This window comes from Varroa jacobsoni, unplaced genomic scaffold, assembly GCF_002532875.2.
Source record: "Varroa jacobsoni isolate VJ856 unplaced genomic scaffold, vjacob_1.0 scaffold_873, whole genome shotgun sequence".
Classification (NCBI taxonomy): Eukaryota; Metazoa; Arthropoda; class Arachnida; order Mesostigmata; family Varroidae; genus Varroa; species Varroa jacobsoni.
Window position 1 is genome coordinate 193281 of NW_019213775.1, and position 63844 is coordinate 257124.

At 43.3% G+C, this 63844-nt stretch overlaps 1 protein-coding gene across 5 annotated transcripts; it reads left to right on the top strand.

The window, feature by feature from the left end:
* The first annotated feature begins 3786 nt into the window (after positions 1-3786).
* On the top strand, positions 3787-59274 carry LOC111264564 (uncharacterized). Of its 5 annotated transcripts, XM_022840591.2 has the most exons (10): positions 3788-5300; positions 27403-27613; positions 27811-28046; positions 28221-28461; positions 44420-44634; positions 46903-47071; positions 53115-53380; positions 53750-54033; positions 57776-58166; positions 58375-59274. In XM_022840591.2, exons 3-10 carry the CDS (start codon positions 27811-27813, stop codon positions 58415-58417), a joined length of 1845 nt encoding a protein of 614 aa, XP_022696326.1. In that variant the 5' UTR covers positions 3788-5300; positions 27403-27613; the 3' UTR covers positions 58418-59274. The 5 variants fall into 5 exon arrangements, with proteins under 5 accessions (XP_022696321.1, XP_022696326.1, XP_022696323.1 ...); XM_022840586.2 differs by having other exon boundaries at positions 3787-5300; positions 27403-28046; XM_022840588.2 differs by lacking the exon at positions 3788-5300 and adding an exon at positions 25188-25331 and having other exon boundaries at positions 27403-28046.
* The last annotated feature ends 4570 nt before the right edge of the window (positions 59275-63844 follow it).

Consider the following 63844-nt stretch of genomic DNA (forward strand, 5'->3'; position numbering starts at 1 on the left):
CGGGTGACACTGCGACAGGCATTTTCTCTACTAATTAGTTTGTTTGGCCCTTAGTGACCCTTATCAGCCTGAAGCATGTTATTAAGCGAGTCCATGACTGAATGACACACGATCCTATGTCCATGTACTCTATGAAACAACACTGAAGAGAAAGAACATACTTCATTAAGTTATCTAAATTTTTCCTCTAGGTTCTCGCTTAGAAATAAGCAAAAAAAAAAATCTTAACGGCCTCTGCATGTGGTTATCAAATTGTCATTCAACGATAGCATCGTATACAAAATACGACGAAGCCCGATAAAGCGAAGCAATCCAGCCTTACAGATTTAATTTAACAGGTCCTTATGTACCTGGTATTTTGATCGTCGGTATCTCGCGACGCAGACTTACACGCATCCATGATCGACTTGAATTAAAACACAGCAATTAGTGTTTAGCATTTCCTTATTAAAGGACTAAAATTTATTGACTTTCTCTGAAAAGTAAAAACCGGTTTGAAAATGCAGCACTGTTTTTCGGCAAAATTTTTGACCTTACAAGGACACCGAATGGTGGTAAAAGCGCAATAAAACCAGAGCGTTAAGATGCGGCGACGTTTTACCCGCACGACTGTGTCCTGCTTCGCAATTGTCGGCAATATCTGAAATTGTATGTTCTAGAATGGGATCTTCCAGCGATGCAGTCAACTTTCCAACTTGTCATTAAGCAGAATGGATTGCGAAAGCGTTTTTTTTCTATATGATAGCCTTACGTCTGCATGTATATTGTACAAAGAGCACTGATCGAAACGCGTCGCAACCGAGAGCGATGGACGGATAGTGACGGTACTGTTTTTTTGTCTGCCGCTTTCTTTTGAATCGAAATTATCGTCATCGTCGGTTTTCCCCAGCGCGGCTAGACAGATGACAACCAGTTAGGAATAAGTAACTGACTGACTATATACATACTTATACCTGTTGTGCGTACTGCGTCCTCTTCGAAGGAGCGCCTCGTATGTACCTGTAGCTGTCTGCTGGCGCCTGCCTGCCTGCCTGCCTGCGTGCGTGTGCCTTTGTTAGAGTCGCCAAGCGATAGGTGGTGCGGCCTTAGTCTTTAGAGAAAGAGGCTTGCTCAAATACGGTCAGGTAGGTCTGATAATAGTCGTAACAGCGGTAAACGTTTGGTCCGCTTGTCTCGTTTACTTTGCCAGCAGCCTCCATTCTGTCGCTACGACTGTTTTCGCTTCCTGTATGTTAGCTGTTCTGTCTTAGCTAGTTCAGTAATCCGCGCTAACGCGAGCGGGGTGATGACGGGTCCAACATGTCACACGACGGGCCGCGCCGTTAGACACAACAGCCGAAACTCCATTGCTCACAAGTTTATGTGGAGGGCCGAAGGGCGCTCTGAAGAAAGTGCCTAGCTGACCCGTAGCTCAGCCAGCAGGGAAACTTCTCGTTTCCCTGCTGGCTGTGGTACACTGACGTTCGACCTTACTGCGTTACAATGAATGCTACCCATAGTCCCCTTTTCTAAATATTGTCCAATATAAATCGGCATACACTTAGAATCGAATAACGTGTGCATACGGGATAATTGGCAATGCACCTCTCGGCATTTATTAGTTAATAACAATTAAAAAGAAATTCGCAACGATTATCTGGACGAGATATATAAACAAATAGCTAAGGTTGATTGAGCTGATTCTTCAGATTCGTTCAGGGATTCCATACGCACATGTAGACCGCAATCACTTTAACTAGAGTGGAACATTGTAATGCTAAAATCACCCATTCCGAGAACGAATAGAAATTGTTAAATATAGCGTTGAGATACTATCTCGATCTATAGATAGTCGCCCATACAAACTAGGACCTGGTTACATACAGACACCTACACATAGATGGGTTTCACTCTCTGTTGAATGTATCTGTCCGTCTGCTGCTGCTGCTCATTCGTCTTATTCCACCTGCCTTTGGTGGGGGCCTAGTTACTGAGCTTATTGGACGGGGACTGATGGCTCGTCGCTTGCTACTGTGGCTGGGAGCCTGTTTGGTCCTTAATAGTGTCATTGTTAAAGCCACAGTAATAGCAAGCAAACGTTTGCTCGAATTAGAACAGAAGTAACGATGCATGCAAGTCAAGCGTTAGGACGCTTGCCATGACTATAGCTAGTACCTCGATCGAAGTGGCCGTTGGACTAGCGTTTCTCTCAACCATTTCAACGTATCTGTTAATAATTTACGTGATTACATTCGTATCTGCATGAACCTTTAAATAAACTATAAGCTTTTGCAAGTAACAGACAGCTAAATCTCGTCCGGGCTTTGTATGCACCTTAGGCACATATAATTCAACCACCAAAAATTTGTATTGTTACACGCGGGTGCGGCCTTTGGACAGTCGTGTAGGTCTAAGTATTTGCGTAAAGTCCGCTGCGCTACAGATACGTGTTAATTGAATAAGTTTTACTTCAATTTTTGAACCTCCAATGCATTGAACATATCGTCAACGAGTCGTCATAACTTGAAAAATATTTAGCTCGATTAATGGACCATTAAAATAAAATACGACCACGATATCCAGTAATTGTCGTTTGTTTCTTTGTTCACTGGGTTTGTCGTGTAAGGTATACCGTTGAACCAGCGAGGGGTTTAGCCGTCTAAACCCCCAGATACTCTACCCTTGAATACCTGGTATTTGAAAAGCCCTCATCTAAGCTAATGACAATAAGAGCTAATTCGAGTTTAGGAAGAAGCGAAAGCTTGAGCCAGCGAACACGTAGAACTATACACAACATAAAATAATCATTATTAGTCGTACTGTATATATTTTTATAGCACAGGCGTGTCATTTGCTCTGCTATTGTTTGATACTTAACTACGTACGTATAGCCTAGCGGTATGGGTAGCGAAAAATACATCTCCCAACTTCAACGACGAATCAATCATATGTGAATTGTCCGTTGGTCCGAAGCACACAATATACGGTCATACAGAATAAGCGTCAGTCATTCTACTAGAACAACGTTTCGCCTTTTGTTCTTCCTTTCGTATTTACAACATCAACCCTTCGTCTGGACCAGTTCATCATTATCGGGTAGAAGAACATTGTTTAACTGCTGTTATTTACGCCGTTTTGACGAATCCATATGCAGCATAGCTGTACCTATTTGTACGTAACGTTATCTGGGTTGATCGGCTGTCGTTCGATTCTGGTCATCATGGCCCATTTCTGCTCGACTGCAGCACACATATACTATATGTACACATATAGTCGAAGGAGCCGCAATAGTGCCAACGGTTATCACAGTTGCCTTCTACCTCTCTTTCCTTTTCTCACGTCTGCATGTTATCTTTCTAAGTGTACAATACGTATAGTAAGAAAGTACGATATGCAGACGGTCTCATGATGCGACCGCGGCTGGCGTCGATGCCGTTGCTAATACTAATCTCTGCCGTACCTCTCTCGTTATTTGCTTTGGCGGCTTGTTTTTCTAGGAACAACAATCAGTCTTTCTTTCCTTCTGTCTTTACGGGCCCCTTCTCTCAGGAGTGAGGGCCCTCTCGACAACACGGCCCGGTTTTGCTGTTGATAGGAGGAGCTTTAAGCCGCCCCGCCTTCGCTCGCCGGTAGCTGGCAGCGCTGGCTGTGACGCCTGCCGCTGGACGCCTGACGTTAAGCTGCTGCTGCTGCTGCTGCTGCCGCTTCCGCCGTTGCCGCTGATAGTACCGGCTGCTGGTTGATGTCAGCAATGGCTTCTGCTAGGTGACTCGCCAGCTAGCTCGAGCACCGTTGTGTAGCATTCGTCTGCTTGGTGCTCGGTCCCGCCGGCAAACGCTGGTGTGACGCTAGTGATATTGACTTGCTGATTTCGTCGCTGCAGTTACTACGACTTCTACTGTTGATGCTGGTGATTCTGCAGCTGTTACGCCGTCCGTGTTGTTTGCAGATTGCTGCCTCCTATGAGTACCGCTACCTCGTAGATAGCTTCGTTAGTGAGCGCTCGTGCATGGTATGCCAAGTTCGCTACTGCAACAAACGCTGCTCGCAGGAGCGACTTGGCGCGCCACTTTGCCCAGTGAATGCGTCTGTTATCCTACCTCTGTGGCTCTCTGCGTCTCTCCCGTTAGTCGGTGGTAATATCGTTTGACTCCGGACTGCCGGTTATTGATAGAGTTAAAAGTGTGGCGCAGTGACATTTTTTAATTATTGTTGTTGTTGTTGTTGTTGTTGTCATCATCATCGTCGTCGTCGTCGTCGTTGTTGTTGTTGTTGTTGTTGTTATGGATCTTTTGTCACGTCCTGTTTGGTTAACCAGCCGCCGACCCAGTTGAGAGAACTTCACGAAGAACGAGGTGCGCGCGTGAGTAGTTTGGTTCGTATTACTGTGAGTGCGTGTTGTGATAGTACAGGCCTACGTCGAGTGAATTTATGAAAAGCCAGTGCAGGAGAAGCAGCGGCACTGATACAGCATCAGATTGGCCTGTCACTATTCAATTAATTCCTGCTGCTACTGCTGCTACCGTTTTGCCATTTGTTACCTCCAGTGTTTTTATCTCAAAGACGGCGCCCTGCTTACCGAAATCTGCGGGTGAAGACTTTTCCCGTATTCGGTGTCATCTCATATGCACGGAACGACGAGACAACTACCAGAGAAAGTACAAGACGTCAAGCTGAAATTAGCGTATGCATTTGAAAACCGTCGTAGTATTTTGTTAACAGTAGCAGCTTAGTCCCTTCAGTCAACGTTGTGACGAAATATCCTGAATTATACCGTTCTAAACACTATATTCTACCACCATCTGCAAACATGATTTACGGTCATCGGGGACGAAAGTGTGTAATTTAGAATGGACATTTTGCTTGCAAAAAAATGTTACAAAAAAGCGTCTGCCGTACCAGTTCGGGGCGTGCTACACCTTACAACCGGGATGTAGTCTCGTATTAAGATCATTTTTTTCGATCAATCGACCTCGAAAACAGTGAAGGGTCATATATTTACTAATTGTGCCGTTGGTGGTTAGTTACTTTGACGAAGCGAAGTGCACACAAAGTTGTACAACTAGTAGGGTTGAACACGTTTGATACTGGTCATCAGGCCAATAATGTGCAATACAATGATGGTCTCTCAGCTTCGATTGCAAACTGGATAGTATAATCATTATGTGAACATTGTTATTATTAAACTGCTTATATGAAGTTGAACCCTTGTGACCTTTTTGACTGAAGTGCGAGGAGACCTCAAGTTCATCAGGACTAACTGGCATACGAAAAAGATCCCGACTGTAAAAAGGTCTACGACCATTGCGCTGTTTTTCTCTGTGAGTAGTTTCGCTTTACTGTTTCTAGACTTACGTTCTTTGTTTATTACACATGTAATACTCCTTTCAAAGTCTTACCAAAATCGGACTCACTCTGGAAAAGCTAATTGTCTGATCATTTATTTAGAGCCTTTTCTAAAATGGAGTATGAGCATCTGGGATCATTTGGAACCCGTAAAATCTCCAGTGCGTCTTGAGGCGTAAATGGTCGAAACAGTATAACGGTTCTGTAAAGCTTCGTAACGCGACATTTCAACTTAATGAGTACGTAACTAGCTTACGTATAGCCACCAGGGTTATTTTCAGTTGTTATTTTTCAACTTTTGCCACATTAACGTCTGCGTTCATAAACAAGATGGTGACAATGATATAACAAAATCGACTTTATGGCAACATTATTTTATCGTTATTTTTTTGTGGTTTTTTTTACTACTTTTTGTGGATATTGGCGCTTGTGAATTTCTGTACCACTCTGCAATAGAGTTAACTGTTTGTTAAACGGTACGTACAAAGCTGTGCGATAAGACAATAAGAACAAATTTTGGCCATGACGTTATTCCTGAATCTAGTTGAACTATGTATATTACAACGTCGACATCTAACAGGAAGATGATAACAATTATGAATTATAGAGAACTAACCTACAAGAGTCTGTGATACAGAATTTGCTAGAGGTGGCTCCAAAACCTAAATAGGTAATTTTATGGGACTGTAGTGGAAAACGCATATAAATTAGACCTTAAAGGCGACCACTGCAACAAATATTTAAGCTTTGTGTACGGTCGAAGACATTGCATGCAGCGTGCAGGCAGCTATTATCATAAGAGAGAAAGTTACGAGGATATAGTTTTTTCAAGTTTGAAACTTTAGCAACAACGTGCGACATAAAAACCGAAGCTTATCTGTTTTACTAAGATACAATGCTAGTCGCTGAAGGAAGGTCTTTGATAATTCTTGCCATTTATTTGATTTTCCGAAATATATCTATGTGTATCCGTGTGACATAATGAGCGTTTGGTCAAGACCCCCTATTATTTTTAGGTGATTGCATGGCCGCGTGCGGTAAAAGTTAGAACCTAATCACTGCAAGTATCAGAACTGTACAACCAGTGTTATTCTCGAACTAAAAAAACTACTACTATTTCTTTTAAGTAATGTTTTTAACGACAGAAATTGTCCCGTTCTTGACGCCGTATGAATTTCCCGTTAGATGCCGTTGGTTGATATGTATTTCTTAAAAAAAAACTCAATTGTTTCTCCTGTGCCTTTCTTCTGAGTTCGCAGGCGGAAACGACTGTTCCTATAGACCAGTATTTGAATTTCCGTAAAAATGGTATTCCATAATGATCCGGAAATGTAGCAATCATATGAGGCAAACATTGAATACATCTTGTATTAAATGTTTGCCTCATATGGCGGCGTGTTAACGCATGTAAAGTCCTAAAACAGAAAGGCAAAAATTCAACTTCGAAATCTGGCATCAGAAGCCTTACTTTTTGATCGCTCACTCAATAAATGGAGTATTACGTGCTTTGACTCAGTGTATTTTGACCCCATCATCGGCAATCCCGTTAACGTAAACTGTATGGCATAGATTCGTTGCAGATACGGAGCTATTGGATGGTAATGAATAATGGTAACGAACTACTAATAAGCTTACAACTTTTCGATGGGCAGATAAACACATAGCGGACACGTGCGCGCGTGTAATGCGTGTTTCATAGGTAAATACCCTATTTTGTTAGAACATCCTAATTTTCAAACTGAGCTTCCAATGATGATTTAGCTTAATTGTCGCTCGATATCATCCTTTCAAAGCTCGCCTAGTCATGCCATGTTGACATAACCTTCTGTCCTCGAAAAGCCCCAGAGAAAGGAGTTTTTATTTACATTGCATGATCTGAGTAAACGACTCTGGCGCGGACGAAAAATTCTTCGATTAGTTTATTATCTCGTGCGACAATGTTCTTATTTCGTATAATAAGCCCATTGACTAGTCACGTAGTTCCGGAAGCGTCTGTAAAGTACAATGGTCGAATGACGCCTTCAACCCTAAATTGGTACACACCTGTGACGCGTTTGGGATGCATTTGCTTCCCGTAAAACATATGTAGGTTTTTACCAGTAAAAATGCTATAATTTTGTTCTGTGTACAAAGCTGAAGATGCTTTTGCTTGGAAAACTTTGCCGTATGTTGTTATCGTGCATATATATATATATATATATAGTAGCATCTCAGGCAATAACCACAGCGGCCCCAGGTCTAGTTTGTCTTATGGTCAATCTTTTAGCAGTCGTCTTAACTGAAATGGCATATAGAACAGGGTCATGTGAATCACTAGGACTGACTAAATCGAGAAGAGACTAGACTAGATTATCTGAGAAGAGGATGCGATGATGAAAACAACAGTATATTTTTCGCCATAATTCAAGATACTGTTAATTTTTTAGTATCGCAACAAATACATAAAATAGCGATTGTTGACCATAACACAAGTTTTATATCGGCAAGAGAGGATATATGCCTTTAAAGGCACTAGTGTTTTTATCGGCTAAAAACTTCTTCCCTGTGAGACGTTCTCACGAATTCGAGTCCAGAAAAGCTAAGGGGAGTTTTTTGGACAAGATTGTTGATTTGTCTTGATAAAAACTAAAACTTGTTAGATTGAGCACTTGTAAGGCAACCGAACCCCACCTAGATTAATCGAGCGATTCCTAGCCTTTGCCTTCAAATAGGCTCACACTTACAGCAACATTGAAATGTGCTGAATCAGTTAGTTAGAACCCTATTCAGTAGGTCTGATCAACAGAGTAACTTCAGAAATAAGCGATACCCTTGAACTACTATAGTTGATATAACGCGTTTGTTATCGTTAACGGTTGCCATTTTAGGCTTTCGTATCGACAGCCAGCCTAGCTAAAAAAAAAATTGACCTGGCTTATAATTTTATCGTGTTACCCCAGTTTCTTGAAAAAAAAAGTATTGCTTTTCGTAACGAGAGCTTCTTTGAACGCTTAACTAACTATGATTTTGGCTGGCCAAATGCTCCCATTATCTACTTTTGTCCATTTGAGTAGTATTTAATAAATGAGCAGATTTTAGCATTGCGAGGTGCTTGAAGATTTCTGTTTGTAAAGTAGAGCTTTTAAGCGATTTTGCTCTGACGCTAACGAGCTAAAAACAACGATTAGTATTAGACCTCTATGATCAACTGACTTTGGTGGGCATTATTGGACAGACCTTTCTCTCATCGTTGTGCACATATTAGTCGAGGAAGTATTCCTCAGAATTTCGCAATTATCTGTTTTCGGGAAGTCTTTTTTCTTTTTTTTAGATTTCAACATTTGCCATAAAGTAAATATGAGCCCGTAATCGTGTCCCTGAGAAGGATCGTTCCCTTGGTGATCCCTATCATTCCGCGAAGCCTTGAAACAACTTGTAATTGCCCACACAAGGTCTGAGTCCTCCGATATCCGCCTGTATATAGTCGTATGTAGAGCACAGAACTAAAGTTCCGTGATGGCTCGAAATTTACTGCAGGCTGCCACCTCTACGGACGTATGTTCATTCATGCATGGCATATGAGACATGTATTCTAGAAAATTCATATAGGGGCAATATTCGATGGAGAAATGGAAAGGAGTAACCTACTATTATAGGAGTGGGCCAAGCACATAATGTCAAAGGCGCCTAAAACAGGGCTACTAAATGAACTATTGCATCTATTAATGCAGATATTATTATCAATTATCTACTTTTGACACTGAGATTTTTTCCCTTTATAAAGTTCTATTGCCCTTGTGTACATTGATCTTGTGAGCGAAACCAGTATCAGCGGTTCGTATGGCATCTAATCACTCTCACTGTCACCGATGTATCAGCCGGCCCTCATTGAATATACGTTATTCTTGATACATCCGTAAATGCAGAGGAAATAAAATGTAGTTTTTGTGTATTTCCGTCTGTATATGAGAAATGATTGCCGGGAGAAGATCGAGGTTAACGTGTAACGCAAATGTTGAGTTATTAGAAGTGTATCCTTGTCGTTAGCGGAATGAAACGCCCCGCTGAGTTGAGATTTCTCCGTGTCACAAGAATTTCGAAAAGCTAAACCCTGTGTTATCGAAGGGACCATAAAGCAATAATGCTCTGCGATTTATCATATTTTGGCCGACACGTGGCTCATGAGATTTTTGAGTTCAGCTGGTAAGGAGACGATCGAGTTCAGTCATACTATACGAGCAATATTGGCAGATAGTAACATTCGTAAGAAACACCTCCTGCCACTAATGAAGGAAAATAATGGCATACAGTGACAATCAGGTGGATTTTAGAAGACAGGACAAGTAAGTTCGAATAAATTTCCTCCTTGGATACTTGGAACGTTTGACCAGAGGCACTACATACGCGCTAGCTGTCTGACTTGATGATAAACTTGTCCTAAAATGCATCCAAGCTGAGCTGAAGAAAAAAGCAAACAATTTTTGTTGGTTTTACAGATTTTGCATATGTATAGGTATGCGTAACACGTGCAACATAGCAGGCCAGCGACTTCGGACCGGAGAAGGCTTCGAGATCTGTAAATAATATCCGAATCCGTTCTACCTTTTGATAGCTACATAGCGAGTAATTCGGCTTGACTTTATATAAAGAATATTACACATCGCCTACACATCATAAATTACTAAATCATCTATAAAAACCCCCCTAAAATTTACTTTTTTTTTTTATACTAAAGCCTGTCCTACTATTCGAAGATGCCATATACAGACACGCTGCTTGTCATATAACATATTTACGTGTGCAATGTGCTTAAAGATGTAAACAGTTCGTGACTAAACAGAAGCACATTCGTTAGGTGTATCACGCCATTAAAATTACCTCAGCTAACACGTGTTTGTAATGTTATAAAACAGTTTCCTTTTTTGGTTTGTTGTATCCAATGTTTGCCATACTCTGCATTTTTCAACGCCTTTTATCGAATTATTCTTGTACAGCCCATTGCTAGTGGGTACAACTACGCCAGTCGACCCAAACTCGATATCTGTACTTCGATATTAGTGAACAGATCACAGTATTGAGATTATATCCTCACAACATGGGGTTTCTATCAACAAAATGTCGTGAAAATATTACGTATTCCATTGTTTTTGAGTTCGGGCTGCCTTGTCAATGGAAGGAACACAAGCGCCGCAAGCGGTGCGTTCGCTCAGGGAAGATGCTCCTTTCATAGGGGCTCTTGCAGTCGGCAGGCTCCACCGCTTGCGCAGATCTGTGCGTTGACTCAAATCGTATACTACCTCCATCAGGTTGGGTTCTATTTAAGCGGCGCAGATTAAAGGCCCAGAAAAAAACCCGCCTTGTATTCAAAAAGGAATATAGCTAACAGAATATTGATTGAACAGACGTTAACGGGATATGCTTAATTCTTTCAATGCTGTACTATTTGATAAGCGAAACAATGCCAATTTCCACCGACAAAAACTCAGCGCGGAAAACTTTGAAAAGCACCTACTACTTATGTTTTCACGCGCGTTCACCGGTTACATACCGTGCTCAGCACCAGCGAGTTGCTGGAGTCCGATTGTAGGACTCGTTTGTGCTTTCCGTTGCCAGCCAATCCGCCCGCCTTTTGGTAGAAGTTATCGGTGGCTGCCCCCATCTATTTGAGCCCGCTCTCCGCCGAGTTTTACTCGATATCTGCAATCAAAGCGTCGTCCAGCGAAGGTTTGCTAGGGATATATATGTTAATCAAAAATTCAATCGTCTCACAGCAGCATCCATTTCGAATCATACAGATACGTGCGTCGTACTGTGGGCCATTGTTGAAGTTAGTGTTGGGGAACGCTCTGTGGGATCCCACTGCCTCAATACCCGAGGAGGACAGACCCGACCGACGCGGCTGGTTCTTATTGTTGAGACAACAGTAGATGTCGCCGCTGGAAAACTGCTGCTGTCCTGTCCCCAAAGCATTCAGCTCGATCCTGCGCACTGCAGGCCCAAATTTACATTTGGCATGTACGCGTCGTGGCCTCTTAGCCCTCGAACAGCATTAGCTAGGCTTGTTGGCGGCGGCCAATGGACGCTGGAGAAGACAACTGAGGAATGAAAACATCTTGGAAGTGAGGCCAGCGATACGCGTAAGTGTGTGTCGGGCAGGATGAAAGCAAACGGAAAACTCTAGATTCCCATTTTCGACGAACTCATGGAGGCAAGTTTTCTCAACAGCGGCCTAGCACCGAGACGATATGACAATTCGCCCTTAACCGAACTCACTCTCCGTGAGTTCACATAGAGAATCACAGGTTTGACGGTGCTCGTCCTCACCATCGCAGTCATAGCCTGGGTCGGAATAGGCACCGAGCATGGCGAACGATACAACACAGCGACAACGTTAGACAGAAAAACTGCTAGTCACGAGTGGCCACCACCCGTGATCTCTCCGTTCTTCGTGGCTGTCTTTCGTCGTAAGCCTCGAATCGTCACTATATTGTTCTTTTTTTTTGCATAATTATCTATCAAGCGCTTGCTCGAAGATTATCCCTTTGAAATTGAGTAGGAAAAATTCATGGTTGCTAGGTAAGCGCTAAAATTATTTCCCCGCAATTTCGGTGTCTACGTTCCTTATCAGGGAAAAACATGAGAATGAATGAATTTTATGGCGGCTTTTGATGCTTGTTCTTAAAACGTGTGTGCAGGGAGTACCTTTTTACAACCACGCTGCTGCCGCAGCTTACATATAGCCTTCTTCACCTACGCCTACATAAAAAAATACTGTTAAATTATAACAGCTTTGATTCATTTTTAGCAGTTGTTTGACTTTTGAATAGCTTGCAAAATGACTTACACACTTGATTTAGCGTGTGCTTCAAAAGGGTGCCTGGGAAGTTGTATTACATCTTTGGTGGCGAGTGAAGAGCAGACAAGACACCGTGATAGATCCTCTAGATTCTTGGCTCTGTTTTTGAATTGTACACCCTCTCGCGTACACCGATAGAGATTTATATCATCCCGGCCAAAGCATACGTCGTAATCGGAGCGTAATTAAGGTTTCCAGTTATAACTGAGTGGGCATTGAAAAAAGCAGAGCCCAACTTGTACGAACAATAAATTTATGGGTAGTGGCGTAATTAACACGTAAGTCTACAATTTTCTTGGCGATTATGCACGTCATGAAGCGGCACGTAACCGTAGATGTCCTAGCTTCAAAACCAAAATTTATATAGGATCGTTCATGTTTGCAATTTGTTATTTGGACTACGTTACTGAGATATCGGTAACGAGTATTACGTCATATACAACTACTGAAATTAGAAGGCGAACAGCTATCTGAGGTGGCAATTTGGCACGCGCACCCAACGCCATGTTTCCGCAGTTCGCTTATTCGCATCTATAGCTACTACCGGCCGCTGGTAGCAACGATACGAGCGGTACGCTTCTGATGCCGCCTCAGTAATGCGTCCAAACTCATTTTATAAATGGAGATTAGTTAGTAAGACGACATGCATAGGAAGAATTACGAACATGTACAATGAGCTTATTTTTAACACAGCATAACAACGGCCGGACAACACTTCTCCTTCGTAACATGTCCGTAAGCGCCACCACCACTACGGCTATCTGCGCTTCGGTTACCTTATCGAAGTGTGTATTATTCCGTTTATGCTGTTGTTGTCGCTACTGGTGATGCTGTAAGTGTTCAGCCTTTCTCTTTTCACCATTACAATAGGCACTCGGAGTGCGATAGCAGGTATCTTCTTTGTTAGTCGTCCAGCTTCCTGGTAACAGAAACAGGAGTAGCGACAGGATCCCGGCCGGCCGGCCGGCCGGCCGACCGGCCGGCGTGTTCACCGCGGAGCTGCTATCAGCTAAATCGTGAACGAACGCAAACGTGGTGGTGCTGCTGCAGTAAAACGCACCGTACTACAACGCAAACGCAATTACAACAGCTGAGCCGAAAGTTTCGACAGCGAAAAATTACAGTCTTCTAATATAGCAGGGCCGAATGGACTTCTCTCTCACCGGTCCGTTTCGCCGTAGTTGACGTTGCCGTAAAGCTCAACTCCCTCGGTCGTGGCTTCGGTATCGTTGTGTTGAACTGATAAGCCCGAAGTGGCGCGACGTACCGATGCTGCCGCTACGAATGCCACCGGGTGGAAGAAACTATACGGATATCCCAAGTATGACGACGCCCTGTCCGCTGCTCCTCTTTTCTGTTTCTGGGTTAAGCGGTTTTGTTGCAGCCGCGTTCAGGGGGTGAGTGTTTCTGAGTGCTCTGATATTGCAGACAGCGCAGCGCTGATAAGAGAAAGCTTTGTTTTGCCTCAAGTGGTAATAGTAGCAGCAGCGGCCATAGATATGCCCGAGATGCTGTTGTTGTTGACGATGACGATAATGATTCGGTTGCTGATCCCGGTGATGTAGCTACGTGGGATCATATCGGTGACGCGATGCGGCCAAATTGTACAAACGCGCACATCCAACAACAGGAACATATTGAAATCAACGGCAGTTCTGTTGTTTTGCTGTTGTTACCGTTTGTAAAGTCTCTGACCGTTCCCGTAGTTGTAGCATGGCTGGCTGTGGTATCGCATCGTCCAGCTATTGTTGTTGTATAACAATAACAGCAGATAGGCACAGCAGGTGGTGTCTGCGTATGATCCATATCTAAAATAGAAACGACCTGTACAGTGTGTTAACTTGTGCCACGGCCGCTTCTTGACGGAACAGTGCAACTTCGAGTTGTGGTCGTTGCCGGTTGCTGATTACCATCGTCGTCGTCGTCGTCGTCGTCGTCGTCGTCGTCGCCGCCGCCGTGATCGTCGTCGTGTAATTAGATCGTACGGGCTTACTCACTTCTTGTTCGGTTCTGTTAATTTTTTTTTTTTTCGGCTCGGAGTAGCGCATTCAAAGACCGGGGTAACATGCTCGACAGGAACGAAGTTTCCAAGATTAACGGATGGTAACTTTGTTATAAAATTGAATTTACTTATTGTTGCTATTTTGTTGTTTACCAGAGTTTTTTCCTTTTTTTTTTTTGTTTTTTTCCTACTAATCAAGTGTCTCTGAATACCCTGAACAGGCGCTTCCACTTATTTCGAGCCAAGTTTTCGCTGAAATCATGAATCGGGCGAGTTCCACTCACAAGTTAAGTATTTCATTCTATGAGACGCGTCCACACGCGAAGTTCTGGAGAGAATATTATATCGCAAATCGTTCATGTTGGTGCTTTTTGCTGCTCGTATGACCCCAGGGTTCTTGTCTTATACACAGAGCATTACAATATTACAAACGTTACGTTGTATCTGTCGGTATTTTGCTTAACAGAACGGACCCTTTGTATCGGCTCTGTTTTCATTAAAGCTTGCGCTTTTTTGATTTACTTGTCGGACGTTCGCGCGCTTCGGTAACCAAGAATTAACCAGATGTCTTACAGGTTGGATTTTATCCTTAATAGACTATTTTACGTAAATGGTACCCTATCACGACTAGCAGGTCCGTACAAGCATTTTAGTTTACAATCGAGGAGCCTGCACAATTCCTCCTCGCTTTGTATCTTTTCCTGCCAAATTTTTACCAGCGGCGTTGACATTTCAAGCAAGAAGTGTAAACATCGAACCCATTAACCCTGTCAGCCAGCCTACCCTACTTTTTCGCATTTTTGCCTTTTCTTTATTTTCCTATAACCACGCAGTTTCAAGCTGCAAGCTTCGTACAGGGCAACATAACCTCCAACCGTTTGCGTCATTGTATTTGCCCGTAATATATGGAATATACGACCCACACCAGCGCTATTAACCCGTTCGACGACTCACCACACCCCCATCGACACCCGCTGCTGTCGTAATAGCGCAGCATAGGCGTCTCTTTGTGTGCCTGGCTATCCGCTGCCCTCCTTCACTCTGTGCGCTCCTACACCGCTTGCGGCTGGTCTCCTTCAGTAGTAGCAGTAGGCGCATTGGTGGTGATGGCAGCGATGCTCGACCATGATGGTTGTGGAAACGACGGCAGCAATGGTCCCGCCTTGCTGCCCTCATTAGGTATTTCCCCGTCTCGCACACAGTTTGCCCCTGTCGGGGGTGGGTGGGTGAGTGAATGGGTGGGTCGGTCGGTCGATGTTTGGCTGCCCTCGGCCGTCGCAAGGATTAAGCCTCTGTTTAAATATTCATAATAATGCTAGGTCATGGGCATGAATGGGGAGTGGGGAGGAACCTCGTGACAAAATAAGTGAAAGCAAGTAACGATGGTTTCGTCGTCCGGTCGACAGTGAGCAGACAGAGTCGTTCTAATTCTGCGATGGTTATGGTGGCGTTGTACGCCCTTTACTCTTTGACAAATAGTGCAAAGTAAGAAGACGTACTTAGGAGTCATATTCGTAGCAGCTTTGCGGCGGCAGTAAAACGAAGACCGTGACAACAAGATTGGCGAGAATAGGCAGACGACCACAGATGAGGACACAGAAATACATTGAGACAAATCAGATGCCGCCATCGAAACTACGATAGAGCTTTGTGGTTGCCCACACGCACGCAGGCTATAGAAGTTGAAGAGCTGGCCATTAAACTGCAAGGGCAGACGGCCAAGAGAAACCTATAATAGTTACAGCGATCTGCCACTGCAGAAGCTGAAGCGGTGTAGTAGAACGGGTTGGTAAGAAACTGGTTGAGCGGTTCTGCATTTAATTGTCGGATCAGCTAATGCGATAGGGTTTAAGAAGAGAGCGCGTTCCACTGAACGTAGGCAGCATACCTCGTCTGATGGCCGATCGTGCCGGTAGGTAGTCGTTTGACCAGCAACTCGTCCATGATTACTGTGGCTGTCCTATAGGCAGCTGACTGATTTGTTAGATGCTGGGCGGCCGATTCGCTAATTGGGTAGGTGGGCGTTTGTTAAATAATATTTGTTAAAGGTGTAATCATTGTGATACTGGTCGACGCAGTATTCATTCATTTCGCTAATGAAATCCTCCAGCCAACTGCAGACGCACGTGGAAAACGCAAAGGGAACTAAGGGGTGTTCCCATACGCAGACGCAGCCCTTTTAGTTGAGGCGAGCGCGCGAGCAGCTGCCTGCGTGTGTCTGTGGCAAGAGTCGCTCAGAGTGTTGTCTGTACTAGCAGTGCAGGCGATAACGGTGAACGAGGACAATGGACCACCTCGAAAGTTGGCGAAACGGGGTTGGCAAGGCAGAAGGAAGCACTAGGAAGATATGTAGTTGTCATCAGCTTGAGCTGAAAAATGGAACCTCCGCCAGCGCCGGTAACAATTCACATACAATTGAAGTCTGCTGTGTAGGATACTTCAGCGCACTCTCACCACAGCATTCAGTAGTTCGGCCAAGGAATTGAAGGAAAAAAGAATTCGATGAAAAGGTATATGCCGGGAAAGGATTTTTACGAATTCAATCGAGAACTCGGTTTCAGATATGAAGTTTAAAAACGAAAATGTATTATCGAATATTTATTATATGACTTCATACCGATAACGAATAAATAAATTTCGACCTTTAAAATTATCTCAAAATATCGCTCTGCGAGCCTTGTGCAAGGCACTATCCGTTTAGTGTCAGCAAATGGTTTCAATAAGAGTACCTGAAACCTATCAGTCTTATTGCACACATACATTTCTTTACATTCGACATTGTAAAGGCGTATTGATGGTGCACTGTGTTAGCCATAAGCTTAAACTTATCCGACATTTTGCAAAATGCAGTTACTTGTCTAGTAAATCAGTCCTATCAAGGCTTTCTTCACATGTAAGTAAAGAGGAAAATCTTTACTGGGCCACGTCGAGGCAACTGCTAAACGTGTTAATCTATTGGTAGATTGGATAATATACGTAAAGTCATTAGTATCCACATGTAGCATTTTTATACAGCTTCCATGATGGCCCCGCGCCTATGACCTTAGAGGTCCCCTCGTCGGGAAGCGCGCAGTTGTGCTATGTTAAATACTGCTTTGACAAATTTAGATCATGATTCAGAGCAATCAGTCCTTGTGAGCCTATCCACTAGGACAGAGCAAGGTAAAGCATAGTGCGATTGCTGGGTTTCTGTATGATTTTATAGATAAGGTAGGAAATTTAGCTTGGGCGTCTCTTCACGTTGCTTGCTACCAAAGGGGTGTCTCATTTGCTGCTGAATCGGCTGAATGGTATCCTAACGACGCGCACGCATCCTAAAATATTATAGGACAGATTCATTTATAAACGTAGGTACAACCTAATCAAGGCTATGAGAGTCTTATAATTATTATACTGAATTTGTTACTAATACTGTCAGCCACTGCTGTATTTGAACGTGTTGTCCTACTCGAAACAGAGAGTGGTGAGGTAATATTCAACAGGTGGAAATCGTCTAAGCCTACATAAAAACCCAAAAAAAGCAAACTTTTAAACGAGATCACCAAACTGTGATCTCGCAAAACGTCTCGTTTGACTATGCGTGGCTGCGATGAGAATTTAAGGCACGCGTATTAAGTAAGTGGCAAAGTTCGTATTTGACAGATCTTTTCCAATGTAAAATGCGCGTCTCTTAAAAGACCCATTCAGTTTGGAATGCGGGCCTATAAACTGACTACCTACTATAAATCGAATGTGTACAACCTTCTAACTATTCCCTGTCTGGGAAAGTTGCTTCTCCAGAGCATAACTTGTTATCTAGTGCTCTTGCTTTCTTCCACTGTGGCTCATAAGTAATTATGAAAACCAATGGCTTTCGCAAATGGTTAACAAAAGTAACGGCGCAAACCGAGGTAACGGTTTGGCGACTATTTTCTGGAATCAAAAAGTGCCGGCCGTATCTTCGTCACCTAAAACTTATCCAAATTATTTCAGCGGCATAGCCGCTACTCTAGGCGACGCTAACACCAAATGTTGAGTCAGCCTCACACATGGACAGCGACACGAAGGTTTGCTGAGCTGAAAAATGGCCGCCGACGAATGAAAAAGGCGAGGGGGACGAAAAGAAAATTCTTTACGACCTCCATGCTTTTAATGAACGTCATCTGCATTAATGTAATAAGCTAATGCGTCCGCTATAGAAAACAAAAACGAACGCGAGATATTCAAGCCGAATTGCTGACTGCCGCTACCGCTGTTCAGTGGCTCCTGCCATAGGCGACGTCCTGTCGACAAAGTAGATGATAATAACGAAAAAAAAAAAAGCGCCGCAAAGCTCCACTATCGCTTGTAAATGTTTGAGGCAAGAAATGTTTTCCTGGTTCCTACTTTTACTGATTCTAAAGTGTTTATAGGGCTTGCCTCGATCAAAAAGTTCGATTCTGTTTAACAACGTTGTAGATAGCGTAGAACATAAGTAGCAATTACGTAACATGACATTTATATATAGGATCCCTTCACAATCGCTTCTGTAGCGCATAATTGCAGAGCTAGATAAAATTGCAATACATAATAAATTTACAAATTGCAATAAAATGACATTTTACGTGTTCAATATCAGGAGTACTGTCATCATTAGCGGAACAACGCAGTGCACACAAGAACCGCAATCATTTCGTGCCGCGTTTGTTTCAGGGTCAAACGGGGTAAGCAATTTGCGCCCACCTGCAAAGTGTAGTGGACGTTTTTTCTTGTCATAGCCACTTCGAAAGGTTCCACTGGGTCTGGGCTGTTCACGGTATTTACCGGCAGGCAGGCAGGCAGGCATGTATGCACGCAGGCATGTATGCACGCACGCACAGGACAGGCAAATTAGCGATCTCCCCATTTCGAGTCATTAATAAGACACTTTCAAAGAGAGATTATCAGTCACGTACATCAACACGTTTTTTTAGAAGTTTACTGCATATTTCTAGTAACATTCGACAAGAAATTTTATCTGTTTGGTCCCGCCAAACATGTCTCAGTCTGTATACGTGAGTGTTCCTTTTTTTTTCGAAACGACTTATTCTATAATCTGATTCCTCTGATCTGAGCAAAATTTGGCCGTATCCTTTGCCAGTATGTTTTACTTGTAACACTTGCGAATCCTCCAACAGATCCACGCAATAATGCTAATGATCGCCTTGTTTTAAACAGTACAGCGTGGGTCAACCTAGAGATATGTTGATCGGTAGAAACATTCTGTCCGAACATTTGCTCCGAGCCATAGCTTAATCTGCTAAACTACGCCATACGGCAGCTAGAGATGATCCAATGTTTAGTCGGACTCTGTTTGGAGAGAGTTATTCGAACCGAGATTGTCAAATGTTGGAACTGAGTTGCTCTGAACTGGCAAGCAAGCGCCAGACGCGTTCACATCAGGCGTGCGATAGCTGAACCAATCGGTCATTATATCTCTGGGGTTGGTGGGCCCGAGGAAGCGGCGTTTAAATGTTTAACGAACAGCTTCGAAGTGGAACAGAAGAAGGGAACGTAACGCTAAAACAAGATGCCGGGCACCGATAATCGCAAAAAATCTAGCGGCGGCAACAGTAGTTGCATCTGTGACAGTAACAACATGCAGACGTCCGCGGATAACACGCCGCAGAAGATGATTCAAAAAGAAGACGATGTCGGTTTTCCGTGTGCTCCAACAAGCTAACAACATTCCTTGCCATCATTCTTCTGTCCGTCTGCTCGGCTGATCCAGCGGTGATCTTCACACGAAACGCGAAAGACGGCCGCACCGCAGAAGGGACCATAGAGGTTTCGCGCTAGAGAAAGGGAAGGTTAGCGGTGTATCTTTACAGTGCAGCTGCACTGGTCGAATTGGTAGCGCTGCAGGTCTCCATGCTATGCTCAATCTAGAGCTTACACTATGAGATTCTGTGGCAAAAACGCTTTCTCCATATAGAATACAAAGTCCATACGCCATCCTGTGTGGTACTTCGCCCCGCCTAATAGACGTACTTCATAGTAACGCAGAAAACAACCAGCAAAAATGAGATTGACCCCGCAGAAGGGCGTTGTTCTGTCCGCAGTCTGCTCAAAACAACGGTGAACAGTCGGCGCAATCTTGAAGCGGCGGCGGCGGCGCACGCAGCGACGAACAGGTCATTTTGAATAATTGCGTGCCAAAATGACTAATGATATTTTGCGTCAAAAGAAGGGGAACAATAAACGAAAAAAACGAAGAAATCAGAATATGATAGAAAACAGGTAGATGATACACAGTATCTGAATAGGGGGGAAACCCTCTTGTCTATACTTTCTATGACGACGGTGACAGCGGCGGTCGCGGCGATGATCTAACCACCATTGCCGTGGTATATCACTTTTGGCTAGCCATATCATTGTTCTTTCTCGGCTGTATGTAAATTGTCCTTGGTAAGAAGACCCGACACCAAAAGGCTGTGATAGAATTCTAGTAGAGAGATGTGCCTATTTGTGTTTAGGCTCGATTAAGGATAGGCATTAAATACAGGCAATAGGAGTTGAGTTATATAATTAAATAAACATAATTGGAGAAGTTTGATTAAGTAACTAATTTAAGCCCTATGTGGTTACGATGTACTGAAAGAACAAAAAAAAATGAATGAAAGAAAGTCTTTGACAACGATTCAGGCATGATTTGTGGGCTTGCAGACACGAACCTTTGATATACTTTTAGAAGTTTATGGATTGCCAGGATATTTATCTTGATAACAGAAATCTGCTATTGGCTTTATAACTTAGCGATTAGCCCAATCGATGTTTATTATCCGGTAACTGCTTATTCCTGGCAGTATTACTGAATAATGCGTTCAACAAGAAACCATACCAATCAACAAGTGGCTTCACTTGCACCCCTGAGAAACATTGATCAGCGGATGGCTGATTGACCGATCATTGATTATAGAAGGTGGTCGCGGCGCAAGACAATGATTTTACTTCTACGCACCGATTCGTGCTTAAACACCGTCATAGACAACGTACATCTTTCCTCTAGGCTATTTCGCCGTCTTGCTTTATCCTATCGACTGATGGTTGATTCCATCACATACCGTACGTCATACAGCTCAAGCACAATTCTCCGGCGGCACGTTCCGCCTCGCCTGCGTAACAGCGTCTGTTGCTGCCCACACCGCTACTACTGCAGCCACTGTTAGTGTTATTATTATAAGCACACGATCTGATTGGCTGATCGATAACAGACGAGATCATACACAATTGATCTCCTTGATGGTAGGTTAAGTAAGGAACGGTATGATCTTGCTTGCAGCTCTCCGCAAAGGCCCTGACAGCCCTGGCATCTGATGGTCGGCTCGCTCACGAAACTGGGAAAGTTGTGCCTCGAAAAAAACTGCTAACGGCGGCCAAGTCAAAATACTACGGCCGCGCGGATTATTGGCGTCTATGTTAAAGTAGAAGAAGTCTGTCTCTGGCCGTCTGTGCATTCATACGTATGGGCCGGTCGGTGTACGTGCGTACGTACGTATATGTTTGAATGTATTTGTGTGATCACGTCACAAGTCGCAATTGATCATTGAACGATGGTTCCTGTAACGATACATTATTGAAACTATCAGATTGAACCACAATCAAATGAACTAGGAAAGGCGAAACAACAGCTAAGTACATAAATGACACCGTTAGGGACCGCTAAAGACATCCGTTGGCTGATGACTTATTTATTGGATAGAAACGTCAGCCACGTAGATTAGGTCTTTGGTCACTAACGCAGATCAAGGACCGGAAACGGTTTCTCAGGTTAAACAACTCTCCAGGTTTACTGCGAGTACAACTATTGAGATCACTCAACAACCGTCGTGGAAGAATGTGTTGTTCAATGTGGGTTATATTAAGTGGGGTATTTCTGTTGAGTTATTCGCAAAACTGGGCTAAATGGTTGGAAAATAGGTTTATATACAGATCGAATCGACGATCATACATGCGCGAAGTTGGCCTACGTGGGCAAACGAATTTGTTACCTAAATTCAATGCCTATTACTATCAAAATAGATAGCATATTGCTGAATTGAGAAAAAAACGGTTTGTCTTTATGTGGACCACGATTATTAATGAGTCCATCCTTCAACGCAGTATATATTCATACTATTATGTAGTTACTCGTATATTAAAATTAAGAAATTAAGAAACTGACTGCAAATGCACTATGTGGCCTAACAGATATGGAGTAGATCTAACTAGACCAGGTTTATATTTGCAGAATCGCTCGACCTGACTGTTACAATATGGCAGACCGTAACCTATATTTGGATTAATATATTTATACGCGAATATAGGACGCTATGGTCGAATGTACATGAAGCTCTATAAAACCGAATCGAACAGAATCAAGTACGTGAAAAAAACTCGACTTATCAATAGGCCAGTATTAGAGGTCATTTATTTGTGCTAAATTTGCGCCTACCGCCGTTACTTGCATGCTGTGTCCTGCAAAGTGAACATCAAGGCTTTCAATGGATAAAAACACGTTGCTGTTGCCCCATTGTTGATCTTAAAAACTGCTTCCCGGCCGTCCCTCTTCACAGGGCATAGGCTACTTCCTCTAGTATCACTTTTTGGCCCTCATTGAATTCTCTCCATTCTATGTTATATAATAAGCGCCACAGTAGGATATGTTAGGTCGGGCCTAAGAAAAGCCGTCTCGCTATTCCCATTATTATTGATATTGTTGTTACAGCTGCTGATGGTGTTTGTTTGGCAAGTTCGTTTACCTTCATTATAGTTGACTGAGCATAGGCGCAGACGCCGATGCCGCAAACGCGGATGATATATTTGAATATGGCCGAATCCGTTTACGTTTTGCATCTTGCCACCATCCTTGTATACCTACCTATCTCTGTGTGTGTGTTGTTATCAAGCAGTGCTTGTCATCGCGGTTATGCCGGTGAGTGCAGCCTTAACACCATGAATTGCTCTTACCTCAGTATATTGCCATTAGCAAAAAGGCGCAGCAACGGCAGCTGCAGGGGCAGAATGAGACCAGCCGTTGATGGACCCTCAACAGCCACTCAATATTTCATTATCTCCGTCGGAGTAGTTTTTTCATAGTCATGTCATAGTACATAGACATACACTCATATGTATATCCGTATGTGTGCGTGTGTATATGCCCATCGAAGGGAGATCGAGATCGCTTCGATAGGAGGACATAATGTTGTCTAATTTACACAAGTGCCTCGCTTACCAGCGTCTGGTGCAGCAGCGTGAGCCACATTAGCCATCCGCTGGTATCGTGATACTGCTGGCCCAGGCGAGAAACACCCTTGTTGATCCCTTTTTTACGTTGATGTGACCGACAACAGGACAGGGTAGCAGCGAGGCAGGGGTTGGGGTAAGGTGGGGAACGCGGACGATGGACAGTTGAAGGACATTACTAATGTCGACGGCACGATAATAACGTACTTTTGCTATATTTACATTTCTGATATGGCACCGATGTGATTTGAAACTTCAAGAGAGTTATATCTATTGTAAGTGCACTACTTCTAAAATAAGTACAACTGAAGTAATAGTGTCACGATTCAGAGGGGCAAGTTTCAGCATGAAATGAAGTACGTCTGCGCAGGGCTTCGAGCTTCGACTAAACTATCATAGATACTGAGACATTGTACTGTTGTTTTGAGTTTTACGTCTGATAATGTTTCGATTAAGTTGCTGGCCAGACATTGTACTAATACGGATTTGTAGTAAACCAAAGGGTTTATCCGCCATTAGGGTACAAGTTGTTCGTTTCGAATAAAGTCAGTCAACTAACGCATTAACTGTATGCTATATATTTTTAATAGATGCAAAAATGTCACCCGACGGGGTTACCTCATATCATTGAAAATAGCTAAGATAAATACAGTGTCTTGGTTGCTCCATGACCCTATACGTGGTAAATACACGTTGTCTGTTTAGCGGGAGGGAAGGTGGGTTCAATCTAAGTGGAACGCATGGAGATCAAAAACATAGTTGCTTGATGATCTTGGATCATTTCTGGTTGTCATCACTCGAGTTCAATCATTTGTTTACCGCGTAGAGGTGTAGCAATAAAAAATATCAACGATAACCGTAACGTTGGGTTATAGGCTGATTTAAAATGACCGCTTTTCTCTATTGTGGCCAGCTCAATTCCGAAAGCTATTCAGATTTACTTATTATCTCAACTCCTCCGAAACGAATCATATCTGGCTGCATAACTTTTCATTATGGCATTTTTTACGTTAATGTTAGATAGATTAGTTTCGCATACTATTAATTATTGCTCTGCTTAAATTAATAAATTTCCTACCTACTAACCACAACTAATTAAAAACAATGTATTGTATAAAGTCTCTCATATAGCTTTCCAACAATGACCAATATATCGTACGGTCTCGTTCATTTCCTCTCTAGCTAGCTGTACAAAGCGCATGGCCCTTTCCTTGGGCCGTTACCATCGGCCTATCGACACTTCTTGTTGTTGCCCAATAACAATTAGCACCATATTATCAAGGCTGCGTTTGCGATGCTTCCTTGCATATCCGTTGCAGCGAGGCTTTGTTCTAACCTAACGACAATACTTACCTCTCAGTAACTTATCGGCTGTCTATCAAGTGGTTACCTAGGGTATAACTTGGATGTAGTACCTATCTCCCTTCCTCTTTCTCCTATTCCCGACTTTTGGCGATGACGCATTTCGAATACAGCCGAGCGCGACAGCGCAGAACATTCCTGCTTGCGTTGAGACCACTTGATGATAAATTTTTTTCGAAGCATGGAAGTCGACGCTATGCCCTCTTGACAACAAGCGTAATTCTAGAGGCGATTTGTGGACACACGACAATAGAATGATGGCAATAGGCGGCAGCTAGAGCGGGACCATCTTCCCCCAACAAAAGAAGAGAGAGAGAGAGAGAAAGAAAGTCTCTCCGTGCGCTGCCCAGTTGGTCCACGGGGGGACCAACGGCTATCGGACAGTCTAGGAACTATTTATTTGATGTCGATTACAATCTGCCTAGTCGATTCCGCTATGAAAAATTTACCACGGGATTGTTGCACTTGGTTCATCTGCTCGGCTCAACTTTGGCGCTATTTAACAATATAGACGTCCCACGCATAACGTGACGTGACTCGTTTGTAATGGCAGCTATAATGTCGGCAACGTTAGTACAAAACATGGTTCGTGCAGTTACTTTTTCATCTAGGTGTGCATGCAGGACCAGTAAATCGAATCCATTAGAGGAACTGGCACCGACCTAAGCTAGGAACGACCTTTGTGTGCGTATGTATGCTTGAAATCGCTATCTAAATGGCAAAAGCGTTTTTGGTGATGAGTGCGGCAGGCAGCGGACTACTGTTGATGCTAGTGCTGCCCATGTAACAGTTGCCATCCCATAGGCCACACACGCGACTGCCAAGACCGAGAAACACAGAGCACATGAATAAGCCGCTGGAAAATAGTCAGCGTACCCGTCGTAAGCCAAAACAGATCGTAGAAGGTTGCTACAGTAGAATAGAACGGTCGACCAACCAACTAATCAGCCATTGTATCAGCCAGTTGTGAACGAGCGTCAGGAAGACGTTCATCGCGACCGCCTCTACGGCGTAGCGTTAAACGTGTGAGCAAGATCCTTAAGTGGCACGAAAGCTGGATAGAATCATCCCTTTCGAGATGCGCGTTTTAGGAACCGATTGAGGATTCTAACAGGAGTGACAAAAACTATCGAGCCATCACCATCGGCGTTTCAATGACTCAAGCATCGCGCAGAATTGATTGCCTTTTACGTCCTGCCTTGTCCTGCTCAGCTGTTTTGTCTATCCTTTTTTAGATACATAGAGATATTGTTAATTTAAGGACGCATCCGTGTAAAGGACTTAAAGAAAAAAAACAAATATGTAACATCGACAGCATCATTTAATACTGAATTCTGTCTAACACCCACGTTCGAACGATATTAATGGAATACGCTTACTGGAAACAAGCTCTATTCCTTTTACTAGCTGTCATTCTACTAAGGCAAAAGGCAAAATATTTATTGATTCAACCGCCGCCGTTTCGACCATGTAATGGTGGGGTATTCCGGAACAAGCTAAAGCTTCACAGTATCGGTTCCGCAAGGAAAGGTGATAGGGATCGCTAACACTGGCCCGGATCCAAGAGTAGGTACAGAACTACACAGTACTTGATTAATGATCCTACCTTGTTAGTAACTCCAAAGAGTGAGACGCGCGCACAGATCTGTGAGAGTATTAAGAAAGACTTAACCAGCTGGCCTATATACATGCTGACTGAATGTATAATTGCTATAGCAGAACTATTGCATCAACACAGACAGGGCTGTTCGCAGAGATTAACGGACAAATACGTTTTTTTCGATACGGAGGACGTTCGGTGTGCGTATATATCTAGCCAATCTGGCTATTGTGTGTACCGTACGTAGCTAACTGCTGGGCCTGTGATCTTGGCTTCTTCTGCACTGGGATTCGATTTATGTGATAGTAGCGTTGGTGATGGCTTTCAAATTCATCGTCTCTTCTTTGGTCCTGGATTGACACCGAAGCGAATTTTAAGCAGATTTTGATGGAGAGCCATGCGTCATATGCTTTCACTTTTTAGCTTTTCTGAGCGCATTTTTTTTGCGGCCACGACTATCTCTCGAGGAAGGGAGCGGGTGCTTCATGCTCGTTCCTGCATTCAGTCCCGAAATCTTCCCTCGCGTCGCCAATCTATTTCAAATTTTAGGAGGCAGACAGGACTCCTGTAGAACTCAACTCTCGAAATATTGAGAGTATAACGCCAGCAAAGTCGATATAATCACTGGCAGCGAGATCTGCTTGCTTTGATCCTCAAAGGCTGCTTAGATGTACTATTTTTCATTCACGCCTCTGTTGTTTTTCGCTGCCTGTTCTTTTGAATACGGCCTCAGTCCCAGTAGTTGTGTGTACTGCAGAGTGTCGCCTAATCATTGGACCTGTGTATCTGGTAATAGGTCCAAATCTATTGTCAACGGACAGCGGCTGCCATGCAACGATCGCAAGAAAATCTGTTAGCAAAGCTCTGGTGCATTTTGACGCGTTGCTGAGGACAAATCTATAAAACCGAATAGTTCACAGAGATAAACATTGGGTATGGTTAGGTCATTAGCTGCAACAAAACATAACAACAATAGTTGCGTAACGTAGAAAAATGAACACGATTGTGACTGATATCACCTAATGCTAATGTATTTGTTTGTCTTCGTGGTTTCAGTACTGAACCCTTAACCGGTGAACACCATGTATCATCGGTGAACTTATTTAGTCGCCATGTAGAAGAAAAGCTTTGCAGGGAGCATCTTACCATCTCGGGGCGCCAGACACTGCATCAAGGGCAACGACTATGAAGGCTTCTGTAAAGATTCCTCAAAGCTGATAGCCAACATTAAAAGTCAGAAGGTCTTCACGGTCGTATTACTGTCATTGTAAGCAACATCCTCATCGGCTATTTTGTCCTTATGTATCGTCCTTATATAGCGTCTAGTACTTTTAAACTATTTGTCGGTAATAAGTCCAGTGCGTGGCATTTCTTTGTCGCGTTTAATTTCCTGCCGACCTCGGCTCGACGCATACCAATTTATTCGTTATGCCCGCTCTATCTCCGCTTCTAACCCCAACGAAGATGGAACCTCACTCGGCCCTAGACTCTCCCCCTAATCTGCACCATTCGCTTGCGCCCGCTCTTGGTGCGCCCGTCGTAGGCTCCAACGGCGCTGGCTCACCATTGTCTCCGAGTTCATTAGGTCCGCATGGGCCTGCCTCAGTGGGTGTTTCTCATCTCCCCGGGCACCTGCCTGGCTGTACGGCCTTAACCCATCCAGCAACGGGCCAGCCAATCTGTACCTGTTTTCTTAGAAGGTGAGCGCTTTTTGAAACGAGTACTTCTTATGTTCTAAGATACAGCTTTTTGTGTTCTTTCGTTCCTTCCTATTGAAATGTTGTATTTTCCATTAACTAGAAAAGCTCAACGCAACAAACGTAAAAAAAATAGTACATGGCATTATTGTTGTATTTTTAAACATTTCTGTACAGGTTAAGTTCAGCGGCTGGCCTAAATATGGGAGGTCTTCCTGGTTGTCCTTCGTCGCCGCCCTCTGCGCCCTCTTCAGCTTCCTCTCGCAATTCCCCTGGCTCCCATCCGGCGCCGAGTCTGTTGTCTCATAATCTAGCTGGCCACCAGCAGCAAGCATCAGGTCAACAAGGCTCCCACTCAAAAACTCATGGTGCCCAAATGCTGCTAGATCCTCATCATTTTGTATTGTTACAACAACAGGTATGCTCGATAGTCGATTTAATCATATGCGCAATTATTGTTTGCTTAAAGGGTGTGATTTACGAACGATACTGTTATTTTATCGTTATTTGGTATAACAGTCCTCCCACTTTCGTAGAAATAAAATCTCACTAATTCCAATTTCGATAAGTACTGATTTTGTATCTTCCACGTAAAAGGCGCCAGTACACTCGTGGACCAGCTCAGGCTGCGTAATCGCAAAAAGTATAAAATATACGTAATATATTACGAAACCCGACAGGACTTCTCGGTTAGCGTTTGCGAATTACCGAATTATTATTTATATTTATCCATGTAGATCTGAAATAAACCTTTCGAAAGCGATGTTAGATAAAACAATTCGTACTTCTACATTTAGCAAGAATTCCATGTATCTATGCATCAGATATTCATTTATGACTGACTGATCTCAGATCTTTGATTGAATCGTTCTTATACCGTTTTCTAAACTTCGCCCTACATAGGTCGACACATGGTCTTCGGCGTCTATCGGCCCTTTATCTACAGTTGTGGGCGCATTGTCGATGAAGTGCCATATGTTGTTAAAATGCACGATAGTTACTTCTGACTGTGAGCTATCACCTCTGATTTCTTTATGCTGTCCCGGATATGTGGAGTGTCGGTATTAATGTAGCAAAAAATCATACAAAGCAATATAGGGCAAATATGGAAGTGCAAACCTCCGTAGTCTTGTAGTAACTGTGCCAACATTCACATTACTAATAGTAGTTCTAAATGTGGAAGCGTTTGAGAAAATAAGACGCGAGACCATGTCATCCATTTATCCATTGGCATTAGCGCAAAAACGGTCTCAGCTATACGAAATATTAAAAAATAAGATCTATGTTTTGAGCGAAGCAAAGATTGTTAGCTGAGACAATTGTTTGTAAGTTGAAAGAAGTTACATCGATAGTAACAGTCAGTCGAGCATCTGTGCGTAGATGCGTACGAATATGTATGTGTAATTTCTTGCGGCTGTCCGGCAAACTACGATATCAGCTCACAGTCGTATTGTAGATAACGTTTACTCGTAGATACTGACACTTAGAGGAGCGAAGTAGTCTGCTTCTGAAAAACGTTGTCAGGTCAGTCATTTTCGCGCAGTGTCTTGAGAAGTTTATCTCTCAAGCATTTCATTCGCTCTTTTCGTGGATGGCAAGCAACGCCGCTACGATTCGTCCACGAGTAAAGCGCCGCAGCGCCGGCGTGGCTAGACAATGGAACGCGTATATGGAAGCGCTTAACAGGGCGTAATACTAGCACAAGTCGCTAGCTAGCTTCTAGCTATCAATAGTTCATAAATTTGCGTACGCCACAGATCCCTACGAACTTTAGAGAAGACAGGAAAAGATATGACGGTTGTTACCTCCCGATACGATGAATTATGACTATGAGCAATGGAACAAGTGGAAAATATCAGGCTGTTATTGCCTGTCATGAACTTATTTCACACGGTGGCGGCAAAGAGTAAACGTAATCTGAAGTAAAACTCGAATTTGCTATGACTAGCCGCTCAACCGTGTTAGTGAAATTTTTCTGTCTAGATGCATTGAGGTAACGTTCAGTCAATGTAATTGGCTTGTGAGGATTTAACTATTCAGCCGTGTCGCCGATCGCGCGCGACAATTTGAATTTTATCTCACTCTACTGCCGCAAGACCATACCTCAATCAGCTATAGCTATAGAACCGCAAAAACGGGTTTGCCTAATCCTAAAAGGGACAGGTAATAGTAACCACCTTAAAACGTCAACATAAAACATAAAAACACGTTGATTAAGAAGATCGCATTGGAGGGCATCGCTGGTTTGTTCTTGCTGATCTTTCGCTTCAACAATGTGCTCGTTCAACCATATCGCTATCTATACTACCATATATAAAAAAGCACAGAACAAACGTAATGAACGAAGGAACAAAGAAGCGTAGTAAAGTGTAATGGTCTAGAGCATATGTGTCCTGAAACGAGAACCGACCTCAGTTTGATATGTTCGTAGCAGGTAGAATGAAACACAGCGCTGTGATGGAAAGCTGAGCTGAAGTTACCCTTTTGCTTGTTGATTAACTGCAACAAAACTGCTCACCATCAGCATCGGACCCGTGTGTTAAAAGCGTGGTAGCCGATTGCCAGGTATTGCCAATCATCGTACCTGAAGTCGTAAGCATGTATTGAGTCCCACGATCAAGCTATCGCGTCGCGAAGAGGCCGCGCGCATTGACCGACAATGCAGTTAATCATGGGTTAATTCCAAACTAAACATTACTATCAACTGATATCATTGGTACACAGTCATCAAAGATAAGCATTGAACACACGTAAATCGCGTGAATGAGAAAAAAAGGCTGTCTTCCTTCTTCACCGTTTTGCCTCTCGTGTCTTCTTAGCCAAGAAACGACAATCAGCCGCCAGCTTCTAACGATGAACAGAACCGGCCGCTCATTTACAGTACGACCATTGCTGCTGCTGCTGCTGCTACTTTAGCTTCTGCAGGGGGACAAGTGTTATATCGAGAAATCGCCGAAAAGCGACATCGTCATACGAGCGCGAGCATTTACAACGACGCCGAGAAACGCGACAAGCATACGAGAGGGACTATTCGAATGCACCCCTGGCTTGTTTCTAGTGGATCCAGTAGTTCCTGACTGCTACCATGAGCATGTGACTGAATTGCTTTGTTTCTGATCCTTCATAACTTTTCATGCAATCGAAACGAGGTGTGAGACAGGAGAACGACACGTTTTACGCCACTTATCGTGCTCCTCCTGGCAATGTTCATTTTGGTAGACATTCGTTTTATTCCTTCGCCCCCTCGGTCTCTTAGCTTTTTGCGCCTTTTATTTTGCTGTTATTTCCGAAAAAGCCAGCTACATATTATGGAAAAGACAAGAAATAAAACAGACACAACTTTGCAACGATGTAATCGACCCAATCAATCGATGGCCATATCATCTGTTATATTGCCGACGTGATAAGCATGACGAGAAATAGAGCAAAAGAAACACCACAAAAATCTGAACTCAACAGAATTGATACAATCCGGCGATTTAGTCGGCTTTATCGGCCGACAGCCAAGCGTTTTCTGGCCGTTTTCGGCTTGTGCTGATGATAATCGGAACGGCGGCGGCGGCGGCGGCAACAGTAGTGCGGTACTAGAGATGGTACTTGATATATAGACCCTTACACACACGCAAATGGAGGAAAATTTGACGTATTTCTCTTCTGGGTCCATCCAAATACGTTCGTCATTTGAAACGCTTGCCATTGTTTAAGGTTCTTGTTAACGTTTCGATTGGACTACAGAATGAGAAAACATCCCCTTGTAGCCGTTGCTGGCTGATATGCTTATTATACAACAGTTATTAGTAGCCTCTATTACGTATGACTCCACACATCTTGCCGTCTCAGTCTGAAACTGTCTTTTCGAGTTCTGACCAGAAATTCAATTTAATTGCAAAAATTATACTGACCAACAGCGCGTACGTGCAGATAGATCCATGTGCATGATTTTTTGTGTAACATGGTACCACTGACAGGCACTACTGACAAGAGGACATAGGCACTAAGCGTACTCTTAAATGTACTACATTTGCAGGCTGCCCAGGAGGCTGCGCAACTCTATGGAAGATAGGCGTCAAAGATTGGCACTTTTAAATATCTGTAATTCATTTATAAAATACCTAATTATTACTCCTTCTAAATACGTATTTAAATAATGAGGTTTCTTTCAGTGCAAACAGTAAACAGAATGTGGCTTAGAAAATGATTCGACTCAGGTATTGCTTAGGGTTGGACGTGCTCGGTTTTATCTTTTACTTTTTTTTGTACCTATTTTTTGTGTTTTTTGGGGGAGGGGGAGAGGGGAGGGGAGGGGAGGGGGGTAAACGCCACTATTTGAGTGTGAAATTACAGAAAAAAAAAGTGTATTGCACGCGGTATTTCTTTTGCAGACGTCAGTATTTGGTCATTGGCCGATCGACTAGGCTGTGCAATGTCCTGAACGAACTATTGATTTTCTCTACTGGAATAGCTATCTCTACTCGCTCATCAAGCGTATGTCATTATAAGGCGGAGCCAAAATATCCGAGATAATGCCAAATTATCCTCGGGCGCATCGTGCATCAAACAAGTACCGGCAGATATAATTGAAGCTGTTAGAATAATATGAGTAATGACGACGATACAGTATACGTGGACGCTGTTGTATACATACGTCCATGTCGGCATATCTAGCTGGTGGTAAAGGCTTCGCTTGCAGTTAAACAAACACGAAATGGCCGTAAACGATGCAATTTTTCCACTACCAAAAAGGAGGCATATTGAACATGTATATATATATATATTGTAAGTTCCACTTAAGTTGGAGCTTAGGCACCTCTGGGTGTAACAAGCAAGGCTGACGTATCGATGTACCTGGCAATCATAAGACTCTCAATTATATTAAAACATTACGCCCGAACGAAACTAGACTCTGTGTATCACGATTTTTCGCCGGTCGGTTAGAAATTTGAACGTTGTAGCAAAAGCGTTGTGGGCATATATCGCCTTGCAAAAGAGTTTGTACTGGGTATATTGTTCAAAACTGAACGGTACATACATTTATTTAAGCCGGGCATAATCTTGTCGCTTCAATTAAATACCCTATTAACTAACGTTGAAACGTCTTGGGAGAAAAAAAAAACTATTCAATATGCAATGACAGGTGTTGTTTTTGCTACTCTTGGCGATGATATCGATTCGGTGATATTGCCTATTGCAGCTTCTGACAAAGTGATTCGCTTGGCAACTATCACTACATTGTATTACGTATTAGAGCCACTATATAGGCCTTTTATTTTGTTTTTCTGCAACTTTTTCGCGTTGATTCTGATCGTATCCGCCCCTTCGACGCTTTCCAATCTCCTGGGTGTTAGAGGTTATCGATTGTAATGATTCAACTGGCAGCTATAGCGCGAAGATATATCGAGGAAGAACTGTTGATGGCTGATCATGTTTATCTCGGCGACGAAAACGACACAATGTAAAAATCGTTCATTGGTCGTCTTTTTATCGAACCGAAGATGAATAGGACAAGAACACTTCGTTTGTTAGAAATATAATGAACCGTCTCGAATAGGATATTCTAACAAAGTAATCACTTTGATATCGAGCGGCTATAAACAAGAACGGTTAAATTAGTTAGGTGCCGCAATAACACAATGAAACTAGACACACAGATGCATCTAACAGTTACACGATGATGATAATAATAAGAATTATTATTATATGTAAATGTTCTATGTGTTCTCCTATAGAACTGGAATAGTCGAACTAGGCGAGTCCTGATATGTTTTGGTTAAAAATCTAGCAGACGATGATTGAACAGCGACACCTAACGGGCAATTGTGCCAAATACTTCACATATATTTAGTTAATTCTACTAAAAATTTGTGAAATTGGACTTCGTACTGGAACTGATACTGGCCACGGCGGCACTCACGGAGTAACGGCTAATGCCACGTTCTATTTGCACAATAAATGGAGATAGTTAGGTTTTTCTTCAGTTAAGAATTCGGCGTATCAGGAACAGCAAAGAAGTTACATTTGTATTTTGTGTTCATCAATCAGAGGTTCTTCTGTAGACAGCGCCTGAGAGCGTTTACGTTCGTACTCTTCATCGAATCTCATATTCTTCGTCGGTTTCGATGCGAAGCTCCGTATGCCTAATAATTGCAAAACTATTAATATAAGACCGCGTGAATGCTTTCCCTGCCTACGGCTCTTAATTATTGACCGCTAATATGTACGCATACGTTGTCAGCACAGTCTTTCTTACGGGGAAAGGAATCACGTAACGCCTAAGTGGGTGTCACGGCACTGAAACAGCATGACCCAATGGTTACCACGATGTAATATTGAATAAATAACACGCGTTACATAAACACATGGACAGCTTATGGAGGGTCGCTTTTATCTAATGCGTTCCGAACATCAACAGCTCGTCCCGACGCATTCTGAGTTCGTCAGGAGAGACAGCGCCTCATCAGCAACGGAAAACAACAACGGAGCGACATAAAAAAACATCTAGGGCCAACCCGATATTTCCTTTTCGTCTCGTTACTGTTTGGCCTAGTATGGTTTTTCTGTGAGAACAAAAGCTATACGGTTGACTCTGCCTTAACTATAGTGCATATGTGTATCTGTATATTTAAGCGAAGACCACCCAAATCTGGCCGAAGCCTCGCGTTGCCCTGAATTCGCTATTTGATTGTAGTAGAATCATCGAGTCTGTGATCCGACTACTACTATACCCCGCCAAAATTCATAGCTATGTAGCTACTGCCAATCTTGAGCGTTAGCGCCCGATGACCTTCCCGTCTCGTGCGTCACTTACCCATAATAGTGATGGTAGTTACAATGATGATACTGGCGTCAACATGTATATATTCATGTTATAATTAACACGTTCGTTTCATTTGCCATGGTCGTCGACACTCATCCAACTACCGCTGCCCGAGCGCGCGAAGTAACAAAAAAGAGCAATATTTATGGCTTATAACGTTAAATGACTTTGCCGCTGCTGCTATTATTTGGTATTCAGCGACAGAAAGGAGTCCATGGTCCACGTTCCGATGATCTCTATATGAGGCATGGTATCTGTGCTTGTTGCTCTTCTCGAGAAATGCTGACATGTTCCACATCTAGAGGGCAAATTTATGTTTCTTACGAAGGAAGAAAGACGGCTGACGTAAGGGCGAAAACTAGCAGTCTCTCTGTTGTATGATGCGAGTCGTATGGTAGTTTTTGCCGTCTGTGTGTGAGCCGGCTGGGCTGGTTGGTCTCATTTTAGCCTTCTCATTTTTCCTCATCCAGCTCCCGGACGCTGCCAACAACGACGCCGGCAACTCTAGGTCGAGCTGACGCAACGGTTTTGTCTTCATCGCTTATACTATTACAACTATTGCTACTTTTACCAGTTCTATTCTATCTAAATGATCATATCACTTGTCTGCCTGGCTGGTCAAATATTTAGCTCAAAGTCAAGAATCTACCGCGGTTTCTGCGCCGGCAGTCGAACTAGATAGGATATTCAATGGTGAAATTGAGTGTCAACGTCAGTTATCTACTGTATAGACCTTCTATAGATTAGGGACGATAGTAATACTATGATAGCTAGGTAGTTAAGGCTATTTGAATAGGCTTAATATGTCCATTTGTTGAGTTATTTGACCAGCGCAAGATTCTGCTAGAGTTTATCACTGGCTGTTATAAGCGGTAGCTGCCACCGAACTCAGTAAGCGTCGTTGGTTCACTGTTACATGCATCCGTGTGTACTGCTTGCCCATCAATGCATGTTTGAGGATTAGGCGTGTCGTCAGTCGCTGAAATTTTGATTGTTAATGATAATTTTGAAATTTTCGAATGGAATCAGCCGAAAGCAGCTTCCCTCCATCTTTTCCTTCGCCCACTGCCGCGTAAGGCCTGAGACGGCCTAGTGTGAACCAGGTCCGTAAGCGAGGCTGTCTATTAGTCACGTGTGCGATAAATACAAGCGTGCTTCAAAGCGCCATCGTTTCGGCAGATGATTAATAATAATAATAAGTAAAAATAGCATTAGTCTAGCTCGTTGCACCGCTAGACACGAACTGTTGTGTGAAATACTCAATCAATGTTTTATCAATTAGACCATCTACTTTATTTAGCAGCCGGAAGCTATAAATCGTGAAACGTGTATTTGCTCGTGTGGTGACCCTCAAACAACAAGTGATGAGACTACTGTTACTTGTAATTACAAAGTATAATGGGCGAAGTTGAAGTTAGCCCTCGAAGAGCAACTACAAGTTACTCAATGAATAGGCATGGCATTCTTGCGGATAGAACAATTTTGAACACGCGGCAAGCATGTGCAGCTAGACGAAACGAGTGAAAAGTACACGATTAGAACGTTTCCGTTTTGAATCGTTCGTCGTTAGAGGATGCTCGGCTCCTCTGTGCTTCGAATTCATGCAAACGTGCGTATACACGTGCCTGTGCTTAGAGAGTGTCGTATCACCGCAACCATTATTATCAAACTAACACGCCGTCAAGCGGGTGCGCCTGAACCGTTACCTAATGAGGCCTATTAAGTGGCTGGTTATCCGTCGTCACCAATAAACAGGAAGTATCACGATTTATCAAAATTTGACAAATTTTTTTAATTATCAGGAAAACGAAACCAATCTCCTACATGGGTCATAATTAATAACCGCTCGCCTCACAGCAGCTGTTCATACTCCGGCTAGATCCTCTACGATATGTGATGCCGGCATCCAAAGGTTCTGCTGTCACTGACGGGCATGAATTTGGGTGTGCCTTTGATGATGTAGTGATAACAGGCAGAGCAGACGATCCGGCTATTAATGGAGACAGAAACGAGCGGAGGAGCAGCAAGATGGCGAGGGCTGTATATATTACAGAAGATACTGTGCCCACTACTTTATTGTCTATTTATCATAGTCCCGAATCGCATATCCCCTGAAGGACATACGTAAGGTCGCATCCCATCATCGTCTCCGCTGTGCCGGTAGTGGTGGCAAATATAATTTATGCATATTTTTATGGAATGGCGATCGAGTATCTCGTCACTGGCGATATAAACAGTATAAAAGTGTGCACATAGTAACTAAGCGGATTAATTCGAGTTGATTCCCTTACTTGGATGCAACCTTGTATGGTCCAAAATTGAGTGCTGTGCACCCAACTTTACAAGTACTAAATGAGACTTAAGGCATTACAGGATAATGACTTAGGGTTTGCGGTCCTGCGAATAGGAACATTGTCACTTAGCGCTGCCTTTGGATCAGGTGATACAAAATGTGCGTACATTTATCTGTCTTTTTACTAATCGACCTATTCTACAATCGACTGAAACTAGTAACGGTTCTCGATCGCTCAGTCGCTGGCAATCATCCACTGAGAGAAACCTTTCAACAGGACTAAGATATATTTGTAGTATAGCTACGAACGTCGTCTTAGCACTCGCTTGTTTCCATCTGTTTAACTCGAAAGCATGACTGTTTCATAATATATTTCTAACCCGTTTAGTATGTGTCATTTCGGATGTCTTCTGATCGATGATATGGCAGCAGCTGTCAAATTTCCACCAAATGAGTGACATTACGTGCAGAATTAAAGGGGAAACGACAATCCGTTTGTTGACATTAAATCTTTTCTAAAATTTTCGTGAAACGCAAAAATTTCCACAGACGTAAAAAGAATGGGAGAAAAGTTAGAATTCAGTGTAAAAACTGGAGAAGTAGTTGCTTGGCTGTCACAAGCTAGAAGAAGTAATAGTGGTAGTACATTATCGTAGCATAAACCAACAACATCTTTCTATAGGTCTGTCTGTCTGACCGAAACACATCGTGCGCCCAACTATGATGAGGTGCGAAGACAGCGCGAAGAAATATGCGACCACTGTAGGCATCACCGCGGCCGCCGACAAGCAAAGTTCGTTGAAGGTTTTTTGCCTTTTCATGGAGCTGCTATTATTGCTACGCCTGTCCCCTTTGAGTTGTGCTCAGGGTGCATCATTCCTCGATAACAAAGGCGCATCAGACGACGTGAAGCTAGTCGACATGTATATTGGTCGGTGGTGACTTCCAACAAACCCGCTTTCGTTCGTTCATGTCATCCACGTTGCCTAATTCCCCAACATCACGCCGTTGCGGCACCAGTAGAAGCAAAGAAGCTAGCGACACATTAGAGCGTGTGTATGCGCCCGTTTTGATTTTTCTGACGTGTTAAAGGGAATCATGAGGTTCAGTTCCACAGCCCACTTCCCCCTTCCCTCAAACAGACCCGAGTCGGCTTGAACGTGAGGCATGTTGGCGCAGTTAGCACCCTAACGATTCGGGAGCATAAAGCAGCTGGCATCAGGAAAAATACGCACACACAAATGCAAACATCAAACAGTGTTGTCGATGGTCATGTTGGCCCCTGAGCCGACCTGCGGATATCAAACATTCAAATAATTTAGTCGTAGAGTCTATTTAGTTTTTTTTTTTTCTTATTTAGTGTAGATTCTGCAGCTGTAGCAACAATGACGAACACAGACGAAGTCGAAGGGTCGTTTCGCTTATGGAGCGCTGAGATTTTTCAGGGTGGCGCGACAAACATTTGACGTCGTGGTTGAGGAGTTACAAGATGCTGCCAACTACAACGAAAAAACTATGGGCCAATTTTTTCCCTATTTCCACAGCTCCGTTTCAGGCAGCCTGGTATTGTAGGTCAGAGTTCCCTGGCCGCGAGTTGAGCCCTTGCATCATTTCTTCACCTCTCATCGTATCATCACGCTACACGTAGAGTGCAATGACCATATCCACTAGGGAGGCCAGGAGAAAATATTTCTCAATGGTCTCTAGCCTTAAGTGCTCTGGCAAATGAATCGTTGTCGATTCTTCACTTTTGCATCTTACTGATGTCTTTCGTCTTGTTGGATTCCCTACCGACAGACGTTGTCTGTGAAATTTCTGATTGGCTTTGGTAATGGCCATTACATGCATCGGTATATCAAAAGCACGAAGAAGGCTTCAATCTTCAATTGGTTGCCAAGCCGAACAACTGCATATTCATGGCCACGAAGCGACTCAAACGCTGATCTACCTTCCCAAAACGAAGTAGCACGTCGTGGTTAAATATAAATCACCCCATGATCATCTCGTGGGTGGCGTTCGTTGAAGGCCACGTAGCGCTCCCAAAAAATCTGAGAAATACAACGAGCTGAAAGCGATGAGGGTCGCTTGAATTGATGTCAAGTGAAGCCCCTTAATAGTGATAGAGGAAGTTCAACTTCTTGCCGAACAAACAGTAGGTTCATTTATAATTGCTATAATCGACCGAATTCGATTATATACCAAACAAACAAGTCTACTGTACACATCCCTTTGCCTTAAAGATAGGACAATTAAATCTAGTGTTAAAGAGCAACGTAATAGGAAAAGAGTATGTTAAAAATCAATCTCTCAAGCTTGCGACTAGAGAAATGAGGGCGCTTTTCCATAAATTAGATCTAATTAAAGCGGTTACCTATGAATTTAGTTCACAACAATGGATTTGCTTCTCGAAGACTATTCACATGTAACTCTAGGTCGCCTTAAATTTCTAATTTGTCGCTTTGGCCTCATTCTTATTCGCTAAGTGGAATATTGGCTAATCTAGTGAAAACCAGATAATATTACACGGCAGGATTGTGCCGGTTATCAGAAGTTTGACGGAAATTTTATGGCAGAAAAGAGAAGAAACTGGATCGACCCAATTAGACAATGGGCTATTGACGCTTAATCATCGTTCACTGAAGCGGGCTAGATACCTTGGTCCTTCTCAAGTGAATAGGACAAAGAGGCAGCGGTGTTAGAGCCTACGACTAGTTAAAGATGACAGTCGCATCAAAAGCGGTATACTGTGTTTTTTCCTCTTCACCAGCACTATGGCTCTCTGCTCACTCAAAGGGGGCATATTTCTTAGAAAATAGAAGAATCATATCTTACCGGCTCCGCAGGCGTTTTCCGCGGTTGGTAATTGTTCCGGCCCCTTTGCCTTCACTACATATGCGCGTTTGCAACTGAGCCTGTCCTCAGGCAGCTGTTGTGCAGCGCCTCAAGCAGTAGCGGTGGCGGTCGTGATGGTGAGGAAGGGATTTTTTCAGTGCCTCATGTCCTTCCTTCACTTTTGTTTGAACCTTCGGTTGTCATCTTTGCAACGCGTCGTGCTGAAGCAATTAGTTAGTCGAGTGCGTAACCCGAAGTATTTCCACCACAAACCGAAGTGCAAGTGTGTAGCACAACGCAGATGTGTGTCACTGAGCCTGTTAAGTCAGCGTCGTCACTTCCATAAGCAGCCATAATGTATCTGTAAAATGAACATACGCTCGCTACAAGCTGAAGCACATATCCACGAAAGATATGTGGTATCGCTCTGTTGGTGTTTCCGAGGAAAAACTACAAATCCTACTAGTACTACTGTTTCGGCTACTGCTACCGCCACAACTGGGGTGTGTTGGAAGGTTCGATAACTGGAAGGGAGACAAGTGCCCTTTCTGCTACTGCTGCTACAACTCGTGTAGCAGCGGAAAATCTCGGAAGCATATCCGGGATCAGAAGAACAGAATCAGTCGAGTATCGACGAGTGGGGTTAGGGGGAGAGATGTCTGGTAGCGGACGAACAGGGCACAAAAAAGGGGATATACAGCTATAGTAGCGGACAAGTAAGCGATATAGCAAGCGACAAGACATGGAGACACAGGGACAAGGAGACGGAGCTGGACGGAGGCCCAGTACTTAGATCGTAGTCGCCTTAGCAGACGACAGACCCGATATCTTCTCGATTGCTCCTTCGGTGTCCCTGCCTCCACTCAAGTCGATGTTTGCCGTCGATCGTTTGATGTTGTAGGAGCAACGCCTGTAGTCTGTGGCGTTTTTGTGTCAGACCGTCTAAGTTCTTCTACCAGGCTACTACTGCTTCTACTACTGCCACCAAAATCCTTGTTCCTTGTCGTCTTAGTCTGACCTCCCCATCCCTCTCCCAACGCTCCCAAAAAGTATCTACGAATCGGTGAGTGTACAAGCACTGCTTCAACTGTGGAAGATATTACAACCGGCGAGAAAGAGGCGGGGCTGTTGTACGGAGTGCAAGCAGTACAGGGCGAGCATGAGAAGGAAAAGCGGCAGTGGATGTAGGTCACTGCACTGCGCAAAAGAACAGGAGAAACGGCAAAGCCAAGCGAACCTATCGAAACCAGGACACCACGGACACCATCTTTCCGTAGCAATCAGCAGACGACAATTCCACCAAGTGTTTTGGAGCGGGAGACACATCTTCTGTGAAGATGAAGTGTCAGGGATCAAAAATGCTCAGCGCTCGAAAACACCTTTACACAGGTTAGAGATCAAGCCCGACTGGACTGCTGCTACTATTAGCCGTAACCGTATCGGTCTTTAATTTTCTAGAAGGTTTTCCGAGGGTAAGCAGTGCAACAAAAAATATGAAGAGAAGAAAGATCGGTACGAGGCAAACAGACAAATGTTAAGCAAAACCTTGCGATATAGAGCAGTACGTAAATGCGATGTGCCAAATTGGCCTAAATGCGATTGAGGGAACATGCCTGCACGGATGTTGAAAAAAGGCAAAGAAAAAGCAAAAAGCGGATCACCTGTATAGGCTTGCATGACAATGATTTTAGAACCGCAGTCCGTAATCACCAACTTGCGTATGTCGATGTAGGGGACTGCTGGATTATAGAAGAAGCTAGAGGAACGATGCCATACAATGCGAAAGGGGTCTGCATTCTAGTATTATCCGGCTTGTTGAAATAAACATATACAATTCTGTTAAAGAAGCTACATAGTTAAAACGATGTGTAGCCAAACAAGCATCGTTTCCACACTGCAGAGCAGTTACAGTGAGATGTTGTTTAGTGTTTAGAGAATATGTAGATTTGGTGCAAATTGCGACGAGTACAAGAGTTATTAAAGCACCAGCGACTCAAGTCCTGTTTAAGTCAATAGATGGTCCTGATAGGCACAGTACAGGCGCCATGCAGTATAAGATACGTGTTAAGGCTTAGCGCTATCTTCTATCCGATTGCAACAAAGCGAAAGCATTTCCCGTATAGACCCCAAAACGATTAAATTCGAATGCCCAATTAACATTCATCAAGTAGGATGGATGTGCTTCGACGATAATGTCCGTAGACGTCACGCCATCATGACAACGGCGGTCGTACTAAAAGAATGACTTGCGTGATTTTTACGCAGCCCTCATCCAGCTACACATGTTTGTGTCCGGTTGCCTGGCCCTTGCGACAGAGCCGCGTCCATTGCTGCCATTAAACAAACGATTGTCACTTGCTCCCACGCGGGCGATGGCGAAAACAAAAACACGTGGACGCGTTTTGCCCCGCACTCATTCGCCAAATCTGCCCTCCGATCTTTCACTGCCGTGCGTCAACGTGTGTGCCTTTCACACCACCCAGACGCCGATCAAAAGGCTTTAATAAGCGTCGCTTGAGGACACGCACCACAAAAGCACCGTTCAGAACAGAATAAAAATACTTCCGTAGGACGATCGTTAAAAAGAACAACAAACAGTGAACTGCCTCTTCTTTTTTTGATTATTTATTGACTTTGTTTAAGTCATCATTTGTCATTGTCATCATCGTTAGAAGGAACACCATCATCAATGTATAGGCACAAGTATATATATACACTTTATAGTGTACGTATGTATGTAGGTACTGCTATTTGTGAGCTAAACGAATAACAGCTAAGTTTAAGTTCCGTTTAACCCATTTTACATGGCCATAATGGTATATCCATCCATGACGGTAGATCGACCGTTGTATGGGCTCTAATTCCACACTAAAGTTAGCCGGCGTCAATAAATTGAATGATGATGTCCGTGTTTTTTCTATAACCGTTTAAGAACTGACAGTTATTTTATTCGAGGTTCTTATTTAATAAAAGGTAAACTGAGTTTTCTACTGCCTACACTATAATTAGACCTGCAATATATTTTGGTGGGTGGCAGAAGAGCCTTGCGGGCCAAGGCAAAATGCAGGTCATTTCGTATGCTAACTAAAAACATACAATTATGTAACTATTGACGTGTACACATTTTCCTGTAACACTTCGAAACACCGCCTCGTCATTCTGTATTATATACGGACATTTACGGATATATATGACTAACGACGCATAGCCGACTCACAAAGCTACCTCTCGTTTGCCATTTAGTACCAGATAATAGTGATGCTTGTAATTTAATCGACGGCTTTAACAATCATGCCTTGCCTTTGATTAATTTTTCCTAACAATAGGTACAATGTATACGTTCGCTTTGGCATGTTTGTCGAAGGTTCGCTTCTCTTACTGACGCCGGCAATTATCAAATAGCCAATAAGAAGTAGCGCCCGGCGCTCACGTAGAGCCACTTGTGTCTTTTTGTCATAGTTAACGCTTATCGCCTGTTGGACGACAGTCCGTCTGTACGCGTTAGTTTGTTTGCGCCTCCCTCCCTTAACATCGTTCCTCTTGTCCTGTGTTTATTCTTTTAACTGCAAAAACAAAATGTCTTAGCGCCTTCTACCTGACAATTAGCCCACATCGTTCCGTTGCATTGGCACAGCAACACCTGTGTGCATGCAAAACTTTCCAGTAGATGCATGCTTGCCCCACTTTAATATTGTTCATGCCGTCAGAGTTGCCGTCGAAGCTTTACCTGCGGACACGAATTCACTATCTGTAGGAATATGGATGATACTCGATCCCCTGGCTTTTCGCCATTCGTTTGGAGCTCAAAACTGCGAGGCTGCTGTTTTCTCAGGCGATTATATTCCACGTACGCGGCATATGGTGGCGTAGGGCACAAGAGGGCGGAATCAAATGAAAGTTGAAACTGCGGAGGATAGGTACCTTCATTTCCCCTCCGTCAGCTGTTTAAAAAAAGCCGCTAAAGGCACGACAACTCGATGTATCGCGTACAAGCAAAAAAAAACTATCGCTTGTTTTCCTTCCGGTCGCTGTTGTTTTTGCTACAGCGTTAACTAATGCGGCTAATTAAATTATAATAATAGATGTTTATGTAGTAAGCGGCCAAAACACACGAAAAACACAATATCGAATGCTGCTATATTTTAGTGAGTAGACAATGCGTGTTCCGTCAAACGGCCCATTTTGTCCTCAGGCTCCAATGGGCATTTAGTAAATATTGTCCCTAAGTGTTCGCAGTCTGGTTGCTTTCGTATATTGCGATTCGTAGAACGTTTTCCACAGCCAAGTCAATAGATTCACTTGTAACACTGCTCAATTGTTTGTTCAGTAGGTCATTCGAGTTTACGAAGAATACGGTTAGAAGTACTGATAAGTTTCTGTGGTCTATTTGCCTATTGATCCCATCGTCAACAGCATAATACCTCTATTACGTTACAGGTGAGTTCCACCGCCCTCACCCGAAGTGCAAGTGGGACTAGGCCAAAGACAGACATGGCGGACGGTTTGGAGGCGTGGAGAAATCTCTCCCAAAGTAGCGGCTCTGCTGCTGCTGCTAGCTATGCTCATCTGGGAGCCCGGACAGCGGCACAAAGCTTTCCACCAGGATTTGACCCTACAACAGCGGGAGCCCTAGCAGGATATTCCTTTCCAGGGTAAGTGCTCCAGCGAAGGATGTTTTCGATTCAAGTGGAATACTAAGCTTACCGATTCATGTATATAACAGGTTAGAATTGTTGCCTATGAATTCCCACATAAGTTAGCTAGAATTAAAATGAGCTCAGATCGTTTGGAGGGACCCTGTATCAAAGTACCAGTTCAATTCCTACGATCGTCTTTCTGCTCCAGTGTTGTCATCAAGGAGACGAGGCTATTGATGGTAGTTAGAATATGCGGATGTACGTAATGCGTTAGGCTATTTGAGATAAAATAGTAGGATAACGTCCGGCCTATTCGTTGACAGTCCACTCCGTGTGCTATTATATTCACATAATAAATATTAGTATTGTTTACTAGTGTATCTATAAAAGGAGCGTTTCGCGAGGACGAGGATAAGACTAGGCCGATGATTCCACAGTTAGTGAGATGGTCAGGTCAACGAAGTGATCGGCTGCATCAATAATCCCTTTTCTTAATGAATCAACTAAAACAACTGACTTGTAGGTCTGGGAACAAAAGAATATCTCTTTTACAGTTACACAGAATCCGCTGAACGACTGATCTCGCTAAATTAAGATAGGGTAGACGGTCGATCTGTGATTTATTAAAGGCCTATAGAATATTAAATTATTCACAAATGCAGCTGATGTTACAATAGAAGGCGGCATCGTGTGCCTGTCATTTGCACGCTAGTCCACACGTCGTACCGTATCAACTGGATATTTGCTTTCCTCGTTTTTCACGAATTGCACCACAATGGCCTGCACGCCTCAAAGTTGATCTTCTATTACACACCGACATTTAGAAACAGCCAGAACAAGTCTGCAGCCCGACTACGTCCTGTGGTGATGAAGTGTCCCGTTTTAGTAGGTTAAGGTTATTGTATGTAACTTTATTTATTTTGCCTTTGTCGAGCAAAGCTGCGGAGCTCTGGTATTAGAAGTGCGAGGTCGCTTTGGCATATTTTTGCTTTCTTAGAAGAAAGAATGAATGATTTTTCCTTATCGGACAGTATCAGTAATAAACACGTATCAAAAACAGAAACTTTTAGCTGAACCATGATCTGTGTATTAATATAATAACGCCTAGGTTTCGTCCACCAGTATTGGCAGCAGTATACTACTCACTTCGGTTACACAATAGCAAGCTTCGTTAGAAGTAGGATTGTCGAAGCTCGTGCCAACCGTTCAGCAATCACCACAGAGTATGGTACGCTGCTTATAAGCGAACCGTATCACTACCATGACGAAGCGATATGTAGCTTCTGTTGTTAATGAAGCTAGAGGCTTGCCACTGTCCTGGTATCGAACGAAGAAGGGCACTGCTGGTTCGGGGACACTGCATACAACCAGGAGAAGCCCAGACGCCAAGGAGGGTAGGAAGCATCGATTCAAACAGACATACTGCAGAAAACGTGTAAACCTATCAGGAAATGGCTTGGCCTAACGTGGGTTGTACAGCGAAAGGGAGGTCCCGAGTGGCCCTAATCCCGGTTCATGTAATTGCAAATATTTATACAAAGCCATACCTATATATCGCGTCATCTGCTGCTGCAGCTAGTACTACTATTACTGTTACTTCTACTACTATGATTGCGGTCTCGCACCGTCCCTGGCACCATGCGCATCTGTGTCAGGCGTATTTATCACAATTAATTCATAACGGTACATACAGGCAAGATGCAGGTGGTGCCAAAGGCAAAACGACAGAAAGCGCTGGGGCAATCGCGACGGCGACAAAATAATATATACCCTTCCTTTCGACTTGTTCAACTTTTGAAAAGCTGGTCATAATTATTTGTTAAGGTCTTGCTAGCTCACAATTAGAATCATGCTGGGTGAACCCATATGGCTAGCAGTGCTTCTGTCCTGTCTGAGTGAATTTACTTTCTAGATCTAAACGGGTAGAAGTGTATGCTCGGTCTACTTTGAAACGATGAATACCTGTGAGCAAAACTTGCAACCTTTCAATCGTCCTTTTTGGAAGTTTGATAGAAATTCTTAGAGGCGCAGCCGAATCAGCTATTACAAAAATCAAACCCCTATGCCTGCTATTCGTCTGGGGTTTACCGCGCCTTCAGATACGACTAACACTGGGTAAACAATGATGGCGAACAACCCAACTCACAACCGATTCTTCTTTGAATTATTCCAAAGAGTACACACAGTCATTTGATTTTTTTTATTTTTGTAGAGATCTTTTTGCTATGAACAACATATTTTTTGAGAAATTTTATGCTAATTTTGCCCTTTACTTTTCCACAGATTGGGCGCTTTGGGCGGCATGGATCTGAATGGCGCCCGACGGAAGAATGCAACCCGCGAAACGACCAGTACGCTAAAAGCATGGCTAAACGAGCACCGCAAGAATCCATACCCCACCAAAGGAGAGAAGATCATGCTTGCTATTATTACCAGGATGACCCTGACTCAGGTAGTTTTCATAAATTGCTCCTGAATATATAAAATACCATGCAGAGCGTTCACAGCTGCTCGTACGCACTTATGGATCTTAATCGTAGTCTAGGTTCCAATCGCAACAAGTGGTTTCTAAAAATATTCGAATCTAACTTAATGAGGTACTCTAATTTATAATAAATGCCCCCACCCTTTCGTTTTTATGGGTATATCATCTTTAAAATTATTCACCGCGCGTAGTTGATTTATTTCGATTATAAGACGTACAAAAATACCGCGGACTCTTCTTGGGTTCATTACGAACGCAGTATCGAAGTATAAAAAAACCTTGTAGCGGTGCTCAATTACCAGGTATACAGCTGGCAAAAAGTATGCCGAAAAACGTTTCTTCCATGTAGCATTTCGGCGCGGCAATGAAGCCTGCGGCACGTAAAGAAGCCGCGTTGGCTCTTCGTTACTTGTAGCTAAAACCGATATTTAAGAAAGACCAACCAAACTCCCATTAAGGAGCGATCCGTCATTTTTATCAAATCTATTAATCGCCTCCATCTCGGTGTTGCTGTGGATTCGAATCATGAGTACCGACAAAACCTATGACCGAAAGTTGGTGAACCAAATATGGAAAGAGAGCTTCGGACGCGTCGGCAACGTCGCAGGCCCTAACGATGCATACACATAGCATTTATTTCTGTGGCCTGTTTTCGTAGCCTTTATAGACAGTAATAAACGTGCAATGTCGCAATACTGACGTTCGAAAGATAACGAGATATTTTTAAAGTCACTTCATGCTTTATTATGTTACCTAACTGTTCAAAAGTTATGGCTTTCAAAGTTTGCTGTTAGTGAGCTGGTGTCGAGAGTATAATCGCGTAAATAAAAAAGAAAGAGACTTTTCGAATTAAATCAGCTTTAAACAACATTCGAGTCGTTCAAAAAATGCGTGAGATAAATCGCTTGAGTACAGGTCGGGATAAACGGATTCAGAAGAAAAACCGTGTTCGGGTTCGAAAATCAGCGCTCGGTGGAGAAGTTTTTATGCCGCAACGGTATGGAAATTTATCGGAGGTTGGTGAAAACATCAGGTGAAAGGGCCTGAAACGCTCGAATTGTGCAAATGTTTCAATAGTGGAGCTCGGAGCATCAAAGACCAGCGAATAGGTGACTTGAAATGTCGGAACCCAAAGGACATGAACGTATTTTCACAATCCAGGAGATCTGTCACGAAAGCAGCGTTAGAGTCTAGGCTAGCTAAAACTGACACTTCACGCGTAACGCGTTACCGAATTATAACCCAAATACTGAAACAACGGAAACAGGTTCTGCAGTGAATTAACCCCGTGGCAGTTAGAATTGTGTGTAGCGTATTCCACGTGCAATTTGCGGAATTGTAGTTAATGTAAAATCCGTCTGAAGCGTACGATCGCCATAGACGAGCTATGGTTCAATCTTTTCCGCTAGCCGAAGAGGGACCAGGTGAGATAGTATAGGCCCAAGAGAACCATCATGTTCAGCCGCAGTGTTGACTAAATTCGGACGTAAGGTCATTGCAATACTTACAGGGGCATTTGCTACTACGAAAATAACACAATGAATGCAATCCTTATCTCGAGTTCTTTATGGCGATCCAAAACGCACGGTCTAGTTACTTGATGAAACGCCAAGAGAACTTATCGCCATGCCTCTATTGTTTCCTGGTTAAAGAAAAGGAGTACCTAACGTCGGCTGAAACCCGCTGATTTCTTCGATCAAAGCCCGTATTACAAGAGGACGTCCTATGTCTTATGAGAATATCGTCATTCTAGCCTAATTGGCAGAAGAGTTACTTGATCTCAAGGTCCGCTGGATTAGCGTGTAGCAGCATAGTGTAGAGACGCTTACCTGATCTTATTTATCTGAATTAAAATGATCTGAATTAAAAACGACCATTTTCGAAGTATGCGTTACCGTAGACTATCCAAGTCTTACTTCATAAGCAAAAAACAACTATAGATACCGCTCATTTTATTAGTCAAATAGAACAATTAGTAGTAATAATAGGGCGACTGCTGAGCAGTATCTTTGTTCCTAATTTTCCATCAAGTTTTCCACTATCACCCCAAATCAATAATCGATCATCATATCGCACGTGTCAGATGACCATAAATAATACGATACAATATCACCGTGTAATATTATTCAATACAAGCAATGTTTTTAATGCATTTTTATACTTCACCTAATGCGGAACTGGGGTTCATTGAAAATGTCTATCGGATGCACTAACAGCGCCATCAACGGACGGAGAGAAACCAGTAGCAGGGGGCAACCTTGAAGGGTGTTCAACGCCGTCCGTTTTGGGTCTGCGTCGCAACAGAAATGGATTGATAATACAGTGACGTTGTACTTTCCCTCCCAAATTGGAGAACCCGACTATGTTCCCCGAATGATAAATGACACCCACTTTATGGGCTGCGATGTAACTCCGAACCCCTGTGATTCTTCTCCCACCAACGGTCTCTCACGCGACATTCGTCCCGACAGATTCGGGTATCGGTGTCCATGACCAAGACAAGAACATTCAGTGAGGCTTGATGGGCGACCCCGGTGTCTCGTGGCCAATACTTGCCCATTGGTCCTCGCGATTACTGAACCCATCATATGGGAAACGATTCCAATTGAGTCGTCGTTCGCAATCATCGAGTGTAACAAACAAGGTTGCTTGCGCAAAAGAAAAGCTTGTAGTGTTCGATACAAGAAACACGAAGGACATGGTATTGCACTCACTGATGGGTCTACTGATCGGAGCCGCTTGGGCTCTTCGGAGTGGAATGAAGTTGACTGCTATCATGTTTGGCCTATGGCAATTACGGAGCAGCTGAAACTGCGTCGATCTATTAAATATATGTATATTTATGTAAGAATGCCGAATTCAACCTACAAATATTACTGCTATGCGAACCGCATCCATTTGTCTATGACAGACACATTCGTTATATCTATACCTTTTAGTAGTAAAGATAAGCGATTGGCGGAAAGTGCATAGTACCCTAGTGTTAGGTTGCGGGTAGAACAAAAATATAGCTGATTGTGCTTGCCCCTTTTTGAAACTCTTCAGTACATCGTTAGGAATTAACCTTAAATAAATATCAAAAAGTAATATGACGCTGAGGAACGTTTACGAATTTCTCAACTGTGTCATTATATATTTAGTTCATAGGTACTTTACTAGATCCAACTGCAACATCCATCGCCAGATCAACATAGCGGAACGTTGTCAACTATTATCCGTATGCCTTGTCAGAGGGCATCATTGATATGAATGAAAAAGGAATTGCCCACCTTCGGAGTGTCAACCGAGTTCTAAAAGCTCGGGGATAATGGTCACATAAAAGAACACTGCGTAGTTTAAGATGGAGAACGTGACCCCTCTTCATTGAGTATCCTTAGTAATTGCCTAGAGCTATGGTCTAAGTTAGCTTTGCTACGTCGAAGGGAGTACGTTGAGGTATCCGATAGAAGAGGAACATATTGAACCTTGAATGGCCCTCCATGGTAGTTCCAGACAAGACAATTTCAATGTGTGCAGAAACTCGTGCTTAGCATCCTATACACATGTGTAAGTCCCATACATATCTGCCAATACCTGCATTCTAGTCATCAACCACTGAGAATCGCTATCCAATATGGCGATCACAATTCATTAATCGTTATACTGTACAGGAAGTAGCTGTAAGTATGATGATACGAAATATACGAATTGTGCTATTAGATGCACAGTTGTCATAGTAAACAATGCCGAGTCTTTCTTGGGGTCTCTTTGAAGCTGAGGTGAAAGTTGAACACCGCAATCATGGCGGCTGCCTTCAGAAATCAATTTGAATTCCCCTCACAATTTCCATGCACAGGCATGCTCTGCAAATAGAAATCACTGATTACTAAGTCATCACGCGTCAAATAGTTACGTTCTTAGCTTAAACGGGTTTCAAAGCATGGCTATGAGATACTACAGTTTGCTAACCAAGAACCAGCTATAATACGTGCAGTTGTAGACAACAATGCCATTAATATATATCTGCAAGAGTAAGGCTTAAAATATCTAATTCTAAGTGGTATATTGTTGTTGTTATCTCGGTACTTAACATGAGTAATGGCATATATGATAATAATATACTAGATAAGACAGTCCTGTACTTGAAAAATTGTATTCCTTATCTTTCGCATGCCTGCTAACATTGAACGTCCCTTACCTCGCTTCGAACCCATGTTTTCATCCCGCGTTAAGCACTCTGGCGATCGGGGGGACGTCGCAATAGATTGATATCAGTGAAGTCTGGTCCTGATTGAGCATAGGAACGATTCAGCGGTCACAATGAAAATGATAGAAAAGTGTGCACGCTATTTACGTGCAGTCACGGCTTTTTTAGAGTATTTAAGTGCGTAAGTTAGCAGGAATGTACACACCGACCAAAGGGGACGATTAACGTTTTTATCAGATAACTTGCGTATAACGTTAGGCGGGAAAAAGTTACTCGTGAAAAAAATAAATACAACAAGGTTCGTCGAAAACAAACAATCAGTTCAATGATCGTGGCGTTATTTTCTAAAAGCATTATTTCAGGATATCAATTACGAACGACCATACAGAACAGGACGACGTTGTCGCACACGTATGTGCATATATACATTGTGTGAATGTACAATTTTTCATACTAAAATTAATCAGTTATAATAAATGCAGAAATTGGAAAATGCTGGTGCGCTTTCGGTGAGAATAAAAAGCCATGTTTACCAAGTGCACCAATGCAATACGTGGACTAAGCACAGAACAGCTCATTACGGGAAAGGTTGGACCTTCCGTATTTGCGTTTATTAAAGATAATAGTCTTTCTCGTATCAATCTGAAAGAACTGCACACCGTTTGTGGTGCGATCATACTCGCAACGATCATACTAAGTCTACGATAGGTGGTGGTTGTATACAGGGTGTAACAAACATTACGAAGTGGCGCTTTTCTTTTTTCTACTTTTCGAAATCTCGGACCGGACACTTGTAGTGAGACACAGAAGCCTAGTAAACCTGAACGGTTTGCGGATATGAGCTCCTCGCCAGACTACAGCAGCTTTCCGTATAGACTTGAAATCGGTGCTAGTTCTACTAGCAGAGACACCGAAAAGAAAATGTCAAACTCGAAAGTGAGTCCCGTCAAAGGACCCCTACGAAGGTGAATTGCAAAAGGTTGGTAAAAGTCAACCCATTTCAATACGCACGAGTATAAGCACCTGGGTTTAGTATCTATGAAAATGGCATACCGACTCGCCTCGACGAAATGAATGCGGTAAAAAAAGCAATGGACAAATAAATGGCTGTGGCGTAATTTAAGAAATTGAGGTACAGAAATTTAGAGACGCTTGCTCGCTTTTGGTGGCAGTTACAACAATGACCCATTCCTGCGCCGAAGTGTGACTCACATTGAAGAACAATGACAATAGGAGACGGCCACCTCAGTGGGACGCAACTCGACCCGTGGGGCATAGTCCTAAAAGAAACGTACAGTCACAAAAAGCTTACGATATCTCTTTGGTAGCCTTTTGAGTCCTGGTTGCCGATCACGGCTGAAATGTACTCTTAACAACTGGATGTGGTGATGAGAAAACTTCGCATTAGGCAGTCAAGATAAGTAAACGGAGGTAAACCGCCCAACGCTCGATTTTACATCGCAAAATATATGATGGCAAAAATGCATGAGTTAGTTACAGTTCGAGATTTTCTTACTCACCAGACGTTACTCTCGTCATAAACAGTTTGTTTACATTTTCAACAGCTTCCTAATAGTAAACTTACTTGAACATTATCAACATAACGTCGAAATTGCCCCTTGAAATCTCATTGCTTCTCATACTGCTAACTTCCACGTTAGCGGGGCACGTAAGTTACCATTCGAGTGGTGGAAGAAGGTGCATATTGTGATCAAACATGAAAGAACTAAGTCTACGAAAGGGTTGCAAAGAGAGTGCTAATTCAAGTTTCATACAAAACGTGCAATACAATCCTATTTATATACACCATATTAACTTCTATAGGTGTCCACGTGGTTTGCGAACGCGCGACGTCGACTTAAAAAAGAAAATAAAATGACTTGGTCTCCAAGAAATCGCGGAGAAGAAGATGATGATGACGATGACGATATTATGGAAAGCAATTCCTCAATGAAGGATGACAATCCTCATCAGCACCAGCAGTACCATCACCTCGGTAACCGGAGCAGCGAGGGAGAAAACGATGATGCCCATGATCCCTCTACTGCCCGAAGACATCGAACGGACGCTGCCGCCAACAATCAGAACAGGTCAGCACGCTGCCAGTAATATCATCATATCGTTATATTGCTTGCAGCGTACATACAGACACATGAAAGGCAGGATCACAAACGACGAGACAAATGAATGACTCACAATTGGTTAGAGTGCTTGTGTATTATGGTACGGAGAATTGATGTGTCAGAACAGCCTGTACTAAAGTCTATGTAAATGGCTCTACAAGTGATAGCTTTCGCTGTAGGGGCTGCTTCGGTTTGCGCATGTGCAAACGCTGAGTTTTTAGCTCCATCGTCCTGTAACATGTTAAACAAAAGAAGGAACTGTTACCCTCGTCAGTTATATTCAGCTTATGTCTGACACAGGTCGGCTCATAATGAATGTATTAATTTGCGTTTCAGAGCTCGTTTGATGGCCGCCGAAGAAATGGCTAAAAGGAGTGAGCAGCTTGCGCAACTGATGGCATCGTCTGGTCTCCCACCACCGCCACATCCCGCCTCGTTACTCTCGATGGGTGCTATAGCCGCCAGTATGGGGGCAAATATGAGCGCGACTGGTGGGCCGATGAATGCTCACATGGCACACGTCCATTCATTGCTGCAGCTTCGAGCAACTCAGCAGCATCGCGAGGAACAGCTCCAGCGTCAGCAACAACAAAATAACCGAGACGAAAAGAGTGATGAAGGTTAATGTAGACAGATGTTTGCGGAAATTTTTTGCTAACATCTACTTCCAGATAAAAGATTGCATTCTTAATCACATCTACATCGACCTGCTATGCCAAATCACGCCAAAATTCATGAACTTTTTTTTGTTTGCCTAAAAACGGGATCATTTGATTAAGGCACTAAATATACCTAGGTACTTTCCACGGCTAGAATGTTCCTTACTTAGTAGATCTGCGAGAGTTTTCTTGAATGCCCGCCTCTGTGTGTCGTTTCTCGGTTGTATTATATATTACAGTCAACCATTTGAAATGTATAGCAGGCCGCGTTTGGTAGACTGGCTCCATAACGGCACTACCAATAATACCAGGCTTCACTTACCTACCTAGAAAAGTTAAGGGAAATGGTAAGGATGCATTTACGAACGGGGGGTGGCGATGAATGCAAATGTGCTGCCGTTCCTCCTACCTCTCAGAAGTAGTGCTACTTCTCGTTCTGTTGTCGCAACCATCCCAACGTGTACCGCTGGCTACATACTTGTCTGTCTGGTGCTTTTAGCCAGCACTGTGCTGCTATATAGACCACAGTTGAGTACTATCGAACCCCCACACGTGGGCAAAAGAGAGGCAAGGACCCCGAATTGCAGTGTAGCACAACTAGAGGCATGAACTTACACTCAAGAAGGGGCAAGCTGTTTATCCCTCAAGAAGTCACTTAGTCTTTCGCACATTGGCTTCCTCTGGGGAGCCAGACAGACCACTGTGATGTCTGTCTACCACGACGGTGGTAGTAAGTTGAACTCAGTGGTAGGGGCTGTACTATATGGTGCTATGAAGTGTTATGCCGCGATGCCTCTGGGAGGACCTATACGATACACAGTGCAATCCGGATGCTCTGACGGAGGAAAATGGCGTAAGAAGTGGTGGAAACTACTCCTTACCCATCTTTCTGCTGCTGCTCTAGCAGTGGTTCTGCGGTAGCAAGCCGAGGCTAGCCGACGATGCATGTCTAGGGACACACCGCGGCTCACTTGCGATCTATGATCCCATCCATAAATAAACCTCGGTGGTCAGCGAACATATACACAGAAAGACTCTGCACAGATATATTTCGGAAAGATAGGAGCCCACTTGACGGGGAGCCAAGGGCTGTTGGTGGACAACACGAGGACGGGCCGGAAGCGAGACAATTTTTGGAGAACACCTCGATCTTTGGTAGCAGAAAGGACACCAGCTTTCGACGTGTGTCTTCGATGCAGACCCTTGCTTCAATCCTCGTTGATACAGCCCAAATAAATAGGGTGACCATGTCATTTCTCATCGAGTTGTGCATACACTGATTCTTTTCGAAAAGCATGCTCAGAGCACAGAGAAATCAACTCCGTGTATATGTTTAGAATAAACTGCATCTACAGATTTAATAGATGCTCTCGCAGTTCACTGTCCTAGATCGTATTCCGATCTTTGAGCATTACATGGCTGTTTTACACGTCTGTAACATAAGCATATATGGCCATATGTATAAATAATGAATGATGCGAACTGCCTCACTACGTAACACATATATTTTTCTCTAAATAAAGAACTACTTGATAATCCAGCCGATGTGTCTATTCGAAACCCAGTCCGTTTTAGAGTACTACGAATGAACGAAGAGTTTGTTGGTCATAATGTGACTACGGTGCTTATAAAGTGAAGCAATGGAGTTTACATAGCTCGGGTTCGACAGCGCACCAGCGGCGACTTCCTTCGGTCTCCTACCATTTCTTTAAGGCTCAATCTTTGTCGAGTTTCACTTTGCGGGAGCCAACGGGAGTGAGGAAAGCTGCTAGGAAGTAACGTGGAATAGCAGAGGGTGCGGAGTCGTAGAATAATAATAATAATAATAATACGAGCACTCCTGTTGTCTCTTTACTTCTCCCACTTAGCGATGGCAAGCAATCGCCGTAGCTTTAGCTAGTGGCGGTGTCGACGCCTAGTGGCAAGCGACAGTTGCGTTTACTGGCCCATAGCGTCCGTGCCCATCGGCTTTCTTTACTGCTTGAGCTCTTGGCACAATCGATTCCGCCGAGTCTGCTAGCTCCGGCGAACAGTAACGTTGCTGTGAGAGTTATTGAGCTTCAAGTCGCGCTACCCAAGTGCCGAGGTCCACCAGGATCAGGCCGACTGGCCAAGCCTCCGGATACTTCCCATGACCGTACCGCGCACTTACACCACGAATGATCAGGAGAAATGCGGTGACTATATACAACAAAAGAAAGTCGCTTGTATCAGATTCGGTTGGGCTTGAGATAGATATTCCCGATGGGCTGGAACTTATACGGGCTTCTGCCGTTCGGTAATAGTCTTATTATTATAGATCTTTGATAAACCTAAACAGAAGACTTTTTACCTATAACTCAGTGCCTGTTCGATTATTTGAGATATAATAACAGAGACAGACAAAGTTTAAAAACGCACAAAAGTAATCTAAGCGACTCTCATAATAGGCGCTGTCATGTCATTGTTCTTGGACGGCTGCTCTGAAAAATATTGCCTGGGCAGAAAGTATAACCGGAGAAAAGCAACCCAAAAAGATGCAACGGTAAACACAAGTTGCGGGCATACATTTGTATAAAAGTTACTTTTTCTTCCGTTGCATACATTACTACCGATCTGATCGATGCCTGGTTGGTTTGGCTGATATTTGAGCTACGAGTGTCATTAGTGGTAGGCCAGTGTGCGATACTGTGGGCAAACTACTTTGTGGCCACAACAGATACGGTACAAGAGACCCAAAATTGAAGGAGTAAACGTAGTAAACCCATCGACACGACTGCCCTTACGGGTGAGAGCGGAGGCCGAAGGCGAATCAAAAAAAACGACCAAAAGAGAAAACGGGTCGTTTTTCCAACTTACTTGGATGGATGGGGAACTTCGAGAGCTTGAGGACTCCAAGTCCCCTGAAGAAAGCGCATTGTAGCGTGCCTATTGAATGGTTGTGAGCTGGTTCACTGGTTTGTTAGTTACTAGCGTGTTTTGTTCCCTGTACTACATCGGAGAGGGAAAGCGAGAGCAGAAGCTATGGTGGGAAGCCACGAGACGGGCCGTTTGCTTGTTCTACAAAAGTTATTGCTACTTCAGCGAGACTGTTTTGTGTGTGGAGTGTGTCCGAGTGTGGGGGAGATCACTGAAACTCCGATGCAGAGGAGGTCGAGGATATACTTCTGACAGCCACGGACCGACTCCGCTGAGGTCAGAAACGATATTGGTTTGTTTGCGGTCTTTGTCAAGGACCACCAAGACCTGTTGCAAATGGCTAGCTAGTCTAGCATTGCTTGTCTTATACACCATCAAGTGACGCCTGGTACCCTTCCTGTAGTTACGGGCGAACCTTTGATGCAAAGACTCGTTTTAACTAACAAGCCTAGAAAAGGAATAATAGATACACCGTCACAAATATCTTATTTAAAATTAATGTTTATTTAAAAAGCGATTCTTTGCTTACACGGAAGATGAAAATCAATTAGCGACTACAATAAGTTAGCTGAAATGAATCCAATCGCCAAGCTAAATCTAGCCCCACTGAAGTTGTTAGACCTCTTTGTTTTTCAAGTTTTATTTTTTAAACTTGATTTGCCCTTATCGACTTGCTCTCAAATTACATATGCGGGGCGAAGATTAGATTGTTTTGTTTACTCGTGTAAACTGCTATGACTACTATCGGCGTTGCATACACTACAAGTTCACTCTATATACATATTATGATTTCTATCTATTTCAGAAGTCGATGTCGAGGACAGAGATGAAACTGAGGGGCGTGAGCAAGCACCGAATGCAGGAAAGGTGCTATCGTCAAGTCCAAGCCCGGTGCAGAGTCTCGGAGTAAGACCTAAAATCTGGAGTCTAGTCGATACTGCAACAGAAGCCGCTGAAGGTTCACCCTGTGCATCGCCTTCGTCGAGTCCACGACATCCACCATTGACGCCTGATCAGCTGCTGGCAGCTTCGCGGTTATACGGCCAGCATGCCCAGACTGTACATGAACAATGGTGCCAGGCATTTGCGCAAACTGCACTTCAGCAACAGGACCAGCCGCAGCAGCAGGAGCAACAGAATCCCCAACAGCCATTACAGAAAACGCGACAACGGACGCCATCGCCCGAAGCAGCCAGGTCTCCTTTACCGTCATAGCCTATTGCGTCCTGTCATATATATATATATATATATATATATATATGCATAATATAGATAACTAATGGATAGAATAGCAATGGCAAGAAGCAGACTTCCTCACCCTGTGATCATCCGTCGTTCACTTTTTGTTTTTGTTTTTAGCACTTTTTTAATACTTTCCTTTCCATACTTCCTGTTGTTCATCAGTGTCATCGCTACCATCGCCATTTGTAACAAGCTGATCAGATAGCATCATCTTCAGTCATCTCGTGCGAGGAACGCTATACTTGTGAAATATTAAAAACAAGAAAGCTTCCGTTGCTGAATATTGATATCTAGCTAACTTGTTTCAGTACCGATGCTAACGAGTTAATAATAACAATAACATTAATAGCGACGTTGTCTATGCACGTCCTTGCTGTTGCTACGATATCAGCAATGATGTTTATACTACACACACCACAAATCCAAAGAGCGGATCTCGGAGACATCCCGTAGAAACAACGAAAACAATAATAAAAGTAATAACAACACTCGATTATTGACATCTTAGTACTAATCGTAGTAGAAAGTAGGTAAATGATTAGTAAACAAGAGGCACGTAAACAAATCAACGAACGTGGAAGTTTTGTATTCTCGTCTAGATGACGGACGTTTATTTATTTGTCACAGAACAAAAACAACAGCGTTTACGCACGTCCCGTCAATGGCTATTTCAATTAACGAGGTTCACGTGTATCAGCGTGATTGTGCATTAGATAGAGAACAAAATAAATCGACGGTAGGTCTTTGTGGTCGTGAGGCTAAGCAACCCGCAATGGGTTTCGCGGTTCAATCAGAACCTACGTGTAAATACAAATATACATTATCAATAAACCTATGAGGAACAAGCGCAAAAACAATTCTAAATATTATACAAGTATACATATATAGTTATATAGGAGTGTGTAAAATGCTTTGCTGTTCACAGTGAGAACTGGGTTCGAGTAAGGAACGCCTGAAGGAAATTAGAGGGTGCATGTTCTGTTTCTTAGGGATACAAAGGAAGGAACCTGTTCACGACTCTTGTGTCAGATTAATAAATATATTTAAATAAAGAATATTTAAGTACGTGACTCATTATTTCGGCATTTTAGATCGCGAGCACTTGGCCAGGAACCTACTAGCCAATAATAGCATCAATTATGACACTTGAATAATAGAATAGTGTATTTCGTGGTCTGCACTTGAACACCTTTCATGAATCAGACAAACAGTTGTATCCCGAATAGACGGCAGGATCTAAATATGTACATAAGCTCTATTTCAACTGACCCGGTCGCCCACACTGAATGTTTCGGATTTTTCTAGCAGTCGACTTAGGCAACAGGTAATTAGTGGTATATATCGTAGAAGTATTCGACCACGATCAATGTATCGCTTGTGTCTTCACTGAAACGGCTTTCTCTCTCTCTATATGTACGCGGCGGGAAGACGAGAACTCTTCATTTTGGTCCGAAGTTTAGGCCCGGTTTGCGCTGCCGGTAACGAGTAGAAAAAACAAATTTGTTCGTAATTAGGGACAGGCCTGATTTCGATCTGCTTCGTGCCAACTAACGCTTACTATTATTTTTTCTTTTCTCTCACATGTAGCTGCCATTTTTGCTACTGATGTTGTCACTGGTCGTGCTGTTATTGTCAAGATAATGTATATATTTTTTTTGCATTCTAGATCTGAGCTGTGCAAACAAACGCACGTCGACATCTGAATAGTGCTATATATGTATATATACACACATATAATATCACCATTTATTTCCCCTGGCAGTAATTACAACACGAAGAGTTATTGTGACGGTTAACGTCGTTTTAAAGCGGCGATAGCAGTGCTCATACATGCGCTTATATGTATGTCGTATAAATGAGCTTAAAATGGCTCCCTTTTGTCCGACGTAGCGGTGAGGCCTGCCTTTATTAGTGGTTCCATTGCCACTGTAGCCGCTTCTGTGCTTTCTACCTCGATTATTGCACGTTATCAGATGCTTACAATTGGAGCTGTTTTCCCTATTTCGCTGTGTCAAGCTGACGCGCGCTGGTGATGGTAACCGTCACGGCGGGATGGAGGTGGTCGCGAATGCAAGAGGGCGGGGGCATTCGAGTGAAAAAGAAAAACAAAGTAAATCTCTAACTGGCTCTATGAGTTTGAGCCACTACATACAATAAAACATTTGACAACTCAATAGACACAAAACAAGATGGAACGAAGACAGCAGGCTCTGTGAAGATACTGCATGCGTTTTTCTAAAAGGACACTTAACGGGACGTAAACACTTCACTTAGCTCTCCTCTATGCTTTTATACTAAGCTTTGTTGAAATAATGGAAAGTCTTTAGGCAGACAGTGTACATAAGCAGCTACAACATATAGTGAGACCTCTAAGTTTGCAGTATCAGAGAGTCGACTCGCATGTATCTCCGGATCGTACACTTAGTGGTATTGTGATAAACTCTTAGAAAGTACTTTTATTGTATACGCACTTACATAGTGTCTTAAATAATACACGAACCGTACTTTTGAGAAAGGACTTATTTCCAGAACTAATAGCTGTCTAATAGGTCTGCGAACGGCAGAGGTTTCACTGGACACGTTACCGGAAGACGGTGACAGGCAGTGTCGACCACTCAGGTGATCAAATCGCTTCATTGCTTATGCTTCATAAGTTTCGTTCGGGATTCATAAGGTTCGTTTCGGGATAAATCCGATCGCAATGGTATACTGGCCATTTCGGAAGGTCTTACAAGTGGAGAAGCTCGAACAACTGAATCATGTCAGCGCCTTTTTTTTCATAAGAGCGCTGGGATTATACACACTGACCTGAAATAGTCTAGCGTATGTCGTAGCTTACTGGCCACTGCTCTTTAGGGACTGTTTACTTGAAGCCTGATAACGAACGCTGAGTCAAAGGGGTCACTCGCTTTGCCGTGCATGGTTTCCACCATAGACTCTGCAGGAAAGCAGGTTACCATAAACCTAGCAATGCATGTAGGCGCTCCAGATGCGCGGAAAATTTTGATAGAAATCATGCCAAAACATCTTCGGTTAAGTTGATTTTATAAATCCAACTTACAAGATTAGGCGCGCCGAGATTGTCCGAAAGTTTAATACTGCAACGCAGCTGGTTTTCTTGCGTTATTTACTCGTAGTACTAGTCATTTTTCAAATGAGCCAACAAGTAATTAATGCTGGTCCTCTGGCGGCCAAATGAGCTTGTGACCATCGCGTTGTTTTTTGCCAAGTAATATTTATTTTATATATATAATATTTACATATTTATTTACATAACTTGCAAAATATCCTAGCTGGCAAGCTGCATTTCCTGCCGCAATTTGACGCGTAGGCAAAGTCGACTTGTGATGGCAGGCCGAAATCGATGTCAAATTCAACCTGAAGCAGCACTAATTATCCTTAATGTTGTAGTCGTCGCATTAAACGAATCACCAGTAAACAACTATGGCAACACTCACAGTACGAGGGCCAGCAGAAGGACGTAGAACAAAACACTTTACCATATCACCGATGCTGCCGTTATAGTCTCTTTTGTTATGTTTTCGTGTTTGTGCCGCCTCGTTAGATTAGGCGGGGGCGACGGGAGCAATGTCGACCACGTCGCTAAGCGGCCCTAATAGTCGTACTAACATGGCTCGACTCAGCATGGAAGAACCTGTGAGTCACATTTCCGCTGCCATGCATACACACGGATGGACCATCATTTCCGCTAGCAAACGACTGAACGAGAGAGGGAGGGAATGGGTTATTGCTTTGATTAACCTCCTTCTGTCACATGAGCGTTCTCTCTTTTGTCGCTTCGACGGCCTAGAAACGAGCTAGGACGAGAAACGAAAATTTCATCCATAGAAAAAGTGGGTACTATCGCCGATGCGACGCCGCACTCTGATCTTACGAGCTTGAACTTTACGTGGAAGAAGAAGAAGATTCGGTGTCGACTCGGATCGGGCTACCGGTCGTGGTGCCACTAGCAGCAGCAGAAGGATTCAAAAATAACGTAACAATAGTTATAATGATATTACATAGTAATGGCTAATTCGACGCTGTAGACCCATTCTGCAGTTGTTGGTTCGCTTCTCCAAGCGCTTCCGATGCAGGTACGTTGGATCGTACTCGCATGACGTACGCCCTCCACTGGTGTTTGTTATTTCGTACTTTTGCTACCGGTGGTCGACAAGCCGATACTGCCTGTTGCTGTTCTTTCTGGGATCGCTCAAGCGTCTAATGATAACTACTGCTACAGATATTTGTATTTTTCAGTGTTCGTGCTGTCGTCTTGCCCAACAGGTTCAACCCAACCGATGATGGTTCTCTCTTCATTGTCTTTTCTAGTGGGCTTTCCGTGTCGCTGCTGTCGGCGATGCTACCGCTGTCGCCGTGACTATCAGCGCCGCCGCAGCCTCTCAAGCCGCTGATGGGAAGCGGGAACGCAGGCGTACGTTCGAAGCAAGCGACATGTTGGACAGGCCACAACTAGTATGTGTGATCATAAAAATAGTGCCATCAACCGCCAACAACAACAACAACAACGCTTCATACAACGTATGAAGAGAAATCAGCAACCGCCTGCAGAAGTAAGAAACAAGATGCCGTCCATTGCGAAAGGCAGCGTCACTTCAGTATGACTCCTCATGATAATGCTCCAGGTATGCTGAAATTAATAGCTGTTTCAACTGCAATTATAAAATAGCTAGATGATAATATGGATAGTGCTCTTTATGCAACAGCACCTGTACAATTCAGATACTTGATAATCCCAACCCAAATGCTTTACAATACGGGGGTAAGCTATGAACCCCCAGATTGTGTGGCTAGCAGAGTGAAAACGATTTACAAGAGCACATTGTTTATTAATCCAGAATATATATATGTCCTCGTGGAAGCTTGCTTCGCCGCCTAATGCTTTTGGCAGACATCACCATTACAAAATGGTTTGTGCTATACGACATTCCAAGTAGGCGTTCAGGCTGTCGTTTTGCTGGCGACAATATGTCGTATTGTACCGCACCTATTCGACAGACCTGCGATCAGTTTACATAGGGTGACTTAACTCTGCCCGTTTGTTTTTATCCGTTTATGTTTCCCCGTCTCTTTTTCTATGTGTGGACATCATAGAATGAGTGCGTGCGTTTCAACGTTCGTTCAATGACGTCGCCAAATGCGACAATGATTGACATCCGACGATTTCGGGTTGTCGTGCAGTTATCCCCCATGGATCAATGATCAAGAACGATCTTTAACCGTTAGGGCGGATCGTGGGAAGGCGAGGTCACGCGAGGTGCACGGTTGAAGCGCTGTTTTTCCATCGCGTCGCAGCAGCCCTACTTGCCATAGGAGGCTGAATTTTGTAAAGACAGGAGCGAGCGAGCGAGTGATCAGTGTTGACGCTACTCTTATTATTATTACGATTTAGGCTGCCGCTATAGCTAATAGTCGCTTAACAAGCTTCAGGCAGCGAAAAATCAGATCTTCAAATATCATTACCGAAAAATCAGTTTCTCCCAAATCCGACAGGCCATGTCGACAATGTCAGATACCTGAACAGCTGTTTGTTGATTTAGCGATTGCCGACCTATTACGAGCATCAGATTATTACTTACGTTTAGCATTACGGGGCCGTAGAATATATATA

Coding starts and splice junctions, on each gene's coding strand:
- LOC111264564 (XM_022840586.2), top strand. CDS start 27,775: ATGCCCGCTCTATCTCCGCTTCTAACCCCAACGAAGATGGAACCTCAC. Junction 28,462..44,419: donor TTGTATTGTTACAACAACAG/GTATGCTCGATA, acceptor ATTACGTTACAG/GTGAGTTCCACCGCCCTCAC. Junction 58,167..58,374: donor CCATCGCCCGAAGCAGCCAG/GTCTCCTTTACC, acceptor GTTGTTCATCAG/TGTCATCGCTACCATCGCCA.